Source organism: Liolophura sinensis, chromosome 8 (assembly GCF_032854445.1).
Source record: "Liolophura sinensis isolate JHLJ2023 chromosome 8, CUHK_Ljap_v2, whole genome shotgun sequence".
Classification (NCBI taxonomy): domain Eukaryota; kingdom Metazoa; phylum Mollusca; class Polyplacophora; order Chitonida; family Chitonidae; genus Liolophura; species Liolophura sinensis.
This window is the reverse complement of record NC_088302.1, coordinates 36,215,628-36,287,716: the sequence shown is the minus strand read 5'-3', so window position 1 is coordinate 36,287,716 and position 72,089 is coordinate 36,215,628. Positions and strand designations below refer to the sequence as shown.

Here is a 72,089-nt window from a genome sequence, read left to right as displayed (position 1 = left end):
GGCGATCCTGCATATCCAGCTATTAAAAAGTGGTGGCTTTACGATTATAGAACATATACTGAAGACATGCCTTATAACAAGTGCGACGTAAATGGGAATGTAGTTGTAAGTGTATACGTGCTATGAGAAAATATATGCAATAAACTTAATATACAGAATGACATTGTTAATCAAGCGCACCACAGAAATTAATTCTCATTACATGTAGGCTTTAGATAGTGAGAAAAATTGTTCTTACATAGAAACAAATTAGTTAAATACATTTAAAATTGGTTCGTGTGCTTTATTTTTGGTTTGTTTTTAGTTTTTGTTCTCTATGTTTTGCTCCATTGCAAACCATTTCCAGCAGGGTTATTTGTACTTGTCACATATGTACAATGGGAACTGTTTGTTGTTGAAACCATTTTTTCCCATAAAACTGAAGTTTTATTGAGAATAAGTGCCTATTTCTTGCTACTATGAGTAATACGCTTCATTGACGTTCTTTTTAGAAAAATCAGTCTTCATTAGAATGTCTGAAGATATACGTTGATCAATTCAAAACTGGCTTTTCTAAATCAGTTCCAAAGCTGTCTTATGTTAAGACAGTTAACTTCTTAGCTTTGCCCCGGGTTCTGCTCGGTTTCCTCCCACCGTAATGCTTAATTCTTGAGTACGGCATAAAACACCTATCAAATAACTAAATAAAATATTCTTAACTACAGTAGTGTGCGTATTCCTGATCATTCGTTTGTCATTAAGTACTAATTATTATATTTGTTGTGTCATGTTACTGTTACTTTCTGTATTAAAATAAAAATTATTGTATTGGTTATATAGAAACATGTATTTAATTAAGACCTTTGTGATAATCGTGAGTCAGCTTCATGATTCTGGAACTTGGTGTATGGTGAATTAATTACCCTTGATATTGAAACACGTTTATTGATATCTGTTGTTTTTCGTTAACTTGCAGAGGAAGGAAAAGCTGACATACAAGAACTCAGTCTTCCATCGTGTTGTACCAGATTTCGTAATCCAGGGAGGAGATATCACTGTCGGTGATGGCACAGGAGGTAAATCCTGCGTTAAAAAAACTATGAGTTGTTCCCCTTTGTCCAGCGCAATATTTTGAGTTGTATAAGATAATACACAGCAAACGTTATTTACAAGCTCTATTTTTAACCATACCAAGAATGTCTGTATACACAGTGTAAGCAAAACATTTCGCAAACGATTTGGGTTGCCATCGATAACATTTGTTCGTCATCCATAACTGTCTTTATTTAATAATGATAATAATAATCTGTTTTTGTTTTAACAGGCAAGAGCATTTATGGCTCCAAATTCGTTGACGAGAACTTCATCCTGAGCCACAAAGCAGCTGGTTACGTATCCATGGCAAATCACGGTCAAGACTCAAACGGCTCTCAGTTCTTCATCATGCTGACTAAGGCCAGATGGTTGGACAACAAGCACGTCGTCTTCGGCAAGGTCGTCAAGGGAATGGTATGTATCTACATCTAAGCGAATAAAAATGTAAAACAGATTATTCTAAATGTTGGACAATTGAATAAAGTAGCTCGTGCAATATGTTACTTTGAAGTGATCAGATCAAACCAGGTACTTGCTGGATGCAGCGGAAAGAATGTAACGAATTAAGGTGGACTTAGCCGGATGTTGTTCGCATACTCCAATAACACAGTTTGAATCCGCATTACGCTGGTTACACTTTCTAAGCTACAAATCTTTAAATACTTGCAGGGAAATAAAAACGATACATGACTCTTTTTAAACCGAGGATTGGGACAAATTCATAGACACAATGACAGATTTCTGTTTTTATGAGATAACTGGAAATAAAAATTTGAGATAATTGGAAATTTGGGTTTACAGGATACCGTCCGTGCCATTGGAGATGTCAAGACAGATAACTTCGCAAAACCAAAAACCAGGGTCAAGGTCATTGACTGTGGCTGTGAGGACGTTAAGAAGTACACTCTGACCGAGGACGAAACAAAGTCCGACGAGGATATTGACAGAGAATAAACTTGAACAAAGACAGTATAAAAACAACGGGTTGTATGGAGGAGACGTTGTTGTCTCTCCTACAACAGACACAGTTTGCTTTGACTGAGCGAAACAGTCACGTGTCACTCACTACAAATGTATGAGGGGTGAAATATATCTCTTTTGATGCCATCTTACGGATGTTCTGATGATGCCAAAATTATATTGGCATATTTATATTGGTAGAATTGGTTGAAAATGGATAGAGTTTATAGACCATACTGTAGATTAAGCTTCATTTGCATGATCATTGCAGATGTTGTTGCTACAAAAAAAAGATATGTATGTATTCAAATTAGAAGGAGTAGAAGTGAATCATGTGTATAAATTTGTATGTTTATTTGTGTGTAGTGATTTTCTTTACTGCGGCATTTGATACTTAAAGTAAGGACCAGATTATGAGCATGTACTCTTCTGTATGAAGAATGACTTATTTCTCTGTTCCGCTTACGCTTATTTACACTTGATTGGTTGTATGTATGTGTGTATGCATGGATGAATGTCTGATTTGCGAAATAAAACACATCGATTTTATAACCAGCCATCTGTATGTGGATATATTTTTCTGAAGCCATAACTTATAAGACACATTACCTGTATGTCTATTTAGTTATCGTTACGACCTTTACGACGGCGGTCAGGTGAATTTATGTGGAAGATATAAACTTTACTTTGTTGTGACTAATCTATAGACATCACGAAAATCTCAAAAGATTTTGAGTCACTGACTGAGATTTCACGTCGTCACGTTTTCGAATAGCAGGCGAGATATTTGTAGTGCAACCTCACTGGAACGCCATGGCGATAACAGCTGACAAACATTATCACTTTCTCACCGTAGACTAGCACTGGAACGTCCAGTATTTAATATGTCACATTATTTGATTTTTTTATTTATTTGATTGGTATTTTACGCCGTACTCAAGAATATTTCACTTATACAACGGCGGACAGCATTATGGTGGGAGGAATCCAGGCAGAGTTCGGGGGAAGCCGACGATCCTTCGCAGGTTGCTGACAGACCTTCCCACTTACGGCCGGAGAGGAAGCCAGCATGAGAATTTGTCACATTAATCAGCCAGTATTACCCGTTGTAAGACCTAGACCCAATGTTACAAGGATATTCTTAAAATTCTCAAAGTTTAAGATTCTTAAATTCTGCTATTCTCTCGCAGAATTCGGTTGTAAGACAGTACAGACGTGGTTTCCAGAATTTCTCGCATTTTGCTCAAAATGTTGTTTGTCATCACATTGATACGCAACTAAATGTACCAATGAAGAGTTGTGGTTTGTATCTCTTTATAGGCATAAAATAATTTATCTTTAATGTGGCTACAAGCTCGAAACTTGCTTGTTCAAGTTTGCCTCATGGTTCTTTTTAGGAATTGGCCTAGCGACTACTGATCTGGAACGTTTATATTGATTGACGATTGGTATGCGGATGTCTGTTTTCAGGCAGTTCACGTGATCGCATTCACTGTCCATGGTTTTGAAAAGATATGTTTGCTTTGAAAACCAGGGACCAGTTGTTCAAAACTGTCCTAGGACTTAATACCGGATTTAACTTTAAGCCAAGTCTTCAGGTTTGTACTTACTCCAAAAATACTTGAATAAAAAGTATATTAAATATGAACTAAATCTGCTGCTGTCCCATTTGATTTCTACACTATTGCATTGATTGCTGGAGTTTGTTAAAATCGTAAATATATAATATGACCTAATACCAGTATTAGCTATAATACACTTTTCAGCCGATACCCTCATGTCCTCAGATATAAATTTTTGTTCCTTTTACCTTATTATAAATTTAGGCATTGTATCAGATATATCAAGCTTTAACTATAATGAAATCGTCATACAACATAAAGAATCTATAGCAAATGTACAAGATATGTACATATCATATGCAGAGTCTATCGGTAAAGATAGTTAACAATGTTACGGGCCTGGTTGTTTTACTTAATTTGTTATTCTGAAAATAGGACTACCCATTCATTAAATGTAGACACGTGTTTGAATCTAAGATCCCGGTATAATTTGGATGTGAATGTCAACAAGTATGTCAGGTACCTGGATAACACAAAAGCACGCGGGTTTGCTCCGCCAATACATTTTGCAGCCACAGTATGAAAGACATACTATAGACCTTTAACAAAATGTAAAAAACCAATCATATAAATATCAAAATCGACTCTAACCTAAATGATGGTGAGACCACTTACATCAAAACCTACCATCATTCCATCATGTGGCTATTTACGAAATAACGAAACTTCCACATGAACATCATAACGCAATGCAAATACTTTATTTAAGTAGCTGCAAGATGTTATTATACAGAAAGATATGTTAGGCTACTCCGCTAATGTACTATAGTATTAATCGCGTAGTCAACACAATGACAACTCTGCGGGAGATTGAGGGCAATGAATTAAACATGGACATGAAAAATTACTGTTTAAAATTATTTTGTTGGATTATCCTTTGTACACAATCTGTGGCGTTCTTTTATAGCAGCGGCCAACTGAATGCTGTTCTTTACTTACATTTCATTCCTTCGCAGGCCATCGCTTTGCTACTAACAATATGAAAGTCCATCAATGATCATTGCAATTTTATTTATCTAGCAAATGTTTACTCTCGCCCGATATGTAACACAAGTCTTTTTCTTATATAAAAAGCTATATTTTCACAGGACTTTTTTTATTACATATCATGGTGGAAATCAGCTAAAGTTTTATTCGGTCTGCGTAAGGTTTGAACTTCTAACGTCTTGTGAAGTTTAGCGTTCTATATCCTGGTCGGATAATGTCTGCCCCTCGGTCAGTGTGTATTTCTTCACCTCATCGGCGCCACAGTCTATGATCTTTACCCGTTTCTTTGGCTGCGAAAACTCATCCGTCTCAACAGTTCCTATGGTTCGAATAACGTCCTGAAATGTATTCAAAGCATTGTTTCAGACTGTATTTAAATTGATCAAAGGAAATCAAATAATTCATCGAAATTAATTGTTATTGCTTGATATTGATTTATCCTGTTTACATGTGACAGAGTTACTATCCACAAACAAAATCCTCAGTAACAACAGAATATTGCGACAATACCAGAATACTGCAACCTCTTCGCGTCCATTGCATACCCTTACCTGTCAAGCTCATACCATGGGCGACATCAATGAGCATGAACAAGCTTATTTTCAATATAATCACAGAGATGATGCCCATTGGTTTTTTTTTTCATATTTCCCAATGGGTGGTGTATAATCGAAGGTCGTGTGATGTATACTATTCAAAAAGTAACAGATATTCATGACGGTTTTTATATTTCTGGAAAATACTATTGTATAAATGGGAATAAATAAAGAATACTGTTAGGTTGTTCATACTGTGCAATGCTAATCTACAGGATACACCAAATAGTGGAAAGCATCAGGCGTGTTGACGTGCACGTGCAACCTGATGGGTGCATTTGAAAAGTTTCCAGTTAAACCTTTCAGTCAGTCTCCATACAGCTGCTTGCTTAAACCCAGCAACCTACGGATGGTCCTGGGTCCCCGCCCCCAGGGTTTCCTTCTGTCCGGTTTCCTCCAACCATAATGAAATATTTTTAGTACACCGTAAAACACCAATCAGATAAAACAAAAAGTTAAATTCTGAGCGAATCTCGTGCCTGTGTATCATTTTTCAGACATTTAAACGATTCTTCACCATTGCCACATACCTTTGTGAAAATTATATTTCACGGATTTTGATAAAATATTGTTCACAGCTGGGCCTTTAACACCAACACCGATCCATTGAGTTATGGTACAGATCAGAATCTGAATCCCGTCAAAGAATCTCTTAAACGATGCTTCCCTTCTGCCAAGTGCTTTATCTCTTTGTACACAAGTTTGGTGAAAATTGAATTGGCTCAGAATCCAGAATTTTTTTAAACCTTTTTTCATCATTTTGAGATACCATACCGAGTACTGTCCCTTTGACGGTATAGTGGAATTGATATATTCGGCTGTAGCTGAGATTTGTGTTCTCGGAGATCAATTGAGTTCTAGTTTTTATTGTGACATACAACTTACCATGCCATTCACGACTTTCCCAAACACCACGTGTTTTTTATCCAACCACCTTGCCTTACTCAGTATGATGAAAAACTGCGAGCCGTTGGTGTCAGGGCCGTGGTTAGCCATGGACACGTAACCTGCAGCCTTGTGGCTCAGGTGAAAGTTTTCATCCACAAACTGAGGACAGAATATAGCCTCACCTGTCAGACAATGCAAGAAGTAAATGTATCGTATTTTCACACATGGTAGTAAAGTGGTTTGATATTGATATTATTCTTGCGAAGAACGTTTGCGAATGGGGAATAAACCACTGATGTTTGGCAGCGTATTGATGATCTTTCCTACGTGTGCCATACAGATATACAAGCCACGCTAGTGGGCGACAAGCGGACTTTAAAGACTGCACAAAAGGCCAAAAAGTCGCCATCGATCGCTTGTTGTCACCAAGGCCCCACGAACAATAAAAACACGGGAATACAAATTCACTGTCCAAGGTCGAAATCCGCACCTCAAACTGTGTTTCCTGGCTGCAAATAATATCCAAATGATAATACAAAACATAGCTTATATCTTCTCGTGTACCCTACCAATCTCCTCATGATGCACTACTTCAACTCTCCATGCCCACTGCACCATTCCCCAACCCCGTTCATCATTTACCACCTACCTCCTTGTCCATCCCCGTGGGTAGTGTCTCCTCCTTGGATGACAAAATCTGGAACAATTCTATGGAAATGTGTTCCCTTGTATTGGATCTTCTTCTTCTTCCTCTGCAGAAAAACAAAAGCTGTTCTTTGAAAGTCTTGGCACGTCTGTAGATTTTGAGAACATTTACAAAACGCGAAGGATTAGAACAAATCCAACCACCGTTGGATATGAAACTTGTGCCATGAGTATTGATTTTAGTATAGCTTTTTTATATATCATTTTACTGATGTTATACTCCATGTACTTAGGAATATTTCATTTATATGAGGGCAATTAGATTTATGGTGCGAGGAAGCCGAGCTTTGGGAAAACCCAAGACCATTCGTAGGTTGCTGGCAGACCTTCCCACATACGACCGGTGAAGAAGCCAGCATGACATGAACTCACAACGACCGCACTGGTGAGTGGCTTCTTACATATTACCGCACTTGGACAGATACATGGAAAACCTAATGACTTGAAGCGGTAGCGTGATCATCGGAAACTTTATGCACACTGTCCTTAAAATTAACAAGATTCTGTGTTTTCTTGCAAATGCAAATTAAATATGGGGCATAGCATTATCAGAATTTGTGATTGTGTTTTCATCTGTACTAAAATGAACCCCAAGTTGAATCACCAGACGTTACGTGTTAAAAAGGCTACGTGTGAGTTGGTCTATCGATTGGTCGAATTCATCACGTGTTCTTTTAATTTTGCGGCCTCCAACACAATGTTTTACTACTCCAGGCCATATGCAGCTACAACTTTGATATGGTTTTATTCATAAGTGATTTATGAGGCCATTCCGGTGCGTTCAGATTCTGTGATAAGCTTGATTTAACCTATGAAAATTCACTGTTTTAGGACATTCTCTCTTACCCCAGTTATTTGCCTCTCGTAGCCATTGGCAATGGAGGCAAAGTTCAATGCTGTCATAGGGACTGTGTCACCAAACAAGCCGATTACAAAGCGCCCTCTATAATCATCGCCCGCACCGTCGAAATCTCTGATCTCAATATCAAACCATACTTCATCCGTTACCGTGTAGTTCTCACAATTCACAACGGATAAGAGACATCCCAAAAACACGAATATCATCAGCTTCATCGTTTCTCTGTATGGAAAAAGAGAGAAATCGACAAACGAATTATTCATTTCAGTGAACGGAATGATTAAATGTAATGCAGACGTAAGTATATTGCCAGATATTGCCAAGTATAAGATTTACCAGCACTTCCGTGCTCTCACCAAGGCGGTCACTGTGAGTTCAACTCATGCTGGCTTCCTCTCCGGCAGTATATGGGAAGGTCTTCCAACATCCCGTGGATGGCTGTGACTTTCTGCTTGGCTCAGCCCGGTTTCCTCACACCATAATGCTGACCGCCGTCGTATAAGTGAAATATTCTTGAGTACGGTGTTAAACACCAATCAAATAAATAAATAAATTTAAACTTCCGTGCATTATTTTCTTTTACTTTTTCTTTTATGAATTTTGTTACTAAAATATGATCTTATACTCACCTATAAAAAGGCACTAATTTAATGCGCATAGTGGAGTGCGTTGTTGTCGAAATTAGTGAATAAAATATCGTAATATTTTGTAGAGAATTGGCTCAATAAGCCGTCTTTAGCTAAGTTGCGTGTACAATGTATATTTGTGTTATCTTGGAATTGTAGAATTCTTCATTAGTAAAAGTCAGTTTATGTGTTACTCACCCAGACTCTTATCCCCATCCAAACTTGTACACTAAATAATTATGTCAAACGACAACTGGCCCGCTTTTTATGTCATTGTGACTGCCACGAAGTGCAGTTATTTATCCACCAATCAAAACGAACAAATCTGTTGACTGCACGTAAGTAAGTGTTTCGGGCAAGAGCTCATGTTACCAATATTTGAACATAATCGCAATCGCGTTTATAAATTAAGTATGGCAAATACACGTCACAAAAGATATGGATTTTTATATAATTTATGAAATTAAAACCTAAGTGTTGACTAAGATGTTAAAGACGTAGAGATTTCCACGTTGCTTCCTTTGATCACGTTTCAGACAGTGGAAAATATACCATCACCAACGTGTATCCAAGGTTGACAACTCAGCTTAAGTGTAAGACTCTGTATAACTGCTTTCGTCTCCTTCACGAGGCTAATATGCATTTCCATGATTCTTGTAACTCTATACAGTAAATTCACACCATGAATATTTACTTATTTATTTAATTGTTGTTTAACACCATACTGAAGAATTTTTTACGTATATGAAGGTGGTAATGTTTAATTGTGGTGGAAACCGGACCGACCTTTAACGTGTACCTGACGTTTGTAAAAGCCACAGTCAAGACAGTGAATCTGGATTCGAACTCACGACCTCATTTATCACGCTCTTAAAGTCGACTCTACAAAGCAATTTCTCACGTAAGTCAAAATTTAAAATCTCATCACAGAGCTTATTTTTTGGTACTGAAAGATGAAATTTTGATAAGTTTGTCATAAGATGACTGTCACATTTTGAGGTGATTTGAATGTTAATTTCTCGGTCCCAAACATTTAAAAATTTTGTATTACAAATGTTTGCTCAAGTTAGACATGGCTTTGTGGAATCTGCCTTTTGTGATTCCAGCAAACCATCGATTTAACCACCTGAGCAAGCCACATTCCATAATGATTTTTTAGCATACAGAGAGAGTTTCTGAATTTCGCGTAGAAGCCGTTAAATACCCTCAGAATCTCAGGTAGAAGCTGTCAGAAGAAATCATGGGGCATTATCAGAATGGCGTGTGCTAATAATGCGGCCTGGCAATGTATAGAGAGCTATGTCCACAGTTGCGAACTATTTATATCTCATTGTGGTGTCTACACATTACACGAACAGCAGATCACACAGAAACGAACTAAAATCAGAGACTGATACCACAAAGCCATTTCTGACTGTCAATTTTTGAAATACCATTTTAGAGCTTATTTTTTTTTTTTGAAATTTATAATTTGACCACATCACGAATTTGATCTTAAGACAAATGTATCAAAATTTCATGGTACGGGGCATTATGCTTTGTGATGAGGTTCTCTGTTTGTCCTGAAGTCAGAAGTTGCTTTGTGGAATCGGCCTATACAGAACAAATCATATCCATCCGAACACAGACCGATCACAAAACCGGCCTGTGGAATTCGCTCTACGGTATATTACTTTCTCGTGTGAAGTCCCAATTTTTTTACAGTGAGGCAATTAACGTTATAAAACGCGAAACAAGCGTTCAGTCCTATACCAACTCTGGTACTGCCAATCCTGCCAAGTCTTACCAAGTAATCTGTTCTTTGGTAAAGTGTAAATAGGCGTATTTTATAAAAAATACCACATATGAAAACATTTCCTTGTCAGCATCTTTGCTTTGAGACATTGGTGTCATGAGCAGCATGAACACTACAGTGAATATACCTTTATGAAGATTAGATAGATTTTACATAAACGCTTAAACATTGCATAAGTCTACAAGCGCAAAAAACACCTGGGTGTATTCTAAGGCTCCACTATGTACATATCCATGTTGAACCGGTACTTTTCGTGGGCCACGTTTGTATCTTTCCTGAGTCTGTTTGAAATGAGAAAGATGTTCTCTTTAAGTATATGAGTTATGAAGTGAGGGGTAGGGGGAGACAGGTGAGTATTTATAGAGCTGCCTTATCTCACGCTCTTCTTGAGCCAGAAAAGGCAAGTGTTCTCCTGGGTTTCTGAGAAAACGTAGGCATAGGGTACACCGAAAATTACACGTAGAAGACTCGACACGAGTCGGTTGAGTACATACTTCGACAAGGAGAGAATACATGTGGCGAGTTTCTGATGTAAAATCAAGGCTGCATTAATATTCCATTTAAAACCACAGAATCGATAAATACGTACTTGCTCCCCTACCACCTAGAGGCTGGAGTACTTTTTTATACATTTTTTTTCAATTTAACTGTGCAGTTTAATTTTCACTCATCATCATTGTTCTAATGCGATTGTATGTAATTCAAGACATAGTCTAGTGACGGTTAATAATTTGCAATTACCATCACTGCAATTTTTCTTTTCATTTTACGTACTTCTGCTTAAGACATCGTGCTCGGAGGGTGTAATATGCTGGAGTTTAAGCCTTTAAATGTATAGTTAGAATAAATCCCTAATTCATGAAAAATGACGAGAGGCCGAATTTCACCGGTTTTGTGTTGCCAACAATCACGCTTTCGTCGTTCCTCTGGTTTTACTTTCTATACTGTAAGTCTTTTGTTGTGTATATTATTTTCTGCTCATATAACTCGAACGGCATCAATAGTTCAGCGGTAGTCTGTGAATATAACAACTTTTCTTGTGCAATAGTGACTATGGTCCAAGCCGAAATGACCTTTGTATTGTTGTAATACATGACTACTGCGTGAAATACCAGTTTGTCCACAACTCGCCAACGAGAGGGAAGGTGTGAGCAACAGACTACACTGCTTGGTCCCACATTACCGTTAGGCTGGGTAGGTTCCGTATTTCTTTGAGCAGTGAGATCAGGATTTAACTGGATACAACTGGACACGTAGATACATGTATCTATGTCACGCATGCTGACCGCATTCATACTTTAGCCTGAGGGAGAACTTGATACGTCGTCAGCTGTAAACGGGAAAATCTATAAAGACTTTTTTTTTAAATAAAATCTTCATTCAGTGCTGGAGCCACTTATGTCAGTATACACTGTTTTGTTACGAACATTTGGCAGATCGCACACACGTGCACAGTGAATCTTTATTTCACGAAGTTCAGCTAGTTGTATATATATATATATAGTTGTGCTTAGGCTTTCTACATTTTGACCGTTTGGTGGGTTGTTACTGTACATGCAGCAGGGTGTCATGTATATATTATGTCATGGTTTGCCTCCTATCTCCTCGTCAGCTTATCCTGCACGGCGATGTCTGTGTGATAGAAGGGGCCCCCGGTACTAACGGTGCATTCCTGTGCGTGTAATTAGCCTGCATGGTCAGGGGGCGGGAACATCACCCGACCCTTTACTAAGGTATAGACTTTCTAGGTTACACCATTGTATAAATAGAACGGATGTCTAAATAGGAACTGTCATTCGTAAATAGCAGCACGTATCCAAACCGTAGGCTACCTAACATTTTTCTAACAGTAATTGGAATGATTCTAGTACATTTCTTTCTTAGTGTCTGAAGGTAATTTTCTCTCTATATCCACGTTGCAGATTATGCTTTAAAAAAATACTCAAAATACTGGCTAAGATAACGAGCAAAATCAGTCATGATCTAAAGTTATCTCCCTTGAATTATTGACGCAAGCTGATCGCGTTTACAGATAGAGCTGACTTCAGCAGTTGGTGTTGATCTTTGCTTTATCCCCCATCAATATGCCCGCCCCCATCCCAGTAGAAACTGGGATCTACTCATTTCGATTACACAAGACTGTGTCTCCTAGCGACACGATATAACAGTGATGCTAATTATACATGACACTCCATCACGCAACTTACATATATACATAGCATGACCATCGGGTAGACCGGTTTCTGCAATGGTGACCCTCACCCCCACCCCCTCCCTCCCGCACAAAAAATTAAAGTAAAGCGACAATGTATTTTGACCACATCAGATTTGAACCCCGGACCTCGCCATTATGACCTCGACAGACGTACTATATAACTGATGGGCCTCCGTAGAGGTATACTGTTTATGTATGTTACAGTTGAGTGCCGGCGACTAAGATGAAGTGGAGAAGACTGCTGGCAGGCCTCTTCTGTTCATCGTTAACTCCACCATTCAGTGTTCATATTCAGGTGCTTTTCTCAACCCTTCTTTGGTCAGACTGAAACGGCCGTTAATTTGAAACAGATTCCGCAGAACACTGAAGATGCAGTCGGTGTGTGTAATTTCAATAAATGTAGCTTTGGAGACAAGCAAAGATAGACTACCGGCATTCATTCGAAAAACAAAACATCCATTGATTTTATTTCATCACGGAATTAACGGTATTTATGTCATTATGATTTAAATGGCATGTTGTATGTTACATAAACACTGTTATATGATTATGTAATTATAAGATGCACTCAAAAAATTAATCTGTTCATTTTAACAAAAAGTATGTTGTCTGAATGATGCTAGAATGTATCTTGTTACTGCAGCATGTCGCACTGTTCAACATAACACACATATTCTATTAATTCAACATACAGATTTTATAAGACTAACAAGATATTATGTTGAATATGACAGAATATTATGTTATAATAACCGATTACATTCTAGCATCACTCAGATAGCTGGGTCCTCTATGGCCTAGGGGGTAAGCACACCAGTGCGGCGCAATGACCCAAGAGCCTCCCACCATTGCTGTCGCTGTTCAGTCTAGCTCGTACTGGCTTCCTCTCCGGACGTAAGTGGGAAGGTCTTCCAGCAACCTACGGTTGGTCGTGGGTTTCATCCCATCATAATGCTGGTCGCCGTTGTGTACAAAAAGTTAAGTATTCTTGAGTACGGCGTTAAAATATCAGTCAAATAAATAAATATTGGTGATAGACATCTGCCACACGAGCGTAGTCGATTGCTTACGTTTACCAAAGCCTCAGAAACAGTTGGAGAAGGGGAATCTACGAATTCCCTATATCGATGGGTTTCCACGTGGCCCACGAAAAGTACCGGTTCAACATGGACAAAGCCTGTATACACATCTGTATACATATATCTCGTTTGCAGATATGAAGCTGAATTTGGTCGTGTATGAGTGATGATAACAGACTTGAAACAAATCGTATATAAAATCTTTTCAACGTACGTGAGGGATCTGACTGCGCATTTCCCGACGCTATAGCCTTTGACATCGATCGTGTAGCATTGGTTTTAATTATACCAAGATGCACCCTGATATGGCTACAGTATTCATAGAGAAGCGTTAAACCCTGAGACAGGAAGCGAAAAAATCTATTTTCGCATCCGCAGAGCCCGGTATTCGTGACATACCACTGTGAGGAGTTTGATAACATTTCAGTTGTTGCATGGCTATGCATGCATGGTCTCTATATACTGCATGCTTGTTGCTATGTAACGTGTATCTTACAATGGAGTTCACGAGGGTTTTTTTCATAAGCTTATACTCGCCTCACTCGTCTTTACGCCCAGAAAAAGTGTCATTTGATGTCTCCTTCTTTCTAAGTCTCCTTGGCATGCTCAGATATATATATTTTTACATATATATAAGAGAATACAAGAGAATAAGAGATCACCCATTGTGGAACATAATGTAACAAGATTTCGTTTTGTCCATAGGTAACAAGATTTCGTTTTGTCCAAAGATATCAAGATTTCGCTCTGTCCAGAGGTGTTACTTGTAAATTTTCCCCATCATAAGTTATAAGTGTATATGTAAATTGTAAGCTGCCGGGAGGCTGCTAGTTACTCAGTTCTAGTTAACAAACATTAATGCTTGTCATTAAAAATCAAGGCATCACCACGTAAATTTAAAATGTTTCACAAGTTTTCAATCTTGACAAAGATCCCGTAAAAGAGGTCTAAAGTTTTTGAAAAAAAAATTGCATTTATTTGGTGATTCCTATACTTCTTATTATCATTGAACCCACACACGACAAATATTTATTTATTTATTTCACTGGTGTTTTACGTCGTACTCAAGAATATTTCACTTATACGAGGCGGCCAGCATTATGGTGAAAGAAAACCGAATAGAGCTCAGGGGATACCCACGAAAAACCGCAGGTTACTGACAAGTAATGACCGAATATTCCATTATTTTCTAATTCATTTGTTTGCTGTTTTTTTCTCCAAAAATGCAGTTCTTAGCACGGAGGTTTATATCATCAACTTATATTTGCTCTGATATTGTGATAAGAAACAATATTACATACAGGTATGAAAACATACGAATTGAGTCAAATGATAAGAATTCATTTATTCATTTATTCATTTATTCATTTATTTATTTATTTATTTATTTATACAGTACAATGAGGAATACTTTACTTAGTGTTGTTTATGGCTGAGAAAAACCGTATGCAGAACTCCATGCATTGAAAACCACCGCACTTTATCGGACATTTTAGAAACCTCCAGATTTTAATCCGCAGCTATAGACGAACCATCTGGAGCTGCATTCGGACACGCCCCATCTGGTTGTTCCAGGGCAGGTCGTCATTCCAGGACAATCCATTAGACAGGTCCGTCAGCGAGAGCCGTAAGAATAATTATTAATTAAGTAAAGCGACAGCGCAATAATGGAATATGCAGGCATACCTGTGATGCTGTGTAGTTAAGTAGTAATAGTGAAAAAAAAAACAAATGTCTCTGTAAAGTAATAACAGAACTCCTGTTTTAAGTAAATTCTGATTCATAAGAATATTAAAATGTTCAGTTCATTAAATATTGCCATCAGTCCTTGGTGACAGATATGTCAACGCCATATACCTGAGTGTATGTACGTGTACGCCTTGCTTGAATAAGACCAGAAAGTAAACCTCTGGTTGTCTAATGAAAACAGATTCATATCACGGACAGGTACGGCTAGATGTGTTACTCTCAAATAGCAGAAAGCTGCCAAATAGCCTGAAGTTTCTAAAACAAGCCGACGGGCCCGGTTTAAGTCTCACATTTCCTCGTTGCCATACCCCTAAAGCCTTTTTCAGCAGAACAGTGCATTTCTGCATGGAAAACCCTAACTTAACACATCGCTCTCTTTCTCTCAAGAAAACCTTCTTACGCCGCCAGCACTGGTATCGCTGTGTAACGAGCGAGCTAAACCATTTCGCGAAACCGCTCAGAGTTGAGTCTAATCTTTGTTGAACATAGTAGACATACCTACACCGCTCCCCTGCGCCGACTTGTCGGGTTCTAACACCAGATCTCATAGGGCGGATTCACCTGTGCTTGTCGTTTATACCCGCATTTTTATCGACTTCCGATATCATAATGTGATAGCTGAATTGCTTCGTCTTGTACATAGCATTTTGGATCGACTTCGTTGTCATAATACGGTAGCTGAATTTTTTCGACCTGGACAAAAGTATAGAACGCAGAACCAGTAAGAATTTTCATAGTACGGCTTTTCGCAATATATTAGAAAATATAGATACTTATCATAGGCTACTACATGATAAAAAATATAATAATGTATTCATTAAGCCACTACATGATTTGGTACTTTTTCTGGTATTGTGTTTTTTATATAGACCCCCCCCCCTCTCCCGTAGAGCCCCCACCCCCTGTACTGGTGATATTACACCATTGTATCGCTGGTATTGATGTAACAATATTTCCGAACTTACTTCCGAACTTGATTTTTAACTGCCATTTATTGCAACAATTTAAGATTGCATGAGTATTTGATATGAACTCACTGAACCATTCTAAAAGCTATACGAAACTGATGTTGTAGTAGCAATCATCTGAACAGTGTGTACAGATGGGGTATACATTAACATAATAAGTTAGATTAAGAACCCGAATAACTGATAAAGCGATGGGTGTGCAGCAACCATGTAGATAACGTTTGTATAATCTCATCAGTCCCGTACTAGAGGTATAGACGGGATAAACTTGACTAATCGGAGCCTCGTTCTGAAAACTTGCCCGAGACCTTGACCTCTACAAAGCTTTACCTGTACTTAACGTGCCTCCTTTGTAACCATGGAAACGAGATCTGGTAAAAAAGTTTTAATAGTCCTCGCAGCCCCGTTGCGAACGCCTGCCGTGAAAGTGATTACGACTCATGCGTAAGAGATGAAGAGTAAAATGTGAAACACAAGTCGTGGGTATATATTCATTACATTGTCACACAAAGTCAAAAACATGGTAAAAACTTTCAGTTATACAGTTATTTTCTACAGAGGACAACTGTTGCCAAATTGTAGGGAACGAAAGTTCAGGCTTTATCGATCATGCCATACGGCTTTGCGCATTATCATTCCAATGATTGATCCATGTTTGCAGAAGGAGACAGTGTGTTGTTTTAACCCGTCGTCAAGCTTGCATACCTGGGCAGAAGAGCACAATTCATATATAGCAGATGGGAAACGCATAATGTTACTTTACTGTACACGTTCTCATTTTTTTTTGTGCAGTCTTTTATGATGAATATATTTATCTATTTTAACGCGAAACTCAAGCATATATCACTTATGCGATGGTCGTCAGGTTTAAGGGTTATGGAAATTGTGCAGGGTATAGAAAAAACCACCGCCCTTCGGCATGCAATTGGCACACTTCCTATTGTAAAGTCGAAGCTGAACCATCAGAGATTGGATTCGAACCAGCGATCATGCAGGTGGTCATGGTCTATCAGTTATATGAGGATAGAACGACATATGTATTTTAGCTATTGGAGTTTCTTTGTGAAGTCGCCGAGTCATCAGGCCATCATAACTACATTTCATGATGCGATTTCTGTCAGTCAGTACTCCGCGCATGTGCCTTGAAGAGAGTTAACAGACAGCTGATGAGGTAAGCAGAGGTATCTCTTTATAACCTGTCACCACCTATGTACGAGCGGTGAACTTTCCCCTCTAGATAAACTTTATTACACAGTCATATTTACCTTGTCTCCACTTATCATCAGTAAATATTTTCCATAAATTGAAGGTGTGACTCTTTAGTTTGAATTATTTTAATGACAATCTTTTGAAGAGTTTCTTTCCGTTATTCTAGTCTTTAAACATCGCTAAAGTGGCCGTATCAATGTCATGTTTATTTTTTGTGTGCGAGTGTGTGATTAATTGTTGTTGTTATTTTATTGTGTGTTGTTGTTGCTCTCTGTCTTTACTTGCTTTTTTCACCTTTTCTTCTTTTTATTTATTCATCATATAGTCTATGGTGACGTGTGATAAACGTTGTTCTGAAAATTGGCATTGCGATCACTGGCACGAAATATCCATTTGCCTCTTACAATCGATACACGGACGTACCGACGCCTGCAGATGAACTAACTCGTGTTCATGTGCGTAGAATTCCTCCTCAACTATTACATTCAGTGCACGCCCATGCTGCATCACGCTGATCTATCATGCTGTATGATATACAAGTACAAATGTATCTGACAGTAAGCAAGCCAGGGAGAAGTTCAACACCTTGTCTGACGCCGACCTGACATTTGGAGCTGGATCTGTTTATACGCCCACATATAAACACCTTCAGCCCTGATTCCAGCGATATAACATGTGGCCCGTCATTGGGGAGTGTCAGGAACCAATCGCAACGAGGAGAGTAATTGAGACCTCATCAACTCGGAGTACATCAATAATGTCAGCGTTTGCTCCAGCCACTTCTGTATTCTCCAAGGTTAGGTGGATTGTAATTCAGAACTCCCATGGTATGACGTCATTTGTGACGTCAGCGTGGATACTAAGCAAACATGCCTATCACACCCACATTGAGTAAACTTGGCTTTATTTGTAACGAAATACATATACTCAGATACATAAATAAATCACCACGCCTCACTCCTCATTAGCCTCTGTGATAAAGCTAACATCACGGATCATTTTTTAGATATTATAGTGTTTGATTTTTTATCATATCAAAGTTATATAACTATTCATTACACATATCTTAGGAAACTGTTTTTTACTGAATTTCCTGCTGATCAATGTTGTTTGTGTTTTCGATTCCACACGCAATTAATATGTTGGAAATGAAAATCTAATGAGTAACTATTTTGAAAATTAATACAGGGCACAAGTAAAACTATAGACACATTAGTTAATGGATTATGGCCAAAGAATAATGATCATCCACAAAAAGCTTTAGAAATGATAATTTTATAATGCAACTTTATAGTGAAATAACCCATTTTATTAATTGTCCAGAGCGTAATGTTAATACTATTAATGAAAGGAGTTTTTCGGGTTTTTATACTGTGTAATTATCGTTTGGGATAATATCGCAACGCTAGATGTATAAACAGTTTAAATCAAAGCGCGACCTAGATACATGTTCTGATTAACGACAAATTAGTAATTAGCATAATGCACGAATTCGAAATAGTGCTAAAATTTGAGCGCCTAGAACATTTCTTGCGTTTTCGGCATTATTGTATGTATGTATGTATGTATGTATGTATGTATGTATGTATGTATGTATGTATGTATGTATGTATGTATGTATGTATGTATGTATGTATGTATGTATGTATGTATGTATGTATGTATGTATGTTTGGGCTTGAGAATCCTCCTAATTTATTACTTTACATACTTTCTTAGTTCTTTATGTGTTAAACGTAAATTTTGAACTGATTTTGCGGTTATAAAACCGTCGATTATTATTGACCATTTAGATACAAATGTCTACTTCCAAGATTTTTAAATGTTTAAGTGTTTGTTCTCATTAGTGACGCTTAATCTACATGTAGTGCGCGTTCCGATATACTTAAACACTGTTTGGTTCATACACGCACCTGCACACAGACGAGCGTACATCGGGTCGCAGCCTTCCGCACATGCAACTTACTGCAGATGTCAGCGTGCTTATTCCGCGTGCCGCTGTCAGTTTAAGCCTTACCTATCCCTGGAGCTATATTCGTCCTGTGCAACCTGACACTACATGCATTTCTACCTATGCTAAGTTGGTTGTATCGTTTTCAAAGTTGGCACCAATGGCAGTCGACAGGGGAGAAAATGGCCGTCTGCAACACAGATTAAAAGAAAAAAAGTCCCAGTGGGAGATTTGGCTGGTGAAGCGCATTTACAGCCATGCAGGAAGTATATAGGACTCCAAGACTCATAAAGATTACATAAATATCTAGGTGCAGTTCAGAAGGTATAATTTCAATAAATTGTGGCATTAAATTGCATGTTCAGATATATGCCGCTGGATGATTGACATTCATCTCCATTCCCTGGCAACTTTTATCATTAGCAAGTTCCACATACTATATGTCATATATTATATTCCTATGGATTTGAGATTATTAGATTCACGACATCTTCAAAGGAACAAATTAAAACACATCAAATCAGCGTTCTTGCAAACATTCGACTGATTAACTCGCACTTTTTTAAACGAATAAGATTTATTTAAATAATTCTGATTTTCATGAGCAATGTTAATGTATTCAAATATTAATCGGACATTTTTGTACCACTCGGCCCATTTCGGACACAAGCATATGAAGTTTTATGTACAAGCTGGCAATAACCTATTGGTAAGCGTACCTTAGGCATGAAATTATGCTGTCAAAATATACTTTCCGGTTTTCATGGAAACAGTTATAAGCTGTACGTATAAGTACGTACGTGTTTCTTATGGTCTCTAATCCGGCTGTGGTTTTAACTCCGGAAGTTTGTCACAGTACAGTCGTTTAATCAGTTCTCTCTGGTTTCCTCTAACGATAAACCTAACCGCGGTCACATAAGTGAAAAATTTCTCACCGATCAAATAAAAATACACATTTCTAAAGTACATAGATGTACCTCAGACGATTTATATTTGCGTAGTCGAAATATAATTGTTCCATCGAATTTCTATTCATGCTGGCTTCCTGTCCGGCTGTACGTGAGAAAGTCTGCCAACAATCTGCGGATGGTCGTGGGCTTCCCCCGGGCTCTGCCCGGTTCTTCCCACCAGAATGCTGACCGCTGCCGTATAAGTGAAATATTCTTGAGTACAGCGTAAAACACCAATCAAATGAATAAATGAATTGAATTGCCATGTTTTATCCTACTGAAGCTAAAATGCACAGTCAGACTGCAGTATATATGTATGGTGGTTGGCTGTAGTCTTATTTATCAGAAATCTCATATCTACAGTTTATACCGCTGTATAGCTTATTGTCGAGCTTATAGAAAGACTTTAATGACAGTGTGAATAAAGCTAAAGTAATTCGAAACTTCAAACTCATCCCGATCAATGACTTCAGCGAAGACAGAACAAGAAACAGTAAACCAGATTTGCCATATTTTCGCTTCATAATATCGTTGTGTAACTTTGTCTTTCTTTTGTATATTTCAATCTAATTAACTCCAGGTGATATCTCGTCAAAGGAAAACCTCATTCTTGCCGTATTTATTTGGATAAGGCAACCTCGCTTGGGCCAGCTGCATGGTTTCTTTAGGTTTGCCTCAGCCCGCTGCATACCCCCGGCCCAGGACAGAAATAGCCCGACCCCTACCCCTGCTGAGAATGTAACCATGTGGCAAGCCAGGATAGATAACTGCACATCTCAGCAGCTTTTATCTTAAGCGCTAACGTTTACACAAGGCTGAATAACGGACCAGTTGACTGAGACATCTGCACATGATCTTTATATTTATGCAATCTATTTATAAAGTTATAACTTCCATAATGCACAGCACTTATGTGCGATGTCTTGGTGAATATACTCTCAATCCCACCTCTTCAGAAGAGTTGATAAAAGGAGTCATTAAACAGAACTGTCTAGTCTAAGGTCAGGCGAGGTTCAACCCTGGGTCAGTTGCTGAGACTTCAGCCGATGACCGTGAAAAGAACGCGGACACCTTCCTTGACCCAACCATCAACCCACCACCGACCCATCGCCAGTCATTCACCACTCATTTCTGTCTTCTAGGACTACAAGGCTTCTAAATGAAACCCTCAACAACTGTATACCAATAATGACTATCATGAGTATTTGGCATTTTTTCTGTAAACAACAATCTAAAAAACTAGGTAACCATTTTTACCAGAAAAGTTTCCTAATTTTATATCGCTATAAAATCAGTTACGCCTGTTACCATTTTTGACAGCATAAGTATCTAAAGAATTGGGATACAACCTTATTGAACACAAATACAATATATCCCACTCATCGCTCAAACATTAGTTTTATGGAGAACATTGACAACTGAGTTTCTACTGAGTTTCAATATTCATGAAAGATGTGTTATTTGAACCTTGGCAAATTAAACTAAAGAATTAAACTTTTATAGAACTGGGAAACAACCGTATTTTTCTTTAAATCTAAACTCATTCCAAAAAAACTGTTCTCAGAAAGGCTGATAATGCTTAAATGATTCACACAGACTGGGAGATCTTTGGTGAAAATTAAATGCCAGGCATGTGAAACAAGCGATCAAGGAACAACAACAACGCGCTTGGTCAAAGACCACCTCGCGTTCTTGTGTAGGCTATGAAGTGTTCTAGTTTCTGGGTATTCGTCACAGCCTCAAAAATGAAAGACCTCATCTCGCAGACTCGCGTTTCAGAAGCTGATGGTATATAGTCCATGACATACTACACCCCATATAAGGTACCTAGTTAGCTTACGTGAGCGGAAAGCATAAATAATTATTGTATGGAGATCGGCTCAAGGCAAACTCAGTGGAAAACTGCAGTCATGTGATCTTAGAGTAAAAAGAAAATGAGTCAAAGTTCATTCGAAAGTTTCTTTTCTTGATTTTTCCTACAGTTCCTTCTGAAAATTCCAATCTCCTATGTAAGAAGCTGACGTCGGCAGACCGGTTTCCATCTTTGACTCTAGCCATATCATGTTTCGAGGATCCCCGTTCGCCTTTGAGCGAAGCGACACCTAGCGAGGAACCTTTCGACATATGCGGCAATTGGTCCGTATTTAAGGAATTTGAGCTCTGGCCTCAAGTTAGTCTGCCTCGGGTTTTCTACCAGTGCTGGTGTGTGGAGAGAGAGAGCTTCAGCTCCGTTTTCGTAAAGAAACAATTCTGTGTTTATTTCTTACTATAAGCCAGAAAAGTTTTAACTGTTCGCCATGGATCTGTACGACCCAGATGTGAAAATTAGCAGGACGGTGAGATCGTACCACGTCTACCGAGGAACTTCCCCCGGCACACAGAGCCGTTTGGAGGTGAGTGAAGCTTTTCTGTTCGATAAGGCAGGGCCCCACCCTGGGGTCAAACACTGACAGGACTGACCCCGGGGATGCGTAGCTCGGAGTCTATGGGATATGTGATAACACAATGCTTATACTGGATACTGTATACCTAATGACATGACAATATGTTATCCGCATGATTGTATTCTATCAGTCAGTGTATATATTCAGGATGATATGGAGTATTGGAGATGGTGGACTGATTATTGTTGTCCAAGAAGAACAGCATCTACAAAAGTGAAAACGTTCCAGTTGTTCCTTTTGTTAATATATGAATTCGGTAAAGTGAACATATGCCTTTAACACAGATTCACTCTCTTGTTTCAGAAGTTCCCTCATTCATTACTGTAGGCCTATTTGGCTTTTGAAACTGTTCTGCCATTTTCGTTGCCATTGCAGAAACATCGTTTGTGATAAGTAAATGGACATTACACAGAAATTGACTCTTCGGTCTTCAAACGACACATTGATATCCAGCAAATAATTTTAATGAGCAAGATGTGTTTTTAGTTCTAAATTTTATATTTACCTGAATTTCATTTTGTTCTCGCCATGTTAAGAACAAAAAGTTTACGTCTATTAATGATTTACCGCTCAGCATGCGTCATATGTTAACCTCGCGAAATGCTTTCCAAAAGATGTATACTAATATGAAGAAAACATCACTGTTTATGTCTCTTGTGCAAACAGTGAAGCTGTTTACTTCAAATATAAACCGAAGACCGGATGCTCTATGGGTAAACCTGAAGACTGAGTTTGCCAGTTCTGAGCCACTAATCAAACCGCCTTGAAACATTGTTCGACCGCTTCCCAGACAGCTGCTAACTTTAACTTTCAGCGCTGAAAAAATTCTCACTGTAAAATTTATGAGAAAATTATTCCAAGAGTAACAGAGCTATTGTAAACTGACAGTTAGCCGCGGCTCTCCGCATTTGGTCATGGGGTAGGCCCGACCTCAGCACACCAGATAGAATTACCCCTGCTAAAAATAGTCCGCACCTATGATTCAGCTGCTTTCCACACTTTTAAATACCTGTGGTCTTAAACATCCTTTTGCTATTTACTTGAACAAACACACTTTGTCTCTTAATCCTGTCTGCATACAGAATTTGCTGTAATTCATTTCCAAAAATATTGAACTCGATACTTCAAAGCATCCAAATATATGATTACACACAGACCGTGTCGACAGTTGCAAAACGATTCAATGGTTTCATAAATGTTCACAAACTTTTTGAGTTTCACGAGATAACAAAGGCCAATCATGTTTACTGCCTTGTCTTGTGACTACACTAGTACGTTTAAATATTCTTTAAATGGATCCAAAAGCTCTACTTGAATCAAAACAGTGGCGCACAACTAATAATTTACAGGCTCATTACTCTTTTGATTCTCAGTAGAGTGTACACGTTCTTAAAATGTTTGTAGTAACATTAATTGTGTTCAAAATTCTACATATTGGGAGAACTGACTTTTTAGCCAGATTTTTCGGCTACTCTTAAATAACAGGATTTGCATACAGTACGAAGAACACATTACAACGGTTACATCTAATTTGTTTATCAATATACAAAAATCTACATACAGTTGCTATTTTAATTGCCAATTGTATTCTATTAATGCTAAGGCTGAGGCACACAGGCTTGCCCGCAGAGGCGTAGCGTCAGCAGAAACTAAAGCGCTGAGCAGGCAGGGATATTTTTAGCTCACCCTACCACCATTTATGGCGTGCCCCTGGACAAGCTGCACTCCCAGTTCTTCGAAGCTGTGCTAAGCATCCTCGGTATTTTGGTAATAAGTAGGTAGCAGAAAAACAATATCTTCAATAGCAGTTATGTTTCTTTTCGAAAAAGTACACCTATTTAACGCCAAAGCTAATATAAAATTCTTTTCACTACTTAACTGCGCGAGTAAGCAGCTGGTCTTTTACTCTTAATTTGACACCAAAAGTACTATCATATTTATTTATTCAGAAATACCATACAATCACAAGTTACTTTTCTCTACTTTTTTTTACCTCTAGCAAAACTGAGCTGTATATACCCTCTCTTGCAAGTAGAGGTCATCAGGTCATATGATTTCGGTTTCGCTGTACCACTGGTAAATCAAGAATGTATATATCGAACCGCTATTATTAATATGGTCTGTTAGTCTTCTTGGCAAAATGAGAATTCCTCTTTTTTTCGGAAAAAAGCTGTTACGTGTTGCTCACTGAGACACAAATCTAACTTTAAAGCATGGACGCATCACACTCCCCCCAACCCTAATGCGGGACTAGTGGATATGGCAAAAAATGTTTACGTCTTTACCAGGCACAGAAGCTGCAAAGCATTACACTTTCAGCCAAAAGCATATGTTTACTATGTCACTGTATATGCCTATTTTTTCTTGGAAACGTCTGTCCGTAGACCGGATCTTCCCCTGATATCTGGACGGTGGGAATATGGGGTTTTCTTGCATTGATTCTCCTCTACTCAACTGTATCTTAAGCAGATCCCTACCCAGACTGGTTCTAGTTATATCTATGACAAATTTCAGCAACCATAATACAAACTGTACATACTCTCTGTGGTGCGACCTGTTCAATATACATGTTTTTGTACAGAGTGTGTTTGCTAGAATCACTCATAGTCCAACTTAATCACAAGTTCGAATCCACTTTTTTCTGTGTTTATGTGCTTATGTGTTATAGATTTCAAACAGCCCCAAATTGGCCATGCGACCCATATCACTTTAATATTTTTCGGACTTAAATAGTTTTACTATATGTACTGAGACTTTATTTTTCTTATTTCTTTCATTAAGTCACGAATCCGAGAGCTAGAAGATGCTTTGGACGCAGAGAGAGATGGCCGTGTGCGGGTAAGTGTTTCAGATAAAACATAGATACCCCAGTTAAGTTATCTATGTAAATGTACTGACATTCGTTGCTCAGTGCACATATTGAAAGAATACCATCTGGTCTTGAATAACATCATTCCCATTTATTGGGATAAGGGTTTATACAACACGTGTTACCATAGCAACACGCTACTTATAGCATGTTAAGGTGACCTCTAGCGGACGCAGAGAGCTTCAGGTTACGGTTACCAGGGAGATAATAGTTACCGGTAGGGGAGCACCCTCAGCTAGGTATAGGTACTAAGACCATCCTGTCGACGTCTTCATGTGGATGTTTACACAGATACTGAGACCTGCCCATCCCAATGTACAAGTGTAGGTGCAAAAATACAGCTTATTCATTACAAATGAACGCTGAATATGGCGCGTTCAGTGACCATATGTCGAACAAACAAAAAAAAAGAGAATCATAATGATAAACCCAGATAGAGGTTTCATTGTTATACAGCATGGTTTTGCATTACAATTTATGAAGTCTTAAACCAAGACAACACAGGGTTAAAGAAATATTTCAGAAGCAATAATTGAGCTTTCATACAAAGATCATAATAAAATACCTCCTCTGTTTGATTTTGCATTAGAGAAGAAAATATCTATTTGACGTAAGATGTATATATGACTGGGTCCTCCGTAGCTCAGTTGGTTAGCGCGCTAGCGCAGCATAATGACCCAGGAGTCACCAATGCGGTCGCTGTAAGTTCAAGTCCAGCTCATGCTGGCTTCCTCTCCGGTCGTACGTGGGAAGGTCTGTCAGCAACCTGCCCGGTTTCGACCCACTATAATGCTGGCCGCCGTCGTATAAATGAAATACTCTTGAGTACGGCGTAAAACACTAATCAAATAAATAAATAAATAAATACGTATTTATAATTAACACGCAATGTTTTATTTTGTGTTTTAGGCTGAAAGGATCAATGCCGAGCTCCAATTCCAGCTGGATAATCTGTCCGACAGGATGGATGAGATCACTGGCAGCTCAACGGCTGTGGTAAGTGTTTTGAAGCATGTGACAAGGGTCACAAATCTGCCCGGTTCCATCCTTTATAAATTCATATTATATACCTCTATTTGTTTATGTCACTAGTCAATGTCAATACAAAATTGTTGCAGATGTTTAGAGAATAGCAAAAAATTAAAATTACATGATATTGTATATACCTGTGAGTTTACATTAAGTAATGTATACACTGAATATGAAACAGGCGTTTAACTGAAAACATTTTACTTACAGCAAGAGATTAGCAAGAAACGTGAATATGAAGTAAACAAACTTCGCAAAGATCTTGAACTCGCCAACGCACAGTTTGAGAGCTCCGAACACAGCCTGAGGAAGAGACACACTGAAACCGTCAACGATCTCTCTGAACAACTAGAATACGTAAATAAGGCCAAAAATAGGTATGTCACGCATGTCCATTACTGGTATTTAGGAAACTGCGAAATTTCATGACTGACCTTTAAAAAAAATTAGTTTAAAATCTTTTTAAAATTAGGAGGATTCAAAAATCTTTACAGGAGTAAATTCTGTATTTGTAACATGGTGTCATCAATTTTACAGGGTAGAAAAAGAAAAAAGCCAACTTCTTATTGAAATCGACGGACTTCAAGGACAGGTTGACTCCTTTGCAAAAGCCAAGGTAAGATTTGGATAGCGAAGCTAAATTTTTTAGCTGGCAGATCTGTAATCTGTGCATTATGTTCAATAATCAACATGATCATCTTAAATTGATGACTTCTTATATTTGCATGAAAATAAAGTAAATCTGTCCATCATGATGCTGGCCACCGTCCTATATGTGAAGTATTATTCAGTAGGGCGTGAAATGCCAATGAAGTAAACAAATAAATAACTTATAGGTAAAATAAAAATACAAATCTTTCTCTTTAGTTATTGCCGCGGGTGGTGGTAAAATAAAGACGACACATGCCGTAAAATTCTCTTTATGTCCTTAGATATGATCTACCAAAGATGAACATAAAACAAGAACAGTTATACATTGCACCCTCTCATGCTTTAACTGTGACATTTTTCTCTCACTTATGTAATGACTGATTAATGAAAGAAAAAGTAAAATAATCCTAAACTTCCTCCATATGTATTACCTTCTGTCGTGTTTTAACACTGACATTTTTCTCCATGCCAGGCCTCCGCCGAGAGCAGAGCTGATGGTCTTGATGAACAAGTTAAGAGACTTAAGGCCCAACTGGATGATCTCAGCCGCCAGGTTAATGATCTGAATGGTTTGAAAGCTCGTCTGACTCAGGAGAACTTCGACCTGCAACATCAAGTGCAGGAACTGGACAGTGCCAACGCCGGTCTGGCCAAGGCTAAAGCCCAACTCCAGGGTCAAAACGACGACCTCAAACGTTCTCTGGATGACGAGACAAGGGTAAGGCTGCAAACAACGTTACAAGGCGGGAGATTTCAATAGAGAGCTGTTTGTACTTCCTCTTGGCGTCCATGTGTAATTTCTCATTTTGAGAAGACATCAAAGCCCATTACTGAGTTAGGGTATCAAGTGTGCTTTGAAGAGGTGAAAATTATATTTGTGTAAAATTTTCGGAAATCTAGTATATCCTAATATTCAAAATCTGTGACCAAAACTTTTGTGTTTTTGTGTGAACACAAACAGTCTTTCTTTAAAAAAAATACTATTTACGCTTACGAAAATAAAGACAATGTTGGTAGCAGAGACTAAGATAGATTTCAAAGGGCAGTTTCATTAGATGCACCAAGTTCATTGACCACAGTGTATTACGTTGCAAAAAGGGAAGACCGAATGATGACAGCACACGGCACTAAATGATAAACGTTTCTTTGTTAACAGCAAAGGACCAACCTCCAGGTGCAGCTCAGTGCTCTCCAGGCTGACTACGATAACTTGAATGCTCGCTTCGAGGAGGAGTCCGAGGCCGCGTCCGTCTTGCGTCAACAATTGAGCAAATCCACCACAGAATACCAGTCACTCAAAGCCCGCTTCGACAAGGAAGTGATCCATCTGACCGAGGAGCTCGAGGATACAAGGTATACGTCACTACCCAGTTTGACGTGATCACTGACGTAACGAACACGTCACATAACCGCAATGCCATTCATAGGTATCTTATAAGCTGATGATGAAATCTCTAAATTAATTTCCTGAAAGAAAAATACTGTACCAGTAGTTGTTCAAATGTCTGTCCGCTTTTAGAGGCATGAAAAAGGATTTAATTGTTGTTTTGGGATTTTTCACAGACGCAAATTCGCTTCCCGATGTGCTGAATTGGAAGATCAGCTCGAGCAGAGCCGCGCCAAGATCAGCAATCTGGAGAGGACGAAGAATAAGCTGACAGCTGAAATCAAGGAACTCACCATTGAGCTGGAGAATGTAAGTGAAAGAGATTAAAACACCTCTAGTATCTAGGAGATAAGAGATGTACACAATAAATTCGAAAAACATAGGCACCTTTATCTGTAAAAAGTTTAGAGTTAATCTGCAAACAGTCTATTTTTACGGCAATTAAATCATTCATTAAACTTGGCTGGCAGTCTTTTGGATAACTCGGTTTCGATCATGTCCATGGCTGATAAAACAGTGCCCATCTTTTCGATGACTTAGTGTTGATGCTATGGATGACAAGTTATCTACCTTACCGGTAACACAAAATAGAAAATAGGGTGATCTATCCACGCTGTGGATAACAAAATGTTGGTTTGGCGCATAATGAACTGTACCATTGTTCTAATGTTTCCAGACCCAGATCATCGTCCAGGATTTGACCAAGAGGAACCGACAGTTGGAGAACGAGAACGCCGGCCTACAGAAGCGTGTGGACGAACTGCTGGCCGAGAATGCCGCTCTGAATGCGGACAAGAAGAATCTGGAACAGGAAGTGTACAGGCTGAGGGTACTCAACACCGAGCTCAGCGAGAAGAACGATGCCCTCAACAGAGAAAACAACCAACTTTCGAGTGAGTTTGGATGTAGAGACTTGAATGGATAAACGACTCAAATGTTCGAAACAAAACAAAACAGAATAATCAGATATTAAAACAGGAACATCATACTAGGCTTTAAAGCATCACATTCCCTTTGTCATCTATTTGATTACCTTCTGTGGTTCTGTTTTGGGACAAATTGATAAAGTGCAAAACCACAGGGGGATACAGCACAATGTGGCTGGAAATTTGTCAATGTGCATTGATTCATTCAATCATACAATTTGTTTTATGAAGCTGGGGAATTTTACTTTGGGGAATTTGACTTTAGATATGATGCCATGAATTATGATTTGGATAACTGTTATAAAGCTGTATTTTCCTCTCCTTTCAGATGCTCTTCGCGAAGCCAAGGAACAAATCAAGGACCTCAGCAGACAGGTCAACGAGCTGTCCGCCATCCGCGCCCAGCTGGAGGCCGAGCGTGACAACTTGGCCGCTGCACTCAGAGACACCGAGGATGCTCTGAAGGACTGTGAGAACAAGCTGGCCGCCGCTAACCAGGCTCTTAACCAACTGCGCATTGACATGGAGAACAGACTCCGTGAAAAAGACGAGGAACTGGACAACCTCAGGTGCGTAGTAAATGATACGTTTGATTTTAAATATTTACTTACATATGTAGCTCACTGTGAAAACCAATTTTCAAGAGTAGAGATTTCTGCATAGTGCTGAAAGTAGCCCAGAACTGTAAACAGTTTACTGCCATGGAAGATGCCGTTTTTTAGCATAACGTAGACCACATATTTTTATCACTGCATGTTTAGAGTCGACTAGCTCAAAACACATAACGTGTGCAGAATGAAACATACCATTCTAAGAAGACCAACATGAGGTCACAGGGTTGAAGTAATGAATGAATGAAACAGAGCTAGATCTGACCTAAACAGATGGGAAAGCTCCAAGGCTAAGTGGTTTAATCTTACAGCGATATCACAAACAACCCATTGGGCACACTTGCCATTTCCGCCTGCTCATATTATCATCTAGCAATAAATGCAGATGCCAAGAACAACGATTGGAAAATGGCACAGACAAATACATCTGGACCGCCGAAAGACCGGAGAATCTGGATTGTATTAAATACCTCACTCAGTCCTCTTACGCCACAATCGCCAGACGTGTGCAAGAGAACTTTCGTAACCTCTGTAGAATGGCAAGCATATTCCGACAGAAAGCCAAAGTCGTATCTATAAATCAGGAGCATACAGATTGTGTATCCAGGTTAGCTATTTTAATGTCTTTTGTACTAAATTAGGCATGAACAATATTACTTGGATTAAGGTATTACATTTTTTTATTTGTCCATTCACAGGAAGAGCAGCCAGCGTGCCATTGAAGAACTGCAGCGCACACTGATTGAAGTTGAGACAAGATACAAGACTGAGATCAGCCGTCTGAAGAAGAAATACGAGACCGACATCAGGGAGTTGGAAGGTGCTCTGGAGAATGCCAACAGAGCCAATGCTGAATACTCCAAACAGATTAAGGTCCTCCAGGCCCGCGTTAAGGTAACTGTCCCTGATTACATCTCCAACAATCAAGGGGTTTCTAGAAGACTATTTATATCATATATTTATTTAATGACTGATTTCCACTTACTTCAATACATCGCTAAATAACGGTTGAGCTTTCAGAATGAATCGATACTTGAAAAAGAAATCGCAACGTCAGCAAATGTTATAGGATATATTTGTCAGTTGTCCTAAATGTTGATGTGTATGCGGGAAAGGCAAGGTATTGCGAATGCAGTCTTGGGGCAATTAGGGTTGCAAATTTGAATATCTATCGCTAGAACGAGAGCTTAGGGCAGACCTTATTTAGCAGCTGCTGTTATAGTTCTCGGAAACCAGTGGTATGCTACACGGTAGGTTCTGTCCGTCAGATACTTGTAAGTTGAGATGATCGTATCATGTTTACTAAGGTGATGGGAGCTGGCAGCTGCCTTATGCTTCCCCCACAACCGACCCTGCAGATGGTCGAGCTCGCTACTCTTTCACCCCCTGAGGTATTTTTATCCCCGTTCTGCTGGCAACAGTTCAAACATCTATGGGCCAAGAACATTTGTCTTGAGGCGTTTCAGATTTCGCCACCTCAGCTTTCCACGAAGCATTTGTACTCTGTTGCAAGTCTTGATCTTATAAATCTTATAATTTTCCATTGAACTTACACGGTTTTGAACTTCTCATCCAGGAACTCGAATCTGCTCTCGATGACGAAAGACGCCAGGCCGAAGATGCCCGCCAACAGCTCGCTGCTTCTGAGAGGAAGCGTATTGCTCTTCAGACCGAACTGGAAGATGTCCGCACACTCCTCGACAACGTAATGTATTTCCTCTAATCTGAATATTGACATTTTAAGCTTAAACTTCTTAAAAGTTAAGCATGTTATTGTCTAATGGGTGAAGTTTCAAACACAACGTGGTGCATTCGGATTTTAGAGATCTGAGTACTCGATGAATGTCTGAATTGTGATGGATTCGGGCATGTAGCCTGGAACTGTTTGTGCGATCTCCTAATGGTGTTGCTGTTGTTATAGGCTGAGAGAGCCCGTAAGGCAGCTGAGAACGAGCTTGGAGAGACGTCAGCCCGTCTGAGCGAATGCCAACTCCAGCTCACAACCGTCACCAACGACAAACGCCGATTGGAAACCGATATCGCCGCTATGCAATCCGACTTGGACGAGGCTCTGAATGGACAAAGAGCGGCCGAGGACCGCGCCGATCGTCTCCAGGCCGAGGTGAACCGCCTTGCTGACGAGCTGCGCCAGGAACAGGAGAACTACAAGAATGCAGAGAGTCTCCGCAAGCAACTCGAAATCGAAATCAGAGAAATCACCATCAAGCTCGAGGAGGCCGAAGCCTTCGCCCAGAGAGAAGGAAAGAGGATGGTTGCCAAACTGCAGGCCAGAGTAAGTATTCTAAAAAAGTTATACATGTATTTTTGCCACCAGACAATACCAAATGAGCTGTAACTTGTCTATCAGTCTGCTATTTTGTGAATACTACATTAGTTGAATGATATTTATCGTGGTTCTAGATTTCTTTTGTTGTAAATATTTTTTCTATATTCTTACAAAAAAGTATCACATTATTTTGGCCTTTGTCCAACATTCCTGTTCGTCGATTGATGTAAAATGTTACTTGGCTTATTCCTTACGATGGTGCAATTTTCCTTTGTTTAGTTGCGCGACCTGGAAGCCGAGCTGGAAGCCGAACAGCGCCGCCACAGAGACAGCCTGGCTACTCTGCGTAAGATTGAGCGTCAGTACAAAGAACTTATCTTCCAGACCGAGGACGACAGACGATCAGTTGTTGAACTCCAAAGCGTCAACGATCAACTTAACCTTAAGATCAAGGCCTACAAACGCCAGATCGAAGAGGCTGTAAGTATTCCTGGAGATAAAAAATAAATGTTTTTCACAAATCAGCCGAAATTTTAGTTATTCCCAATCTTAGTTATGTCTTTATACATGGAATCCATCCTGTATGATTTTAAGTTGCAACAGCACGTTTGCAAATTTACCTTTTTGTAGGTTGTATCATTCGCCTAGGTGGAACTGTCTTCCATCAACCTGTGGATGGTCATGGGTTTCCTCCGGGCTCTGCCCGGTTTCTTCCCACCATAATGCTGGCCGCCGTCGTATAAGTGAAATATTCTTGAGTATGGCGTAAAACTCCAATCAAATAAATACATGAATAAATAAATAAATAAATAAATACATGAATAAATAAATGTATCATTCGCCGGTGGCAACTTAAGATAGAATGATTCAATATTAACAATTTTATGGCCACTATCGTCGCGAACAATTTTTAAGAGACTTGTCACTAAATGCATCATTCTCATTTACAGGAGGAGGTTGCCAACATCACCATGAACAAATATAGAAAAGCCCAGGCTCTGATTGATGAGGCTGAGCACAGGGCGGACGCCGCTGAAAAGAATCTTTCTGCAGTGCGCAGATCTCGCTCCATGTCTGTGTCCAGAGAAGTTCGAATCATCAAGGCATAAGCAGGTATTACCCATGATAGTGTTTCCATGTTCCGCTAATGTTGCTAATCGTGGCAGACGGTATTTTTATAACAGAAAAAAAAGGTCATAAACTATTCGGCAATAGATCAGCTCCTCATCGTTGAAAGATCGTTGAAAAGATTTGCCGTGTACATCGAGAGATCATTGTGCTTGTGGGGGTGATAGCACTGAGAGTATAGATGAGGAGAGCTGTTGACTTCACGTCTCACAAGGCTCACGGCTCGGCCAATTCGAGGCACGGAGATTTCCATATTGGACTGTTGCAAGAAACACATCCCCAGATACTGCCTGTTGATATAGAGCAATATTGTACCAAAAATACTAGGCCGAAAAGTTGCGACAGTATTATATGACTGCTTGCCAAGATGTTTTCTACATTTTAGTTAATCGTTAAAGGGACTGTTTTCTTTTCTAAGGACAAACGCATGGAGAGTGGGTCTTCTTTTTGATATCAGGATTTGCTAACGTAGATATCTCTATTGCCTCTTGGCTGAAAGAGTCATTCCGTTTGGAAGCAGAGTGCTAGTAGGAAAATTGAGTAATTCGAAAATCTCTCAGGTTTCTCTTTTGTTATTTATTAATATAGAGGGTCGGTATTTGTGCTGGTATGCTTTGGTGCTTCCCGTATTTTGTTATGTTGGTCACACAATCAGCCGCCGCTTCCAGTTGCTGCATCCATGTTATATCGTGAGCGTAATGTGAAGAAAACTAAATCAAGCATTTTTATATCATCGAGAAAAAAACGTGGGTCAAAATATCAATGTTGTCTTCGTATATATATCTTTGTACAATATGTGTATATGCTGAATTCCAGAGAAGAGGGATTGTTAATGGAACCCTGTGCGTTATTTTGCTTTGCTTTGATTTTTTGGGTACTTTAAACTGAATACTTTAGTGATTTTTGAGTATGGTATATTGAAGCCCGAGGTTGTTGCCAACTGTTGTGGATACATCTCTCTTTCTGATTCCAGGGTAAATCGCCGCTACACCGCCCCTTTTACTTTGTGTAATGTGAACAAAAGCCGGCATCTTTCGAGAGACAATGACCTGAATTCGTGATATTGTATAAAACATTTATTTGTTTAATTGTGCTCCATTTCTCTGCTGCTCCTTTGAACAAAAACCAAAATACCGAACACACATATACACACCACAGACAATTGCTGCATGTGTAAAGAGATGATTCCACGAAGCAGTTTGCGCGGGCACTAGACCAAACTTCACTTGCGGTCAGCAGTTCTTCTGCTCAATGAGACCAGAGTGTCCCTTGTCTGGAGTACCGAGAACAGCGGGTGCTCATTGTTCCACTTCCCGATGCCTGTGTAGACGGGCTTGCCGCTCTATCGCAGCGTCGTCAGTGACAATAGCAATGGCTCATTACGCATGCAACAAGACGGAACACTGCCAAGCCTGGAAAACCTGCACATAGAGTATGAACATTGTGGCTGGTCCGTGATAAAAATAAAATGTAGTGTTTAGAGCTTCCCAGAGCATTCGAATGCCAATGTGGATGGATATTTTGCGCAAATTACGATCGTTGTTTTATTGTAAGGGATCTATTTATTTAATAATTCACTTTTTTACAAGTGCATTCGTAAAACCTTATAAAGTGCAATATTAAAAGTTTTTGAGGGATATAGGGGTACCTGTTATTATTATTATTATTATTTCAGCCAGTAATGGCATCACTTGATTTTAAGCTCATGTACTTAAGTTATCTATCACTGGGCGTACAAGGATTAAAGTGTTGAGAACCGGGCTGTTCCTGTAACGACTACCGGAAACGAAAGTGGCAGAATGCGGAGAGTCTAACGACAACCATAATCACATAGTTACCCTATATAAGGGACGCATGAAAAAGGGCTGGTTCTTCCTAAAAGATATAAAACATATAACACCTTCGAGTGTTTGTAATTTATAGAGTCTGGCGTTACTCTCGTGTCATTCTGCAACCCTATATGTTTGTGTATACAAGTGGTCAGTCAATGTTGAACTGTTATGAAAAAAAATGCAAGAACATATTGCCATGGAATAAACACTTTTAATTTCAGCTTATGAACCTTGTGGTTGTCTATGTTTATTATTTAGCATTTGTCTCTGAGCTGTTCCGTAAAAGAGTTTACTTTGACGAGGCGCCCGTTCAATCCAGGCCGCGGGAGCACGAAGAGATCTTAGACTTAAATCAAAATTTCAATAATTAAAATTGGTATTTTCCTCTCCGTTATTTTAGCTGAAATTTGTTTTACAATAGCTTATCCAGAATTTATGTTGTCAAGAAATATTTTGACTTTTTTACATGAGAAATAACAATTTTAAAGTGATTTGAGGTTTTGACTAGTCTAAGATCTCTTCATGATCCCGGGACCCGATCATTCATCCCACTCCAAGAAAATCAATTGTGACGTCACAAATAACTGAACATTTGTCACCAATGTGTGGGACATTTGGTTGACGTACTTGCAATAATATTGATTGCGACTGGCAAAATGCGTTTTCTTGTTTGACAGTTCTGTCATATCTGTACGTCAAACGTCCAAAAGGTTATTAGTAGTTGTCCAAGGTTAGTGGCTTACCTCAGTCACTCCGATTTCCTCCATCCATAAAACTGACCGCCATCCTAGAAGCGAAAAAAAATCAGTGTTTCGTTAACAGCAATCAAATATGTAAATAAATTAAATAGTTTTGATTTTGCTTAAAACGTCTCATCGCTTTAGACATGTAAGTACCGTTTTGGTTTTGATATGTGATTTGTCCTATGAATCGAAAGGTACTCCAGGGAACATGACGTTGCTAAGTGAATTGGGCATGTGCTTTTTAGATTTCTCCGCTCTAGTTGTTTGTGTGGCCTTCGCGACAATGTGCAGTCGACGCCATTCTTGGGTCAGATTTACACAGCGTTACGTTCTTTGGGGATCATTTCTCCGCCGCCAATATGGTGTGCGAATCTGCATGTAGGCCACACCTGTGAAACTTTGCTGGAGGTTTACTCTTTGTATTCCTGTTTCCTCCCCCAACAAAACTGACCAACAAAGTATAAATGAAGAATTCTTTCACGTACGAAAGAATAGCGCTGAATAACAGATGACTAAATAAATAAATAAGTAACAATACTCCAACAGGAATCACTGTTGACTGATTTATGTGTTTCATTGAGGATTATGCCCTTCTGAAGAGTATGTCCATCATATGAGGTCCACAAAGACAACCGATGGAGGAAACTGGGTAGAGCGTGGAAAATACCATGTGCAGCCTGAGATCAAACCTTGGTCGAATCAGCGTGAGTTAGGTTCGACCCAGAGACCTCTTGGCTCATAGGTTTATAAATGTTGGAATGAACAGCAATAGTACAGTGGATGCTTGATTATTTTTTTTAATATATTTATTTTCAATCTCATAAAACTGACACACGCATGAGTAACAACATGAGTAACATGAGTACGGCGTTAAAAAGAATCAAATGAATAAATAAAATACAGTTTGAACATCATTCATTATTCTACTGCAGTTCATAGTCAAAACTCCCACCATCTGAATTCATTCACCTTCTAAACCTTCTGGTTTCTGCACGTATGCATGGGAATGGTTTAAAGATATCTGTGCTCAAGTCGGGTTTTTGACTTCAAACGTGCGCTCCAATTACGTGCTTCATGATCAGATTTGCTTTACAAACATAAAGTTCTTCAAAAGTGGGGCCCCCGATTGGTCATCATGTTTCATTTGTTTATCGGGCAAAGACTAATCCGTGAATATATTTGTTTAATATATTTAATATATACATACAGTATAAAAGACTACAGCATAAGCAGTAAAACAGTGCAGTGACGACAGTGTGATAGTTGGCAAATGGTCAAAATGCACGACGATTGGCTTTAACGCATTACACATATAAACTTCTTATAACATTATCGGGTGTAAAACTGTAGAACTGAGAAGGAAAAAAGATAAAATTTTTAGTGCAATAATCTTGTTACGTGAAAACAGTGCGTTGGATCTGTTTATCGTCAGTCATTCATTTCACAGAAACTTTTTTTGTCATATTCGACGTAACTTAGATATCATATGATATACCTTCAGTACACTGTATGATTCAGATATCTAGAGATAAGATAAAAAAAATTGTGTGGGTGACATGTCAATGTCATGTTTATAGAACATATACTCAGATATCTCAATGCGCATGCGTTCATTCCACGGGGTATCAGTTGTTGCTATGGAGGACCATGGTGGGGGTTCTTATCTACACAGAACCAGTCGATGGCTGTACTTTGGATCAACAAAAAAATGTGACCTGAAATTGTTGTCGGTGTGAATTTAACAGAGTATGTCTGGATCTGTTGTACAGTTATAGTATATAGCAATTCATCTTGAGGGACAACAATTGCTAGACGTTTTCATCGAATCGCACACAAAGGTATCAAACGTGTGCTGCATAAGCACGATGGTAATCGCTCATGACAGAAAACAGCCGGCGATATACAATTCCTTCACATCAACAATAAAAATGTTTTCGTCAGTGTCAATCCAATAATACAGACGATACACACTATTTGCTTATACTACTGCACACACTATTTGCTTATACTACTATACACACTACGCTACACACTGCTTGAGTCGACTTAAAACGGATGGAAAAAAATTTCTACAAAGCAATCTGTTCGTTTTTCGATTGTTTCTGATGCAGAAAGTTACGTGGAAAGTGTTGTTCACAGCAGTTGGTTGGTGGGTTTCTAAGTGGCTTTCTTTGTCAATTTATTTCACTGAGTATGCTTAAGAGTTTAATTCATTTAAAGATTACTTTTGTGGCTGTATGGAACGTGAATATTTTCCCCATACACATGCCTACAGTGTGCATCCACAGGTGTACAAAATTAGATCTGCGTTCTTATATACAGTATTCGTGCTACTGAGCAGACATTTAAAGCCTTATTCTTAAAATTCATCAGTACAGGTCTTAATACACTAAACAGCATTGCCCGACATAGTAGCCTACTGACATCGCCTGTTATCTTATGGAGGAAAAAGCCGACTGCAGGGAGCGATCTGTATTTCAACGCAAACCTATTTCTGTTTGTTTTACCTTCAATAAAGAGAAACATGAAGGATTATTGTAAAATCGTGCATGTTTTTTATTGTAAAGACGTAGACTGGATGTAAAAATAACAGACACCGAGGTTGGAGGACAACACGTATGCCCCAGTTACAGATTTCTCCCCTGTTATCAGAAGATTGGTGTGACTCAGAGACAAGCGGGCCAGATCGTACACGGGATAGCGATGACGGGCAGCATGGCTAACTTAGGAATCTTTGTACGAACATGCCTCTTTATTGTACAACTATCAACGTGTTACGGAGGTAAGGTATAGTATTTTTAGAGTTAAAGTGGGTTTTAAATAATCTGTCGGGATTTTGCTCGGGGGATATTTGCCTGACTGCTGGTTTCCTAATTTACTGTGTGAAATGATCAACGATATCGTAACAACAGGAGAATGTGATGGCGTCGATAGATCGTTACACTTGGCCTTTAAGCGGTCAGATATAAATTTTAAAAATCTTAACGGACTGATTTTGCGTATGTTTTGTAGGAATCGTTTCATTTGGAAACAAATATTGACGTTTAAAACTTGCTTACTTCTTTGAAAAAATATTAACAATTCGAATGAAATAAGAGATACATATAAAATGGACTCAGGCCCACTGAAAATAGATACTGCAAAGAAATGAACACACAAAAAGTATTGATTATACAAAGTAAACATGCATGTATAAACCGCACAGAAGCGTACACCCACTGAAGATACAGACTTCACACAAGTGAATATAAAAGACTAACATCATAGAGAGTAAAACTAAAGCAGCGACACGTAACTGGTAAAACACGGCCTCTTGTCAGTTTACTGGAGCTTTATTCCAGCTGTTCATGAATAAATGCTTAAATAGCAGCAAATTGCACGCCCCCTAGCAACATGGCTTAAGCAGAATAATGTAAAAAGAGTACATGTCTGATAAATGCAATTACTCAAAATCCTGTATTGTCATCACCTTTAATATACAATCACATTAAAATAATGAAAAGGGACAGGGGCCGGTTTCATGAAGGTTACTCAGCTAAGTTTGCCCTTACATACCATGACGACGTATCCCATAGAGATATAAAGTGCGCTTAGCTAAGAATTACTTAGAACTAAGTATGTTTTATGAAACCAGCCTCAGGTCTCGGGTGTTAACAATGTCATGAATTTGGTGTTGGCTGAGATGTTTTGGCGTTTACTTGGTACGTGTAATATTATCTTTATCGTTGTGAACTGAACCGCAATTGTCATTCAGGCGACACGACTCGCGCAAATATTTACAAGACTAACATGGTAAACAGATCACCATGTGGTAAGTAGATTATGCAAATTCACTGTGTGAAATGATAAACATGGAACTGTAATGATACACGACTTGCGACAGGTATTCAATTCAATGATCCCTAAAAGAATGCCTTTCACCAGTGAACGTAGAACTATAAAGTTGCACGATTTCAACCCCGTTGCCATACACACTGCCCCGACAACGACGCGTACACCGTGTCTCGTATATTTACAAAAGCCCTATAGTTTTGACGGCCCTCTGAAAACTGATTATAAAATGTACCAAAAGCCTTGACCTCTTTGAAAATATCATGAGTGCGAAATTTTCAAGGTGATTCTCCGAGAAAACACATTCTATGATTTCACACACGTAGCTATATGTGTAAACGAACCCTTTTAAAAATTGCGACATATTACAAAGTAACGTTACCGTCTTTCTCCCAGTGCATACCCCCTGTGCCATCATCCAAGGTTGACTAATATGTGTTCGCAGCCAGTTTTCTATTCAATGTAATGATGATGATAATGATGATGACGACGACGATAATAGTGATGATACATGGTTTAGCCTCATCTCATATTTTGTGTCTTAGCATTTAAGAAATATTACAAAGGCTTTGTACATAACCTTTATATTGCTTGGAAATGTTCCTGTTGATTTTGGCGTCTCGTCAGCGGTGATTTTTGCCCAGTGGAATAAGTTAAATAGGAAAATGGAAATCTCACCAACAGCGAATATACGGTGTTGAACATAAGCCAATATTTATTTATTTATTTATTTATTTGATTGGTGTTTTACGCCGTAATGAAGAATATTTCACTTATACGACGGCGGCCAGCATTATGGTGGGAGGAAATCGGGCAGAGCCCAGAGGAAACACACGGCCATCCGCAGGTTGCTGGCAGACCTTCCCACGTACGGCCGGAGAGGAAGCCAACATGAGGATTTGAGCTAACAGCGACCGCATTGGTGAGAGGCTCGTGTGTTATTGAGCAACGCAATTTTTAGGTACAGTGCAGAAGGTTGAAGAAAAAGCAATAGTGGTGCGTCGAAAGTATATAGCCTAGGGTGGGGCTAATAAATAGTACGATGTAGGTGGTCATAGTCTGATACTTTTTTCCCTACGATCGTATTACAGAGCACCAGATAATCCAAACAATATATTTATTTATTTATTTATTTGATTGGTGTTTTACGCCGCACTCAAGAATATTTCACTTATACGACGGCGGCCAGCATTATGGTGGGTGGAAACCGGGCACAGCCCGGGGGAAACCCACGACCATCCGCAGGTTGCTGGCAGACCCTCCCACTTACGGCCGGAGAGGAAGCCAGCATGAGCTGGACTTGAACTCACAGCGACCGCATGTGAGAGGCTCCTGGGTCATTACGCTGCGCTAGCGCTTTAACCGACTGAGCCACGGAGGCCCCTTACCCAAACAATATATACAGATATTCTAATGACTATCTGAACAATAAAGTCGACATGATGTTATTATGTATGCGAGTTTGTAGCTACCTGTTTCAGATAAAGCGTTTTGACTCGTTGATTTATGAACAGCATAAATTGGAAATATTAATATGTGTAGTAACATCTAAATTGTTATCCCCGAACAATGAGAGTATGGAATATTCAAATTTGTGCTGATGGTGCAGATTTGCTCAATACGTGACCTTTGTTAAATTCTATACATTATCAATGGGAATCACTCTTGAAATATAGAGCGTCCGCTTCGGGACTGGTAGATCCAGGATCAATCCTTGATCGAGTCACACCTAAGACTTTAAAAGAGGAAGTTGTAACTTCCTCGCCTGGCGTTCAGCATGAAGGGGATAGTCCGACGACTGGTTGACCCGTATCAGTATAATGGCTCGGGCGTGGCGCCTTACTTGCCTTCGGTAAGTCGTCTCAGTGAAGCAGCACTAAATAAAAGAGCGGTGGAAATCCGTCCTGCTACAAGGAGGCACATTACACGTACATGCACCCTAAGGATTCCTTCGTCGTCATATGACTGAAAAATTGTTGAGTACGACGTTAAACCCCAAGCACTCACTCACTCACTCACTCTTGAAATAAATATAAATACGTTATTCTGTTGCATTCTGCGAGGGAAGGCATTGATATGTCGTTGTATAGGCCCTTATTTCTTGGAATATTTGATTTGCGAAATTTCATTAAGTTATAAGCTTGAACTAGCGTCCTGTAAATTTGTTTCACCGAAGTTTATTGCCCATGTGCGACAGGGAAGTAGGACAGGTAGAGTTATATTGACCGCGTCGCTTCTCATCTGAAATTAGGTCAGCACAGGTGTGGGTCAGTCTGTCCCGATTCACCCAGCAGACGCTCTCTGATAACGTCGAGCTCTCAAGCAAATCCCAACGTTTAAAAATAACACTTTTCGTCGGTATCATATCGTAGATTAAGCAATAACGGTGATGATTTTTATCAAAACTTCCGAACAGTCAGCGTCTTGTTTGACTACAATACACATTTCATATAGTCGTTAGTAGCACTTGGCTTTCAAGCGCTGACACACGAAGTCCGAGTTTAAACCCGGCCTTCGACATCAACCTTGTTGATTTCCCCAGTGACAATAAACACCCCCTAATAATGCAAACAAATGTTCGTTGAGTGAGTGAGTGTTTTGGGTTTAGCGTCGTACTTAACAATTTTTCAGTAATATAACGACGAAAGAGTCCTTAGAGTTCATGTAATGTGCCTCCTTCTTGCAGGGCGGATTTTCACCGCTCTTTTATCTAATGCTGCTTCACTGAGACGACTTACCGAACACAAGTAATCTGCCCCGCCCGAGCCATTACATTGATATGAGTCAACAATATACCCTCCATGCTGAACGCCAAGCGAGGAAGTTACAACTTCCTCATTTAAGGCTTTAGGTGTGACCCGACCCAGGATTGATCATGGATCTACCGCCTCTCGAAGCGGACGCTCTGCCAACTGTGTTATCGGGGTTGGTAAAGGTTCGTTGAAGACCATTTTTCTTCCAACAACGTGGTGTCATATCTGTAGACGTCACGTGAGAAAGTTTGTTAGTAACTTTCCAGTAGCCGGTACAAGGTACTGCTCTTTCCTCCACCTACAAAACTGACCGCCATCGTAAATGTGAAAAATTAATTGCATAAATAAATATATGATACACAGTGCATGAGATGTCAATGAAACCAGACAGTGGTATCTACCTTCGGGCCCTTGACAATCACCTTTTAATTATAATAGTGATAGAAATACTGGGCATGCATGGTGCGGATGGCTTTTGATTAATCCTCAGTCCTCCCGTTAATTTTGAATGTTTCCTTTATTCACAATCCTCTTACAACTAAATGTATATCCAATTATCACAACGGACATATGTCCCAGAATGTCTTAATCTGGTTTGCACAGATATTGCACTTTTGAGAGGCTATCCTGTTATACAACCATGATCATTTCTCCTTGGCCTTGACCCAAGAACCAACGTGGTCGCTGTAAGTTCAAGTTCAGATGATGTTGGCCTGCTCTCAAGTCGTACATGAGAATGTACAGGTCTGCCAGCAACCTGTGAATGGTCGTCAATTTCCCCCGGGCTCTGCCTCGTTTCCTCCCACTATGATGCTGACCGCAGTCGTATAAGAGAAATGTTCTTGAGCACGATGTAAAACACCAATCCACTCAGATATATAAATAAATAAACCTTCCTTTTCACGCAAATATAAGTGTTTTCCTCTCTAAAAAGTATATCCTGATTCCAGACGCATATAGTATTTTCTTTCCTTAGAACTGCATGTCGGCTTTCATGTTCAGTGAATGATCTAATTAGTCACACTTGTGTCCAAAATACAACACGTTTTTTCGGTTCTGTTTCAGATGACGCGGCTATGTTCCCGTATGGCCCACAAGCTGGCGACAAAACGGTTACGGACACACAAAATACCAATGATCTACAGCTTGACATACCTCGTGAAGGTATTGTTTTCTATGGGCGGAGACATGGCCATGTTGCGGTAAGAATCTCATTATTATCAATCAAATCTCATTATTATCCTTTATCGCATCATTATGTTGCTTTTAGACATGTCACAAGACGTCATTTTAACATCTGTCTTTCGCTTGTTGTTACCGCAGTCGTGTACATACGTGTTGATGCTTACGCTACACTACGCAATTAATCTGGTAACAGAAAATCTGTTGTCCGAGTGATGCCAGAATGTACTCTCTTATTATAACATCATATTGTGTCATATTCAGCATAATATTTTGTTAATATCGTTAGGCTGAAATATTAGGTTTGAGTGTAGCATAAACATGTGGAAACACTACTATGGTTAAATGGGGAACCTTTGCCACTAAAGTAATCTGGGCCTATAAACTGTGAAGCCCATTGTTCACTGTTTCCTTTGCGGGGACAATTTGTGGGCGAGCTCATAACGTAGAACTAATCTTTTTACAAGAGAACAGTGGTCAGTCCGATGTGTAGAATAGTCGCTATTCCGCGGGCAGAGAAATAGCCTACTGTGATTGGTGAATGAAAACTGTTGCTGCCAAAGATTAAAGGAGAAGAAACATAAAAGCGACGCAAAGTTCATACGAAATATTGTGATAAGTTATCTCTAAATATAGTCTTCAATAATTACGTCGTTATTTAGAGGACATGTGTTCATGCATAAATGCATCGGGATTCCATTATTCTAAGAGGTGCATCGTTCCAAATATGCAGAATTCAAAAATATTTCCACATGTCTCTTTCTCTTTAAAGAAAACTTGATATAAAAACGACGGCTATCAGCATTATTTTGTGGGAGGAAACCGGACAGAACCTGGCGTAAACCCACGACCATCCGCAGGTTGCTGTCAGACCTTTCCACGTACGCCTTTGTATAAGTGGAATATTGTTGAGTACGGCGTAAAATTTCAACCAAATAAATAACTCGTTTCAAGAAACTGCCTTCTTCAGATACATACAAATACACTGAACTAAAAAGGACGTAAATAAAGGTTATTTCACATATAATGTAAATATTAGATAACCATTAAATATCTTAAGCTAATTAATGAGTGGTTGCTTTCTTAACTCTTTTGCAGCTGGCATACCATGGGGCTTTCTATTTCACCCGCGAGTACCCAGCCCATCACGCGAGTGCCAAGCCTCCACGGTTCCTCTCGCCACCATTCGCTGCCCCGCTCTACTACCGCGCCTCGTTTCTGACTGAGAATCCCGTAGGGCGAGTGTATTACCGTTATGTTAAGCGGAACTCCGCATTTCCCAATCTCGACGTTCTCAGCAACATGGTCAATGGACGCGTGGTGGGAACGACGTCATTTAACGCCACCTATGCCGTGATTGCCACATGGAGTAACGTGACTGACAGTGCGGCCGTCGAGCAATGCGGAATATCAATGGATGCCAATGCTTGTCAGGTTAGTTATCAGTTCATTTCTCTTGTTTGTTGATTTTTGCTCTCCTTGTTCGTATTGCCATCAAAGCTCCACGAACAATGAGAGTGCTTATTGTCACCTGGGTTGACTGCTGTTCGTTGAGTTCTTTGAAAATAAAAGCTCTTACTGTTCGTGTGACAATAAGGGTTCGCACTGTTCGTAGGGCCTTGGTGATTGTAAAGGCTATCACTGTTCGTAATACTTTGGTGACAATAAAGGATCTTCCTGTCCTTGGGGCATTGGTAACAAAGGGGTCAGACTGTTAATGCAGCGAGGGTGACAGTTAGGGTTCTGACTGTTCGTGGATCCTTGATGACAGTAAGCTTTCTTACTGTTCGCGGAGCCTAGATAACAATAAGGCTTCTCACTGTTCGTGGAGCCTTCATGAGAATAAGGGTTCTGACTGTTCGTGAATCCCTGGTGACAATAAGGGTTCTCATTGTCCGTGGTGCCCTGGTTAAAATAAGGGCTGTCACTGTTTGTGGAAGCTTGGTGACAATAAGGGTTCTGACTGTTCGTTGAGCCTTGGTGACAAATACGTTCTCACTGTTCATGTCCTTGATGACAATAAGGGTTCTCAATGTTCGTAAAGCATTGGTGACAATAAGTTTAGGCCTACTCACTGTTCGTTGAGCCTTGGTGACACGAAGGGTTCTCAATGTTTGTGGCGCCTTGGAGACAATAATAATTCTGGCTTTTCGTGGAACCCAGGCGACAAAAAGGATTCTCACTGTTCAAGGAGCCTTGGTGACAAAAGGCTTCTGACTCTTCGTGAAGCCCTGGTCACAGTAAGGGCTCTCCGTGTCCGTGGAACCCTAGTGACAATAACAGTTCTCACTGTTCGTGGAAGCTTGGTGACAATAAGGTTTCCCACTGTTCGTGAATTGTTCTAATTCATTCTTTGGGCCTCGGTGACAATAAGGATTCTCACCGTTCGTCGTGCCTTGGTGACAATAAGGGTTCTCACGGTTCGTAGAGTCTTGTCGACAATAAGCGGTCGACAGTGCTGTTTGTGCAGTCTAGACGTTCGTTAAGCACGACTTGTAAAACAAAGAGATGATTCACAAGCACTGTAGCGTAAAAGTCTACAGTGATGTGGTTTTACACAGCTTGGAACAGGTTAGTTCAGGCGGAAAGTGTTCCCATTGACACTGAATAGCTTTATATCGACGGTATGGTTATATATATATATATATATATATATATATATATATATATATATATATATATATATATATATATATATATATATATATATATATATATATATATATATATATATATATACAGCAGATCTATTTGAGAGCGATTTTGTTGTTGTTGGTTGGGATGGTGATCGTATTCTTAATCGTGGAGTCCATTTTAGAAATGCCCATGCGTTGTGAATGTTCTGTTTCTTCTTTCGCAGAACCTTCCTAGGAACACTTTCCAGGCCGTGTTGTTAGCCGACACTTATAGCACGTTCGTTATCTTCAACTATGCCAGTGTGGTAGAGGATTCACTACATGCCAAGGTAAATTTGATTCAGCAAAATTGATAGTGATAATTATATGTTGAATGAACTTAATCACATGTATGCGGGAACTGGAATGGCACCACATAGATATAAAATGGTGCATATTTGTGTATGTATTTGCAGCCTAGGTAGGCTTGATATACAGATATGCACGAATGAGGACAACGTCCTGGCTGTTGTTTCAAGGACAAGACAGCATCTGGCTAAACATATTTCAATGGAAAGTAAGATACTCACGCTTTCTAAAAAGTATCACAATTTATTAATTTAATGAGATTTCACCGAATAACATGTAAATAAAATGACAATACTGCACAAATGACTGGTGTGGGTCGAGGCAGCCATCTTGAGAATTTTATCCAGTCAAACATGTTGCTATCAGGTTGCGCGGCCTAAGCTCTGACGTAGCTTTTACCCATTCACTCTATGAAGTGACATATGATAACACAGAACTACTGCATAAGACATCATTTTGAGATTGTTTACAACGACATGGTTACATATAGCCGAAGGGTCATTTTACCAAAAGTCCTGTGGAGCGGGTCTATTTCATTTACGGGCCACCACAGATGTAAAATCAGTTGATTTACAAGCGGTGTATTATTCAACAACCGTATCACAAATTATCTCAGCCAGTAGAATGCCGTCTCGGTCCAAACCGCATTCATCTCCCGAAATACTGGTACATTTTTTGTCGTTCATTTTAGCGTTTAGTCAGCAGTTTCTAAGTAACACGTATCAGCGATAGTGATAAATTCATTAGGGATGCCCAAGGATTACGAGAAAGATTAAAATTAATTAAATCCTAAGATATGATTTTTTGTCTCTGAATTTATTACAACTGAAGAATTTAAATTTTGTCTTGCGTCTTTCTTGCAAACAAGGTATGTATTTTCCTGTTTTTTATAAAACACAGTAAAATTATTGAAACGCCGTGTTCAATCCGAGGTGCTTTCTCTGACGTGCGCGATAACTTGATCAGCACTGCTCTCATCTCTGAAGCCAACACTACAAAATTAAAGCATAAAATCCAGAGAAAGTCGAATGCATAGAACAGACTCTATTCTTTAATTAATTGGTACTTTGATTTACCATTTGTTTCAGAATTGAACAGGAATCTAGTTGTACAATCCTATTGTAAGTTTGTAAACATTCAATTGGGGTCAATATCACCAGCACCCCAGCCTCCACCCCACCTGAACAAGGAATACCCCAGCCGTGCATCTGCAGCTAGGCTATTTAAACAGGTTCTTTGTAAATGATACTGTAAGCCTACTGTATCAGCAGTTCGAGCAGTTGAAGAAATATTCTTTCAGCATGTCCAATTTCCGAGAAAATTATACTCACTTGGTCCTTCATGGCCAAAGTACACAAGTTTTATCAGCCATACTTTACTGCTTACACTATTATACGGAAACTATCTTCGACGTTAGAGAGCTAGAATAAACGTGACATTATCTTGCTCTCAATAATGGAGACGTGCGGAAGCTACACTTTTACTGGGTTGAAGAAAAGTTAAATAAATATTTAATGCGGGTGTAAGATACTTTGAATCGTTGTCTTTCAAAGGACGTGCACATTAGTCAGGTACTGCCTTTCCCTTTGAGAAAATGTAATCATACGAGAATTATACTCCTTTTAACTTTAGAATCAACCACAAAGTATGTCAGAACAGTCTAGCGATGCAATTTCTAGTATACCCGAATTAGGGCATCACGTTTTGAAATAGCGTCCACATTTCGCCGTCTGATTTGTAGGCCGGAATTTACGCTGGGGATAATGTACGCTGGACACCGGTTTTGCCTCATAATGAGCAGCTGATCGAGGGTATCGAGAGAATCCATGGTACCAGTGACAAAGTGGGGCGGTTCATATTCAAAGTGAGCGACAACCGTGTGGTCCGCGGGGGCTGCACAACGAGTCTATCCGGAGGTAAGACAGGGTAACACTTTCTGGAGAAGAAAACAGAGTTCAATTTTATTTAACTATGTCTACGATGCTTTGGGGGTCTATAAACAAAGCATAGACTCTATACATTATTGTAGTATAGACTTATATTGGTTTGTTGGCTTTTCCGTTGACCGTTTAGTCGTTTGATGACGTCTTTTTGGTAGGTGTGTTGATCTATAAAATTTGGTTTGTTGAATTCTTAATGTAACTGTTACCTTTTATTACCCTCTCGCGCACCGTTATAATGACCATTGCTCCTGGGTGCCTTCAGGATTCCACCCGCCATAATGCTGTCCGCCGTCGTATAAGTGAAATATTCTTGACTGAGGGGTTAAACACCAGGTGCAATCAAATAAATAAATAAAAATAACAGTGGTTTGCTAAATTAATTCTTTGTAATAGAGCTGCTCAGACTTTATCATTTTTATAGAAAACAATAAAGGCTAAAGAAATGGACTTTAGTACTATTAGCACTATAATTAATCATAAGTAGACTTATGCAAAACATCAGAAACACCATAGATTAATGGTATCGGATTTTTAGAACCACCATTTAAAATAATGAGCTTCTAAGAATTGCTGAGGCTGTGTTTAATGAAATTTCACTGATTAGATTTCGCTGAGAATAAATCTACTGACGCTTTCTTTTACAGTTCCACTAGAGGCGTCTCCAAAGTTTGCTGGGATGTATGGAGGGGAGATAATCGAGGTATCTGGACCGTGTTTAAATCAATATGCTGAAATTCAATGCAAGTTTGGCGATTCGATTGTGAAGGGTCGTAGAATTAACGATCACAAGGCAGAGTGCACTGTACCAATACTGAAGGAAAGAGGCAAAATTTCCCTCATCCTGTCAGCGTCATCTTCACCACATTTCAACTTCGTCACAGACTTTACTATTGGTAAGTTTTGAATAGCCGTTATGAAGTTATTCAGTCGATTCGCTATTCCTTATTATCACTGGGGACAATCCTTTACTGCTTTTTGCGAAGTACTCGTGAAATAATTCTTCTTTGTTTTACGAGCCCGACTACAGTATAAACCCGGATTGGGTCATACCAAAGACCTTAAAAATTATGCTTGTTGCGACCTCCCTTGGTGTTCAGCACTGAGAGGTTAAAGCAAGGAAACAGGACTGGCTGGCACGGTGTCAGTATAATGTAGTGTGTGGGGTGTCATGTCGGATGTCTTCGGCATGATACTTCAGTGACGGCAGCACTTGGGCGGCATGAACTCGCCCTGCCACAAGAAGACACAGTACATGTACACTCACCTAATGACTCGTCGTCGTCATATGACTGAAAAATTGTTAGGTACGGCGCAAAACTGAAGACATGTACATGCATACATATACAACTACAGTGTGCACAAAGAGTGACGGTTTCCTGAAAAGGACAAATGTGTACGCCGCTGGTACCGGCTTTTTTGGGCGGACAGTATTCCTATATAAGGACGTCTCTTGAATCTTTCTGAAATGCTATAAACATAAAGCTGTGTTAGGAGTGTTAGTTCATGAATTGGTTTAAATTGGATGATGGATATAGCTTATGTGCCATTCGTTATTGCTGTACATGCTGGAGTGTTGTAGACTTCGCTATACAGATTGTCGTAGTACATATATCGGTCATTATGAAGGACAGTTGTGGATTGATATTGAGAGCTATGTATGTATGCGCGGGATTTTACGTTGTTCTTAACCATTTTTTAGTCATATGACGACGAGGAGTGTTTAAGTGTGTGTACATATTTTGTGTCTTTTGTGGAGGGGGAGTCCATGCTGCCATAATGATGACACCACTGAAATACCATGCCGAAGACACCAGACATGACACCCCTTCCAGTCACATTATACTGACACCGGGCCACCCAGTCCTGTCACCTGGCTCTAACCTCTGTGCTGAGGGCCCAGCGAGGCAGCAACAAGTACCATTTTAATGCCTTTGGTATGACCCTACTCGGATTTGATCCCGGTTCTCCCGGATATGGGCTATGAGTCACGTTGCTGGGGGGTGTGTAAGTTGCTTCTGTTTAAGCATTTACATGCACATGCACAGAGGGAATAAAACCTTAATTGGGGTGAAATTGAGAAGAGGCCAGATTTCACCAGTTACTTGAGACCATTTGCCAGTCGTGGTTGCTCAGCATGATTTTGCCCTCTTTCATATTATTGTATGGTCACAGTGTTGCCTGGACGACTTCCAGCCGGGGTGAAAACGGATTACTTGGGGCCTGAACACGGCTGGAACGAGACAGACGCCAGCAGTTTGACCCTCCACTGGGACAACGATAGATTAAGCTTGGACCCCAAGGCTAAGGTCCAAGTAAATCTGGTGGGATACAGGGAAGATGAGATTGAAGTAAGCTGAACCTTGTGTTCCACTGATTAATTTCACGTAATACACGAGTAGTGTAACTCAGAAAAACGAAAGGCTCATTTTAACTAGATATGTCGGCACTTTATTTAGCCATCATCAGGATATCATCTTTTATATTCACCTCTTATGACATCCCATGGCTTTAAAGTCAATACATAATACTAATTTTTGCTTGTTATATTATCTCGCTGTTTTATTCTCCTGTATCTATATCCCATCATGATTTAACAGTCTGCATGTAGTCTCCATATTTTAGCTTTACCTCCGTACTGAAGTAAATATATGACTGCGGGCACAAACACGAAGCACACTTTTGAAACCAGCTTTGGAGAACCCTGGATCGGCTCGTAAATTCGCTGAAGGCCACTTATCTTCCACCAGTATAGCGTTCACACGACGGGAACCTTTGTCAGCGACTTGTCAGAGGTGGCGTTTGCCATCACCGGTGATACTTACCGCTGTGGTACAAGTGAAAAATTGAACATCGAAGAGTTGAAGAGATATGCAGTTTTAACTATTAAGATCCTATCGTTTCATAAACCACAATCAATTAAAACATTAAAAAATGACATGTAGCAAGGGGCTTTAGCTCACTCACCACACGAAGGATGAAGTTGTCAAGACAAAACATATTGGTATGTGAAACAAAACTGCAGGTCGCTTTGTCTGAGCTGTGCCCTGTATAATCACAATTATTCATTCTTATTCAAAGCCAGAGTTTCGTAAATGTGTGTGATTTTTTGCAGGCCTACTGGACAACTCTTGTAACATTAGCGGACCAGGTTTCAAACAGTAAAGGTAACCCTTCATATATGGGTCAAAGCACTGGAGTGACCTTTGACCCGGCGCAGTTCCGGTGTTCTGGTGAGCAGTGTCACCAATACGAGTTGGGAATCATTGAGGTGAAACTCGTAGAAGGACAAGCCAGTACACAAAGGTATCATATGCTAAAACTCGAGACCCTCCTTAATACAGAAATAATTATACAACTTGTCGCATTGTCGAATGGAACTCCATTAAGCGCTGGAAAATAGACAGATTTTGCATTTGAATTCAGAAGTCCAGTAGTCTTTTTGTGTAAGGTGAAAAAAAACCCTGAAGTGGCGATGTGGTAAGAATAGGCCAACATAGAAACCTATGGTTCAAATGCATTTTACTATACGTCGAAAGAATTCTATATAAAAAATTATTGTCTTTCGACTGACATATATTTCATGATAATGTTTTCTTTGTCTTCGAATAACCTAAACCCAAACATTAGTTTTGCAAATAAAACTCCGTATATGAAATTCTTGTCGATATCAACATCTTTATTTTGATGTACAGCTATCCAGTAATTAGGAAGCTGACATGCTTCTTTGTATGTATGAGTCATGATAACATAATGATACGTCGAAATATAGATTTAGCTTATATGTATCAAAATGAATATTTTACACGGTACACTCTGACTACATAGAACTTTAGTAAAACAGAAATGGATACGCTATTGGGTAGTGTAGTGCTCTGATCCTGGACACACTTGACACTCTTCACATGTTATGCGTTGTGACTGCCAAAAATGTTACTTTAAAACAGATACTGGGAGTACACTGTAAATTATGTAATTATCTATAAGAAGCTGTAGCGGACCTGAACACTACAGATAAGTCGCCGACATCGTACGTCTGTTTTCTTCAAACCAAAGTTTTCCGTTTCTAATTCTATCTTAAGAAAAAATCCGGAGATTATCATATTTAAATCCCAACCAAAAAATAGAAATTGTACTTCACCCATTGTGTGAGATTCAAGCTTTGCTTTTTTCTGGTCAGATCTTTGTTCAGTCATAACCTCCCTCTTGGTTGGTTCATCACGGACGCCATGGAAGCAGAGCACGGACACGAATGGCCATCCGCTCTTTGCACTCAGTGGGATGAGAGAGATAAACAGGACGTTGATTGGCTCGATGAGCTCCTTAACTGTCCGTGCACCATGAACCAAGCCATGGCCGATTTCGGACGCTGGCAACCGGATGTCGGCTGTAACATATTTACCGGAAGTGTATGCTCTTACCACCAGGGGGCTGTCCACTGTGTCCGCTCGGTGCATCCAACGTGAGTTTTCATGTCAGCACGAATCCAACAAATCCATATCTCTACATTATGTACTGGATGAATTCGCAGATAGACGCAGATGCGCACATTGGAGCCTTTATCACCATGGAACAACTCGCCGGCACACGCGTGGCAATGTTACTCCGGCCGTATTAGCCGGTGTCCTTGCCAGGTAAATGGTTAAGACACTGGTCCTAGGCCAATAAGCACGCGGGTTTGAATCCAGTTCTCGCTGTTCCGCTGCGGCTTCAAATCAGGAAGTTTGCCAGGTACCTATTGAATGCCTGGTATATATTGTAAGTGAAAAAATAGACGACGTTAAACACCAAAGAACTACGAAAGTAAATAGAGATAGCCTTTCATGCATGTCATTAACGTTTTTTGTCTTTCATTTTCTGTGGCACACAGACCAAGCGGAGCCGGCAACCAGTGTTGTTATTCTGCCGACGGTAATCTGAAGTACGCAGCGGACTCTTATCAAGGTAGCACTCCGGACAAAGGTCATGCATGGGGTGCGGCGCCATACCTAAAGCCTGGCTACGTTCCGGAAGAGTCCCACTGGATTGATGACGTTGTGTCGTTCTACTACTGCTGCCTGTGGACCGGATACAAGGACTGTGACAAGTACATGGACCGTCGACCAACCAAAGACTGCGTGGACTACCAGCCGCCGGGAACCGGTAATTACACTGACTTACGAATTATTTCCCTTGTTTGGCTTGAGTAGTGACAAACTTTTCCGTCCCAGTAAAGATTCTAGCCCGGACTCAAGAATGAACGCCGCATTACGCAATTTAAGTGTCCAGAGACATTGCCTACAATAGCATAGACTACCCCGTCACAGAAAAGTAAATGCGATACATTTCATGTTATACGAAACCTTATTTCTAACACAGAATTTTCTTCCAACTAATGGCTAGGACTGACACGTGGACATGAGTCTATCTGATAACATGCAAATCTCACTTTAATACGTGATTTGGCCAAACATGAATTTCTTGCATCTCTTTCCGTTAGAAATTTAAACACTGGTTATTGAACTGGCACAGAAAAGCCCTGATACCAGAATGGGTCGGTCATTGAGGGGGACTTACCTCGCCTGCCTTTCGCTGGATGCTGGATGGTGTCACTACAGTTAAATTCACGCAGTGAACTTTTTTTAACTTGTAAAAGGGTCGCATTGCGTCAAAGCAGTGCTGTGAGAGAAACCTTTATAACTGTAATTTGCTAATGTTCTATGCAAATTACTCGCTATGCAAAAACAACGCGATTAGTTTTGATTTTGAAATGAATATTGCTATTTTGACGTCGAAAGCCACATAAATGTTTCTTGGTTTTTTACCTGTTCTCTCCCTAATATGGCCGAAATTCTGTCAATGTGGGGTTAAACCCTAATCAGTTATTCATTGATTTTAATCTCCCGACAGATTTTATCTACATAAAGTCCCAGTCATGCCTACACTTATGATCGGTTAAGATAATGTGCGATAACTGTAGTAAATCTTGGACTGAGTTTACGATAAGTCATGAGTGACTTAGCGAATCTTGATGAATGTGGTGAAGATATCATCAGCGATTCCAGCATGCGCAAAACCAGGTGCGATCAGCAGCGATCTACACAACTTTCAGCTATTCAAGTTTAATCGATCGGGCTTTGTCGTGCGAGCTGTACACACGAGCGAAAACGGTGTACATTAATCATATGCACTCTTTGTCACAGAGTGCCTTTGATTCCATGGCCTCACATTTCTACCTCGGATAAATAAGTCCTGCAAGAGTCGATGGTCAGTTTAGGTGTGACTGCAAGCAATTGCGGTCATGGTAAATCGGCCATGAGTGACCACGATCTGAGCCGGGCAGAGTTAGTAGGTAGTTATTCATCCGATGGTGTGACTGGACCTTTGTGACTGGACCTTTACGATGGGAAGGTTTCTGATTTCACTTTACATACTGCGAAATGATCCGCAATAAAAAAAGAAAGTGAACAGACTTGATTTTTTTACAGAAATCGAAAAAAGTACTCTACTATGGAAAATTGTTCGGTTTTTTTATTTATTTTATTTATTTATTTGTTTGATTGGTGTTTTATGTTGTACTCAAGAATATTTCACTTATACGACGGCGGCCAGCATTAAGGTGGGATAAAACCCGAGGGAAACCCACGAAAATTCACGAAAACCAAAAGCCACCGGTTCCGAAATCACGCGAAGTCTCGGCTACTAATAAAGGCTCATCTGGGATGTTAGCACGAGATGTCTAACCACGTGATCTAAAGGACAAATGAGAACAGCATGCACACTTTACACCTTGGTGTTTGATTGTGTGTGATAGATTCAATCTGAATTTATATATTTATTTGATTGTTGATTAACACCATACTCCGTGGACGTAGATTGATATGGTGTCCTTCATATTCTTGGCCCTAAATGCACATGCGTCGAAGTTTGTGACTGGTCATTCTTTATAGCCTTTTGTTTTGATTTCAGCCGTTGCGTTTGGCGATCCTCACATCATTACTTTTGACGGCATGTCCTACCGCTTCCATGGACGGGGCGAATTTATTATTGCCCAAGTCGATTCGTTCGTGCTACAGGGACGATTCTCAGAACCAGCTTTATCATCTCGTAAGTAGCACTAACACCTGCGTATTACTTTAAGAGGCTTTACAGGGAGATTTTTTGAGGAGAAAAAGTCGATCAGCGTAAATCCAGTCGATTTTTTGCTATTATTTTAGAATAGCCCAAATATTTCCCTTTCACACTATACCCTGCGTACACATGTTACCGTTAAAAATCAGTAAAACGGTTGCGAAAGTTTATAAAGCCAGCGGGTAGCATTATACCTGTTTCAAACGTTAGAATCATTTTAATACTATAAATAGGACAGGTAAGTGTCTGATATTTCCTGAAAGGCAATAATTTGCCTTTCTTGGAAAATGTAGAAAATTTGATTTTATCAGCGAATACGGATTTTTTGTTCAAAACTCTCTGGTATAACCTCTTTAATTGATATCTCGGTAATCAGCTAAAACGTCATCCAGGTAGAAGCCCAGATATATATAACCATGTCAGAAGGCCATTGGAGTATTACTAACACAAAGTGTAATTTTCTGTACACCTGATTTCTTCAACATCAGATGTTTATGATTTCATTATTTTATCAAAACTCTGACGCTCTTCTTCATCTTAGGATAAACCTTCATTTCCAAGAAAGAAAAAATGAAGTAATTTCATATACAGCGTGTGCATATGTATATTAAACATGTATATGTTTAATGATTCTTTCCCCCTTAAATAATTATTAATCGTTATTCCCATTCAAATTCAGTACCGAGTAACAAATATGACTGCCGAGCGTAGAGTCACGTTTTCAGGAAAAAACGCTTGATCCATCCAGCCTTTAACAAAGTGGTTCAAAACTGTTTACTCTTGTGTAGTACGTCATTTTTTGGGGTCTAAAAAAACCCACTTAGGAGTACACAAGTATTTGTGACGATACACCAGGAACGCTTTGTTGTCACGGCATTCTATTGTGTCATGCGCTAAATTCTGTTACAGCGATAAATTTCAAACGTTTCCGTTCTGACTGGTATAGCCCTAAAGACACAGGACAGCTCCGACACGGTGGAAATTCAGCTCGCTCCGGCAAATAGTGTCGGTGACATAGGCCTTGATGTTATAGTGAACAACGAGCATATAAATTTAACTACTGATTCCATGTACTGGCAGGACTTCAGAGGTAAGTTCTACAGCAAAATCTACTACTGATAATACTGATGATATGTACGAAAATACGTCTACATTTCAGAAAAGTTCTATATTGCATAGACGTCAACGGTTATGCGCATATTAAATGTTGTTAAGAGTATTCTTAACAGTAGACCAAGCTATATGTAAGCGAAGTGCCCGAATCCCATTTCAGACTGTCAACAGCAAAATCGTATATTCACATACAGAATAGAAAATTCAGTTCCTAAAGATCAGTTTCATTAATAAAATCATTGTTACAGTCTTTTGGAATTATACATGCATATAATTTTAACGTAAAGTAATTACCTAAAGGTAGACGTAGTCAACAGTTTCAAACCATGTCAGAAGGACAAACAGTTATAATACCCGATGCGTCAAATACCTTCTGTCAAATCTCTATTTTTTGGTAAAAAAAAGTATCGTACTATACCAAGCTGTCAACAGGGTCCCGCTTATTTGTATCACAGTTTGCCCACACAAAGATCTGTACAGCAGTTGTTGATGGTATGATTGCATTAAATGCTTCAATATCTACATCACATTTCATCATGGTATCTGGAAATCAGCGATTACCTACATGAAAGTTCCTTCATTTGTATGCCAGTCGTTAATGGTATTGGTGCTTCCACTTTTGTAGATCAGCCGTTAGTGGCACTGGTGCTCCCACTTTTGTATATCAGTTGTTGATGGCATTGGTGCTACTATGCTTTTGCATACATCAGTTGTTGATGGTATTGATGCCCCTGTACTTGTGCATCAGTTGTTGATGCTATTGATGCTCATACATTTGTACATCATTTGTTGATGGTATTGAGGCTTCTATATTTTGCACATCACTTGTTGATGGTATTGACGCTCCTTTACTTTTGTATAATATTTAATGAACGGTATTGATGCTGATATATTTGTATCACAGTTGTTAAATGCTCCCATATGTACATCACAGTTAATCATGGTGTCAGGAAATCAACGGTTACAACATGAATGGCCCTTTATTGTATATAAGTCGTTGATGGTTTTGGTGCTCCTACATTTGTACATCAGTCGTTGATGGTACTGATGCTCCTATGCTTTTGTATTATAGTGATATTTACCCACATAAAATACAGTCGTTGTGGTTGGTCAAAAGGTGTGTGACGTCATTGACCACGTAAATTGTCAATATGATCCAATAAAACACATGACTATGTTAAATTAAGTGGGGGGAAATCGAAAATCTCTCTCTAGGTGTCTCGGTGGTGACAGAGCAGCGCAGCAGGCAGAAGAACGTTACCGTCCTCCTGGAATCTGGCATTGGAGTGCAAGTGGCGGCAAGTTACGGATTGCTTAATGTGATCGTCACCTTACCACCACAGTTGAAGGTACGTCAGGACGGACAGGGATGCAGAGGTCAAAATTGTCTTGATATTAGTGCAAGGTACAGCTTTACCTCCGAATGTCAAGAAAATAACACGGGCTGAACATACCCCCAAAATGACAAAAATCTTAGTGAAAAAACAGTGACTTTTGACCCAATATTTACTCAATGCCAACTCTTGCACTATTTTCTTTTCCGAATATATAATGAAAGACTTGCAACATAGAGAGTGAAACCAGAGCAGTGACGACAGTGTGATAAATGGCAAATTGTCATTTATTATCTCATGTAAACTTTGTCAATTTAAATCAGTTAGGGTTTTATTTTAACTTTGTCGCTTAGAGTAACCGGGCCATGGTACCATGTTGATGTGTCTTCCTATTCCAGAACAGCGTATCGCGCGGATTGTTTGGAGCATGGGATGGAGATCAGAGCAATGACCTTATGCCTAATGGTCAAACAGCTCCCATTGGAAGTGCTTCGTCACCAGAAGATATATACAACTTTTTCGCCCTGACATGTACGTAGTTATTCCTATCAGAAAAATGTTGCTATACGTGCATTTTCCTTAGCTCAATAAGATATACAGGATAATTACCATTCTTGAAATATTTGATATTTTTTTAGTTGCTGAAATTCGTTCATGATCCCAACTAAAGTATAAATATACCAGTGAGCATGATGTCAGCACACGTGTACATGTTCTTATAAGATTCAGACTGTTTACTAAATATGGTTAAAAGGTAAGGCCTTTGGCGCTCAATTGGTTTGATCACAGGATATATATATGTATAAATGATCCGTTGGCTTTAAATAACTTCAACCGTCTTGGTGGCCTAATGGTTAGGGTGCCTGCCTCGAAGGCGAGAGACCTGGCCCCAGGATCACGAAGCGATCTCAGACCTAAGTCCAAACTTCAATCATTAAATTCTATATGTTCCTTTCCATTATTTTAACTGAAATTTGTTGTAAAGTAACTTACCCATAACTTACTTTGTGAAGCAAAATTTTGACCTTTTAACTATTATAACAAATAAACAATTTTAATATGATTTGAAAGTTTGACTTAATCCTTAGATTGCATCGTGATCCTGAGGCCTGGACTCCATTGTTCAAAACTGTCTGACGGCTTAATGCCAAATTTAACATTAAACCAAGCCTTCACTAAGCAAATCTATTGTTGTTATGGTTTTGATTTGGACAACGGCATTGACTCCTGAATTTGGCTAAAATCTTAAATATAAAATACAACTTTATACTAGTATTAGCTAATAGCTGGTATCAAACTCTGGTCAGGTCATATCAAAGACTTTAAACAATGATACTTGTTGCTGTTTTCCTAGACGCTCTACACTCAGGGCAAGGAAACAAGACAGGGTGATCCGGTGTCAGTGTAATGTTTTGTGTCATGTCTGGTGTCTTCGGCATGATACGTCAGTGGTCGCATGATACGTCAGTGGTCGCATGATACGTCAGTGGCGCAATGATACGTCAGTGGCGGTATGTCATGTCGGTGGCGGCATCACTCTCACTCTGCATTTATGATAGAAGGGATACAGGAGTTTACATATTTACATAGCAGATTTACGGTTCAAACAATTGTTTGTCAGAAATGCACAATCAAACACTCCAACAATCCAGTTTTTACGCTTTCCAGCGATCGTTCAGAATACCTAGAATTCTGTTTTAAAGCTTCGTCAGTAAACTCCGCAAAACACATGGAAAGAACGGTTTACCTTCAAAGCCTGGCTGGGATATACATGTATCTATTTTGTATTGAATAACACCATTGAAGTTACAAACCCAGAATAGATTCGGATTCTCTGTTTTTAATATCGACAATTTATTGTGTATATAATTGAAAATGGATCGCTGCTTTTCCTATTCTTCTCTTATATAAGGCCAGACTTATTTTATGTGTTGGTTTGGATTTATTGGGATATTAATTTGTGCTTAATGCTTTGTATAAAGAGGTCAATCCCTTATCTGACTGAACCATATACAGTTAAAAGCTGGTGACTCCTCCAATATATTCGCCACGATATGGCTGAAATATTGCAAAAGTGTCATTAATTAAAGCCATAGTCATTCATTCTTCATTCTATCTCATTTACCCAGTACACATTATCCACACACCAGAAGAATATGGATGCCATGTATTTTATATTAGCTTTGGTGTGATAATGGCTATTTTGGGAATTTCTTGGTTTATTCGAACCATCATTTTTCGTTCACAAATTGAATCAGTGTTGGATTTTCACGTAGATTTGCGTACGATTGTGTTTAGGTGTGCACCTTTCATTTTCACACAAGTTAAGTATGGGTCTGGCGTTAAGTATACATCTGGTGTTGCTATATGGCATTAAGTTGTGTAGGTCAATGAACGTTAATTCTATTCCTCCTAGGGGAAGTGGCTGCAGAAGAATCCCTATTCGGCGACCCAGAGCCCCGTGATGAAATGTTTGTACCCACGTTTGCGGAGCCCACGGGTGCTCCGCCTCAAACAATAGCGAGTGTGTGCGAGGACAACGCGCAGTGCAGGTATGACTACATGGTCACGCAGGACTCGCACCTTGCCAGCAGTACATTGAAGGCTTCGATGTGGTATAAAACTCTACAAGATTTCCTCAAACCAGGTAACTCGTCAGCGTTTCATCCATAAAGTATATCTCATCTACTAGGAAATTAATTAAGTTGGTTAACACTGTTGAATGATCATTTAATAGTAATATAAGTATGATACTTTGGAATTACTAACTCTGATTACTAATGTATATTTTGCGCCTTGTCGGTGTTTTTTTATTTTATTCTGGTTGAAAGCTATACTCAAGACTTTGTAGATTTGCGATAGCCGTCAGTTTTGTGAGTAAAGAGAAAACGGAGCGCCCGAGGTAAACCACCGACTTTAGGCAATTACTGACAAACTATCTAACCTGACATGTGGCGTAAAGACTTGAAAGTCGTCTTCAACAAGCTTAAAACTGTTCAAAAGGTCCCACGAGTGCCGTCCGCCGTTTATTTTCACCAAGTGCCATGAGCCATGATAAAGCAGAGATCTTGATATTCTATATCCAATTAATGCTGAGATTGAATACCCACCTCGTAGCGTCATCAGTGGGTATAAATGCTCTATTAAGAATATAACAACTGCATGGTTCTTATAAAACTAAGTATAAAACTAAATTTTACTGAACTAGACCCTAAAGCTTTCCACCTCTGTTGCTTACTACCCACTATTAATGTCTTGAATGCGATGACAAAGTAATCATGTCAATCCCGGCTCGGGATTTAAAATTGATTCGCAGATAAATGGATAGGTCAAAGGGAGCGTATAATGTCTGGTGCTTTGAGAATGTGGTTCCAGTGAGCCACATGGTAAATGTGTTGGCATTGATGACACACTGCCATGATGACACACTATCATGCTATCACTAAAACTGATGTTCAGTTGAACATTGTATCCACGTGAAACAAACAAATTCAAGCCCATTGCAATAAAGATTAATTTAATCATATGATTATGGATTTGAAAAGCTGTTTTACGGAATGACACCGTCACGATTGACATGACCGATAATAAGTATACATTTACAAGTGCCATACATATTACGCTCTCCTGAGGGAAGATAACTTACTGCGGTGAAAATATGTGGAAATCCGACAAGCTCTAGTTATCTAGTCGTTGTATGCTATTGTCATATATTTATAGTATGATAATGGCAACCATAGATAATATGGTCAACATAGCTCGTAGTGTCTTAATAAATTGTCCTAATTTTTTGTAAACAGACATTCGTATACCAGTCGTCAACCATTAAGGACGCTCCAGGTCAATAATGCCAAGGCACTTAGATCAAATACCCATCGTTTATTGTTCCAGTGGACACGTGTGGTTTACTGAATGTACCTTACTCCAAGAAAGACAGTTATGATTACACGGCCGACTCGACTGTTCACGTGACCGGATGTAGGCTAGGACTCCGCCTGCAAGGAGAAACGACGTACACCTGCGACGCAGAATCCAAACAATGGCAGCCGGAAGTCACCGCAAAATGCGAAGGCCAGTAGATGCACAGTTTTTTGGGGTATGGGAAGGTGGGAGGGGGAGAGATTTTACAGAGAATAAAATACGTGTTTAAAATATTTCACTCTCTGCATTCACAAATGCTTTATAGCACTCGTTCTGTGTTGTACAAGTAATATTGCCTAATATCTACCCTAAGTAAATAGGGTAAGTCTACCGCATGAAATGCTTTGTACGATAACTCGTACCTTTGCAGAGAACAACATGTGCAGTGTGAACAAAGTTATCCTGCCAGACAAGAAAAAATCGACGTGCTTATGAGTCAAAAAATAACCTCTATGTTCACGATTTAGGTGAGTGAGTCTTATTTCTCAATCCGTCAGCGAATCGGGCAAATGTTTGTATTGCATCTACAGGTCAAGTAGAAGACGCTGGCCTTGGTATGAAGATCGGTATAGGCCTAGGAGTTGTAGGTGGCTGTGCAGCCGTTGTCATAATCATCATTATCATCACTCGCTGCAGAGCATCCAAGAAATCCAAAGATAAAGGGTAAGTACGATTTGTTCTTTGTTATTTCAGCTACCGCCGGCTCGTCTATAGCTGTACGGCACCAACCGCACGACGCCATTGGTCACATCGAATGTAGTGGAATAGAAATACGACGCACTTTCCAGAAACGACTGGTAGCCGAATCGACAAATCACACCATATGAAAGCGATTTATGAAACAGAGCTTGTCCTATATTCATTCGATTATAGTCTAGTTCGACAATTTGATAGGACAGATCGCACAGTGATATCGCGATATCCGGTAGCTGGCGAAGCGGTTGGTTTTCTATGAGCTCTGCCTAAAGTTTTCCTCCGCCTTTAACGTGAATAACAATTATTCACCTGTAATATTTTTGACTACGGCGTAAAGCACCTGTGAAATATTCATAAAATATATATTTAAAGTACATCGTAAGATTTAAATACTGTATTTGATAATACGTTGATATAAAGGCTTGATAAGGTTTGTCAGATACCTGCAGAAGATTGGTGGTTTATTCCGGGATCCTCCACCCGGTAAACCTGACCACCGTCATATAAGTGAAAAAAAAAAACGTTGGGGCAGGGTTAAGAATCAAGCACATAAATAAACGTACAATAACTGCACAATATACTGTATAGCTGAGATTGTACAGAAGATCTCAGAAGAAAGAATGAATGAATGATTATGGCTTAAAGCTATATTGGCAATATTTCAACTATATCGTTGGGATAAAGACGAGAGATACTAGGACTTCGCTATTCCACATACCATCATTAATAAATTTACCTTATTCGTATTGTATAAATATCCACATTTTGCTATGTTTGAATAAGACATTCTAAATATTATTCTCAAAGCTATACACAGTGTCAGAGTGTACGTGATAAGAACATTATAGTCATTTCCACCCACGAATAAGTAGTTTTGCGCTAAATATTGATAGTGAACACCTTATTTTGCTCATGTACCACCTTTGCCTGACCTGACGGTATGTATGTTTGAAGTTCTTTTGATAGTTATGTAAACGAAAATGTGGCTGATATTACTTTATTATTCGGAATAATTAACAGACATGTATCTAACTTTACTGGGTGATGGAGTAACTCGATTAACCTGGTTAAAGAGACTAACCTGTAACTTACAGTAACACAACTAACCAGGCACAGCTAATAAATCATTTAATGACCACACTTATCAATGCCAACAAATAAAGGCATTTTTAATGTTATATATTCTAATTTCTAACTCATTCTGCTGCTTCTAAGAAATATAACATTATGTAAGCGATATTTAACCAAAATAAGCATTTCGAACAGTGTATTCCGTTTTACAGAGTAAGAAATATTAATGCTCTAGATTTATATCGTCACAAAAATGTAATATAACCAAACCGGCATTGTTCTAGAGTTCAAGCTTGTGCCGTGTGGGACCATATGCAACCAACCATCAGCCTATTATCGGCACAATAATGTATTATAACCAAACCGGCATTGTTCCATTAACAGTACAATCTTGTGCGGATATACACGTATGCAACCAACCATCAGCCTATTAACGGCACAATAATGTATTATAACCAAACCGGCATTGTTCTTTTTAACATTACAGTCTTGTGTGGATATACACGTATGCAACCAGCCATCAGCCTATTATCGGCACAATAATGTATTATAACCAAACCGGCATTGTTCTTTTTAACAGTACAATCTTGTGCGGATATACACGTATGCAACCAACCTTCAGCCTATTATCGGCACAATAATGTATTATAATCCAACTGACATTGTTCTACTGACAATACAAGCTCGTGCGGAGATAAACATATTTAACCAATCAGCAGCCTATTGTCGTCATACCAACGCAATATAACCAGACCGGCATTGCTCTACTGACAGTATAAATTTGTGCGGAGATACACACATACAGTCGATCATCACTCTATATATTGTCGTCGGAGTACTGTAACCGTGCACACTAACCAGTTGTTCACGATTTAATTAGTTGTAAGGATATCTACATATGCGGTTAATTATATGTAGTAACTACTTAGAAAATGACTATGCACTAACTCACTTACCTTAAAACATATATTGAAACGTAGGCCTATTAACAGGTGTGAAATAGGTTTAGGCTACTACCCAAATCTGCACTGAGACAGTATGGATGCTCGGTCTTTGATACACCAGCCAGCAAAGAGCTAACTGATACCTTCGAATAACGGCAAAGAAACCTGATCTCTTTTTCATTATTTTTTTTCTAGTGTATATTTTTCGTTAATACTCATAATTCTGCTTCCATTAATTAGGTAAAGCACTTTGGAAGGACAGCTTAAAACCAGGTGTAAAAATACTTTAATTGTTCTTTTTAGATGGATTTAAAAGAGTTAAATTCATTCTACTTATTGAATTCTATGAGCCGTTAGAACCTTACTGCCGGCATTAGGACAGTTTCCAAAACTTTGAACAGTTACGAATTCACGCTAATTCTGTCACGTTTTCTTCCACCCTTGTATGTGTCAGGTCTGCTTCCCGTGATACAGAGCTACGGCCTGAGACCAAGGTGCCCAGTCGTTCCGGGTACGCACCGGCTAGAACCAGTGAGGACATCGAAGATATGAGACCCAAGGTCAAACCAAGGTCTAAACAGACTTCTGAGAACAGTGTATGAGTGTGAACCACGGCACGGCGATCACTTAGGCAGCCCCGAGAGAACATTCACCTTTCCGCCTCGAAAGCAATGATCGCCATTCTACGTGGGTGTGAACTTCATGTAAGGCGAAATCAGGCTTTAGAGCGGGATTTGCATGTCATCATATAAACTCGTGTTCACGTGTCAGTCCTGTCATTTCTTGAAGACAATTCACGTTGAGAAGCGAGATTTCACGTTACATGAAGTGTACCCCACACCATTCTCATGACATTCACCGTTCATACATTCACAACATATGTGTTGTTCTCTTGCTTGTTTAGGAGTGTTTAGTTTCCTTTGGCTTTTCTTGGGTCGTTACGTCGGTCATAGAAGGATGTATAGATTTTGTAATACGTTAGTGAGCCGTGCATAATATGGATTTGCTTTCATACGGATTTTGTTGGAAGATTAATATTTGTACTGCTGAATGTTCGTCGAGAGGATAAGAGCAATTTACACGTTGTTCCATATGATCTTTAGCATATCTTAAGATTTGTATAGAATTCATATCCTCTCTCAGAGTCGCGTACGACAAGGTTGAGCATGACAAGACTCCGATTTCGATCTCCACCAGACATATGAAGTGAAATAAACAAAGTAAACAATAAGAAATCACGTCCACGGAAATCAGGTACAGAATGTTATTCTTTGCATATTCTGTCTTTCCGATTTTGTCGTCGGATATCAGACAAGCACAATATAGGTCTCAGAATAGAGCCCAGGACAAAATTTTCGACATGTTTTCAAGCGACAAGTCCAGAGGGACTGACTTTAGACTCCTCATTCATTACACTCCTGTGACGTTTCAGACACGATCTTTGACATGCTTGTGAACTCTTCAAATTCGAGGTTGACACATTCACTGGGTTTTTTCTTTTTCAGTTTTCTTTTTTACATAGAGCGGATTGCTTTTATGACATCTCACTCCCTGACATAGAAAAGAGGGCTCTTCTGGATCGCATATACATATAAATGTGGGCTCATTAGACTCACTATGTGACATATAAATGTCTGACCCCCTTTGAGTTATAAATGGGACCTCTTCTGACTCACTGTATGACATAAATTAGGCCTCCTCTGACCATCTGTATGACATAAATAAGGTCTTGTCGGACTGGCTGGCTGACATAAATGACGAATCGTGTGACTCGCTCTCTGACATATCAGTTAGTGCGCTTCTGACTCGCTGTCTGATATAAATGGAAGCTATCTCGAATCTCTGCCATGAATGAGGACTCTTTTTGACTGTCCGTGGACTTTTCTGATTCTCTGTCTGACCTCTATTCTGTGACTCATTGTCTAACATATACTGTAGTAAGTCTTTCGACTGCCCCCCTCATAGATGTTCATAATACCTTGCATGCACTCTGGGAAGGTGGTACCCTATACGACTGTGTGCATGGCAGGACGCTGGAAACCATGGGGTGTTTGGTCTGTTGGAATAAAATTGGTATGGAAGCAAATAGGGTTCCTTATGCTATGTACTACAGACATGACACCGGTATGTAATGCTTTTGAATAAAGAAAAACCTTTAGGTATAGGACATGGTTTTGTACAATGTGTGTAGGTGTTTTGACAGGTTGAGTGTTCATTTAGCTGGAAAAAATATTTTTGTTTCATATGTACATTTATAGGATTACTCGGTTTATAGTAAATAAATGTCCAGTATATAATTTTTTACCATTCTTTTGCATTTGATACTTTTTCATAAGCGCAATTCCAGCTCTCGTTGATCCAGAGATGCGCCCATAAATCTGGGGATTTTGTCGGATAGGTATCTGGCGAAGGGAGGTGGTTTACTTCGGTGGCTTTAAAATATTTTGACAATCGCACGCATAGTCAGATATCAAACATAGTCAGATATCAAACATAGCCAGATACCAGACATAGTCAGATATCAAACACTGTCAGACATCAAACATAGTTTTATACCAAACATAGACATCAAACATAGTCAGACATCAAACATAGTCGGATATCAAACATTATCAGACATTAAAACATAGTCAGATACCAAACATAGTCAGATACCAAACATAGTCAAATATCAAACATAGTGAGATATCAATCATAGTCAGATACCAAACATAGCCAGATAACAAACATTATCGGATGACAAGCAACTGGGCGATCACCAAGGTCGATCTCCTCTAGCAAGGCTTTACAGTCCCGTTCCGAGATATTTGTGAATTTTGTCCAAATTGGTTAGAATTTAACATCACGCTGGAACGAGATTTCACATCAACAACACAATTGGAATCGTCTAATAAATAGCACAAAAGAACTCTCCGACATTATCCCCCAACGAATTAGACAAATTGGCGCTATAAGGATAATAATTAATTAACTACAGACTGGTTCCATATGTAGTGTATTTCTTTTAGCCAGTCGCCTGTATTCGGCTGTCTGTAAAATCAGTCATACCTAACTGTCGGATTTGATTAAGTCAGTAACAACACAAACTCTACACGTTAATATGTTCGAAGTTCATACTCTTGCAAAGAAAATTAATTTTTTTAATTTCTAACTTTTAATAAAATTCTCTAATTTATAATGTTAAACTTCATAAGTTTTACTTCGACACCAAAAAGTCATTGCCTTGGGTGACGTCATAATTATTAAAAAAACAGTGGCATTCTGGATATTGACAGGATTTCAATACTTTCTGACGAAGGGAGACACCATTTCTATGGTTTACCTAAACTGCTATCGACTTAAATTTAAACCCTGTTTCTGACATTGCCATATTGTTAGTATGTTTTAGTATAATATAATATTCATATATGAATTTTACTTTATGTTTGGTAGCATATGATGTCACAGCGGTATGATTTTAGAGTTGCAAGTTAGGAAATTCTGTTTAAAAAAAAACAACAACAATGTAGTTTATCCGCTGAGACAGTAGTTTAGCTGCTTTACTGCGGGTATTTTGTTCTACCGAGGGTTGTTGCAGTTTTGTGACACAAATCACTCTGAATAACTATGATGTCACCCGAGGCAATGAGTTCTTGGTGTTGAAATCATCAAGATTATTGCGGTTTAACATCATTAATTAGAGTATTCTAACTGCATGACTTGCAATAATAACAGACGTAGTAGAATATGTTAATATGTAGAGCTGGTGTTGTGACCACCTGGTGTTGAGAAAGGCAATTCTGATAGCGAATATGATTGATTTCACAGACATCTGAAAGCAGGCAACTATACTACAAAACAGATGACTCATGGATCGCAGTCGCAGTCATATTTTCAGCTGTATATACGGCTAAATAATTTCACCGCAACACATACAGCGTAGTTGCGTCCTCAGATTTGACCTCAAGTCACAATAATCTTATATCAGCGCAAGTGTTTTACTTGTTTCGTATCCAAGAGAGTTAACACGTAGGCCTAAATTAATTGAGTTCAGTTTATTTCCGCCTTTTTGTCGTGGTTGTTGAAATGATATCTTGTATCGTTAATAGATTAACGTTTTCACTCCTAGAGAGCGGTTTTAAACTATATGATTTTCCGTCTGTGAGCAGGAAAAATCACACCACTGCTTCCGCATACAGACGAAATAAATCCTCATGGTTACACGACACTGTCATTCTAACAATATCCCGCCCCACACGACGTCCACATAAAAACAGATCTGAACTATCACTTCTTTCTATATATTATATAGATTATATGATATATGATTATTAAACTGGCTCATAAAATTCCACACGCGACTGCAAGGAATTTGAGAACAATCCTTGCATCTGACATATACAAAACATCAAGTTTCAAGTTTCTTGAAAAAGTTTGACCGTAATACACAGTATTTTCCACGTTTTCCACATATAGTTAGGCAAACCGAATGAATCATGGATTGTATATTTTAAGCTCTTCGTGATGTAATTTTGCACCACAGTGGACACCCGTTGCGATTTGAAAAGTTTTCTATCCATATCCAGCTGTGAGGCCTCTCTTTACCCCTAACGATCTTTATAATAAATCGACAAGTCTTTAGGCAATAATACGTGGCTAACAGTTAACTGTTGGTTTAGAGTTCACATCGAGGATTTGATCGGTCGATCCGGACCGTTAAATGTAAGGCATACAGATAAAAACAAAGTGTTTTGGATGAACGAATGATTTACTTCTATACTATTGTTTGTGTTTTCTGTTTCACAAAGCTACATGTAGGTATAGAACATTTACGTGTTTTAACTCAATGAATATGCTTTTACGCCGCTTCTGAAGTGTTTTCCGCCATTCTATGTATTCTACATCAAAAAACACAGCTGTACATGAATTTATAAGAATTAAAGCTTATACAAGCTGTGTATTTTTACACAGTAGTAGAATATTTAATTTATTCCATGATTCCATTTTTGCACGATGGAAGGTAAACAGGAGTATTAAACTATCAAGGTAAAGCCTTTTGCGTTTTGGATGCAATTGACTCTTTCCCCCACACCAACACAACCCCCAACCACGCAAAAAAGGATCTTTATTAATTCAATATTCATAAGAATCGATTAATTTCTTTAAAAACTAAGAAAAAATATACATATGTTGAAAAAAAAAGCGATCCAAAACCGTATTTCCACCAAGATATGATTTACAAGTAATGGTTCTCACTGTAACTTCACCTAATATTATGTACAAAATCACATTGCTTTACACATTGCATAGACATGTCGCTTTGTGAAATCTCTTTAATCCTAGAGGGCCTCCGTAACTGAGGTGGTTAGCGTGCCAAGAGCGGGGAGCTGTGAGTTCAAGTCCAGCTCATGCTGGTTTCCCATCCGCCTGTACGTGGGAAGGTTTACCAGCAGCCTGCAGACGTTCGTGGGCTCCCTGGGCTCTCCCCGGTTTGTTCCTATCATAATGTTGGTATAAGTGAAATGTTCTTCAGTATTGCGTTAAACAGCAATCAAATCAAATGAATCTAAGATCTTACGTAAGCTCAATTCGTGACGGAAGATACTAACCTCACCCTATTCACAGTTTAGTGTGTACGACATGCATCCACCCATAAATCTGACTTAAGTTGTAAAACATACTTGAGTATGAATAAAGTAAATAAATAAATAAATAATAAACATCAATGTATATTAGCAGAAAATCGCCAAACATCCTTGAGTATGAATAAAGTAAATAAATAAATAATAAACGTCACTGTATATTAGCAGAAAAATTGCCAAGGCACTGTACCTTAAATGTTTTAATGTACACTAAACTCAGATCCAGTATCCTCTCCTACATGTAGATACGCAGAAGCACTAACAGGGCTGTCCCCCACAATTACAGTATATACATAAAACATTTTTCTCTCACAAACCTTCAGTTATATCTGATAAGAGATATTTCAACCCGCCTCCGCGACTAGACTTTTGAAACAGTCTGAAGTAGTTTAAATTAGATTCTGTACGCTTTAAAACAAATAATCCGCGAAAGCCACTTCTGAGCCAGCACTGAAATGAATGACCTCTCATTTAGTTTAGCAAAGAGCCAATCACATACCAAGGTACACAGGCAGCCAGTCCACTCAACACACACCCCCCGTATCTTGTTAAGAAGTGTCTCATGTCTTTCACCATATATCATTTATCTGCGGAGGATTTGTGTAGGGTATAGGAGAGACATCCGTTACAGATACCTGACGATAGGCCTAACATATCAGCAAACGTCTACAGCTTGAAACTTTAGAACTTCACATTCTGCCCTCACGTTCGCCGACGCTTATCTGTGGGACTAAATTATACTTCTCAAGGTAAGCCTAACATTTGTTTATAAGCTGCGTGGTCTTGTTTTCTTTGTTTATTTAACTGGGCCCAGTTGTTCGAAGTGTATCAGCTAATACACATATCAAATTTTATACTCAAAACTAGCCTAACTCAGCAGCAGTTAATGCAGTAATCCAAAGTCAAAAGTATAACAGCAACAGTTTTAGTTCATGAGAATGAGAGGGAAGATGATATTTTTGCTGCTGTTGTTGCTGCTGCGGAAGAAAATGCAGAGTTTTTTGCGTAAAAATTTGTTTGAATATGATTGTGATGAGAGTAATAACAACAAAGATGATAATAATTCTGCTGTTGATGATACTTTTAGCATGATTGTATAATAAGGTATGAACATGACAAGGCCTAAACAGGGCACAAGTTGATGAAGATAATAATGATGTAGTCATGCTGATGATCGTAATCACATCTGTCATCCTGATGATGAAGAGAGAGATAATGACGGCGGCGATGAAGGTAATGAACACGTTTGATGATGTCTTTTGGGTGGTCAGTTTGATATGAACTTCAGCGATTCAACACTCTTGTTTCAACTCTTTTGAACTGTAACTCTACAATGCATTTCTCAATTTATATTTTCTGTGATCCCAGCGACCTTTCAGAGGGACAGTGACATATATGGCAACATATGCTAAGAGTAACATTAAGAAATATTAATTTCAGAATTTATTCT

The 72,089-nt window shown here is 39.2% G+C and overlaps 4 protein-coding genes across 4 annotated transcripts in view; 3 read left to right on the top strand and 1 right to left on the bottom strand.

Moving 5' to 3' along the window:
- LOC135472161 (uncharacterized) overlaps window positions 1–2,557 on the top strand; it is a 3,280-nt gene extending 723 nt beyond the window's left edge. Inside the window, exons 3-5 of the mRNA XM_064751528.1 lie at window positions 956–1,055; window positions 1,304–1,488; window positions 1,876–2,557. Of these exons, the coding sequence (XP_064607598.1) occupies window positions 956–1,055; window positions 1,304–1,488; window positions 1,876–2,028 (438 nt within the window). The 3' untranslated portion in view covers window positions 2,029–2,557. The remainder of the gene's footprint in view (window positions 1–955; window positions 1,056–1,303; window positions 1,489–1,875) is intronic.
- Window positions 2,558–4,831: 2,274 nt separating this feature from the next.
- Window positions 4,832–7,906, bottom strand: LOC135473477 (uncharacterized). The gene is made up of 4 exons (XM_064753327.1): window positions 7,692–7,906; window positions 6,777–6,877; window positions 6,125–6,309; window positions 4,832–4,981 (listed from the first exon to the last, which is right to left on the bottom strand). Exons 1-4 carry the CDS (start codon window positions 7,904–7,906, stop codon window positions 4,832–4,834), a joined length of 651 nt encoding a protein of 216 aa, XP_064609397.1.
- A 14,499-nt stretch (window positions 7,907–22,405) lies between these two features.
- Window positions 22,406–35,625, top strand: LOC135472578 (paramyosin-like). Its single transcript, XM_064752138.1, has 16 exons — window positions 22,406–22,625; window positions 25,458–25,514; window positions 26,455–26,541; window positions 26,785–26,951; window positions 27,112–27,190; window positions 27,698–27,943; window positions 28,382–28,578; window positions 28,789–28,921; window positions 29,289–29,505; window positions 29,867–30,107; window positions 30,848–31,043; window positions 31,726–31,854; window positions 32,071–32,442; window positions 32,716–32,916; window positions 33,387–33,549; window positions 34,538–35,625. The coding sequence occupies exons 1-15, from the start codon at window positions 22,530–22,532 to the stop codon at window positions 33,543–33,545; spliced, it is 2,577 nt and encodes an 858-aa protein (XP_064608208.1). The 5' UTR covers window positions 22,406–22,529; the 3' UTR covers window positions 33,546–33,549; window positions 34,538–35,625.
- A 3,189-nt stretch (window positions 35,626–38,814) lies between these two features.
- Window positions 38,815–67,320, top strand: LOC135473475 (sushi domain-containing protein 2-like). The gene is made up of 18 exons (XM_064753326.1): window positions 38,815–38,921; window positions 43,789–43,925; window positions 45,004–45,339; window positions 46,766–46,870; window positions 48,631–48,805; window positions 49,477–49,725; window positions 51,005–51,180; window positions 51,945–52,135; window positions 53,010–53,291; window positions 53,700–53,971; window positions 55,778–55,915; window positions 56,859–57,029; window positions 58,268–58,401; window positions 58,785–58,917; window positions 60,803–61,033; window positions 62,278–62,457; window positions 62,838–62,970; window positions 65,473–67,320. Exons 1-18 carry the CDS (start codon window positions 38,843–38,845, stop codon window positions 65,618–65,620), a joined length of 3,270 nt encoding a protein of 1,089 aa, XP_064609396.1. The 5' UTR covers window positions 38,815–38,842; the 3' UTR covers window positions 65,621–67,320.
- Window positions 67,321–72,089: the final 4,769 nt, after the last annotated feature.

Excerpts from the sequence above, each read along its gene's own strand:
- LOC135473477 (XM_064753327.1), bottom strand. The coding sequence starts at position 7,906 with ATGAAGCTGATGATATTCGTGTTTTTGGGATGTCTCTTATCCGTTGTG. Across the intron at positions 6,878-7,691 it reads ATTGCCAATGGCTACGAGAG|GAAGAAGAAGAAGATCCAAT; the intron begins GCAAATAACTGG and ends TTTTCTGCAGAG. Across the intron at positions 4,982-6,124 it reads GGAAAGTCGTGAATGGCATG|GACGTTATTCGAACCATAGG; the intron begins GTAAGTTGTATG and ends AATACATTTCAG.
- LOC135472578 (XM_064752138.1), top strand. The coding sequence starts at position 22,530 with ATGGATCTGTACGACCCAGATGTGAAAATTAGCAGGACGGTGAGATCG. Across the intron at positions 25,515-26,454 it reads AGAGAGATGGCCGTGTGCGG|GCTGAAAGGATCAATGCCGA; the intron begins GTAAGTGTTTCA and ends TTTGTGTTTTAG. Across the intron at positions 29,506-29,866 it reads AGAAAACAACCAACTTTCGA|ATGCTCTTCGCGAAGCCAAG; the intron begins GTGAGTTTGGAT and ends CTCTCCTTTCAG.
- LOC135473475 (XM_064753326.1), top strand. The coding sequence starts at position 38,843 with ATGACGGGCAGCATGGCTAACTTAGGAATCTTTGTACGAACATGCCTC. Across the intron at positions 53,972-55,777 it reads CTACCAGCCGCCGGGAACCG|CCGTTGCGTTTGGCGATCCT; the intron begins GTAATTACACTG and ends TTTTGATTTCAG. Across the intron at positions 62,458-62,837 it reads AGTCACCGCAAAATGCGAAG|GTCAAGTAGAAGACGCTGGC; the intron begins GCCAGTAGATGC and ends TTGCATCTACAG.